Genomic DNA, 60948 nt, shown 5'->3' with positions numbered 1-60948 from the left:
TTTCATTGATTTTCTCTCCCCCTTTGAAACAAAGACTTATTTTCATTCTAGTAAATATGGATGTTTAGGATTGCAACGGGACTAACATTTACAGGCATTTATTTTTTCTGTAAGAAAAGAGAATTTGGGCCTTTCTGGTTTCACCAGCCAGAGAATTCAGTAAAGTAATCATAAATACCAGAAGGCCCTTTTTTAATTCTGAAAAACTGATAATATTGTCTCTTAAGGAGAGATTATAAAATAAAACCTGAAAGGCCAAAAGAAGCAACAGTGGCTGGTTTTGTATACACAACAAGCTGGACATTTTTAGTTCCTCCTCCAAATTCTTGCCCTCTTGTGTTAGTGAGCCCTAAAGGATATTGCAAAAAGAGCCACATTTGCCATCTAGTCTTCATATTTGGTTGTTGTTCATTCATCATCTTTAACCTGTTAAAAATTGTCAAGACTGAGAAACACTGGCAAAGACAAACTATCAAAGAGGGAAGAAGGAAACTGAAGGACAGTTTTAAATTCTGTGCTTTGATCTTGAAAGCAGCCAATATGATTTTATTGTTGCAATGCAGGCTTCATATGTAATTCTACATATATTTACCAAGTTCAGTATGACTTCCTTTGGAGGAAGTAGCTTTAAATGACCACTTCAGTTGCCTTATATTATTCTGAGTATTCTAGGTTTGTAAATAAATATGGGGTATTTTTATAGTGGTGGCTGTGTAGATTTTCTATTTTTGATAGCGAAACCTCCATCTCTGATTAGCTAATTTCATGTGATGGAACAAAAGTTGTTCAAATATATTCCAGTCCATCAAGGAGCAAGCTTGTTATGATGTCTACAATCCATCTTCTGAAAAGAGAAGAAAATTGGCAGTTTAGTTGGAATTCCAGTCTCAGACAATCTTAGAGATAATAACAGACTTGAAGGTCAAGTAGATAAACCAGGACCTAGAGAAGCTACCTAGATACAAAGTGATTGAATGAAGAAGTCCAATGATTTAAGGCAGGAAGGGAGAACCTATGCCTCTCAATCTATGACTATATATAATTTCTAGAATGCTTCATAATTGGCCCAATCATATTTATAGTTTCTGGGAGTTCTACTCCAGATGTAGCTAATCTGGAAAGATACATTTGTCATAATACACCTATGGAGATTCTCCTCCAGGAGTCATTTCATTTCTGAAGGTCAAAGCAGAAACTCCCAATGTAATCAAGCCAAAGAAACATGTAATTGAATTTGCAATGTTTTCTTGTGCTTTCTCTTTCTATATTGTCTTCCTTTGTTTGTTTGTTTGTTTGTTTTTTTTTTACAAATTAAGAATATAAAACTTTCTAGGAGCAGGAATTTTTGGGGGGTTTGTAATTGATAAAACTCTTTAATAAAACAATAAACAATAAACATACAATAATAATAATATTTACCATGCACGTTTCTTTGCTTCCGAAAAAACAAACAAGAATTATAGATCTTAAAGGAGAACTAACTGATTATCGTATAACCTGTAATGCATGATGCAACCATGTCAATGTCAATGCAACCATGATAACGAACAAACATACTTTCACTGTGAATTCTCCCTCTTGCTTATCCACCTATGTGGCCTAGTCCTTCAGCTTTTCACAACTATACACCAATGCACCAACAAATGTCACTATTTGCTTCTGTGGTTTTGAACAGCTCCTTGATGTTTGAAATCAATTCTTCAGAGTTCCCCTGTCTTCAACCAGTACAAGAAAGCTGTCATTGTCTTATGCACACATGGAAACAGATGATAAATTGATGCCGTCGACATGGTTCTCTATGATAGCTGAAATTGTCAAAATACAATTTTTCATCCTTTTGTTAAAGTAATAGGATTGTTTTGGGAATATGAAATTTTTATTAAGCAAATAATAACATTTGAGAATTTAACTTTTGATGGAAATAAGCTAATTCACGCTGAATTTTCTGTTTCATTGCAGAGCAGTTTATGATACTGCTGATAATTTTCAAAGACTAAATTAAGAAACTAAATAAACCAAACTGGAAAAAAAACCTGCCGTGTGACCTGAATCTGTTTATTAGTAGCTTGAAACCAAAAGGTCTTTTAGAGGGGATTGTGTAACATTCTCTGATTGGTAAAGCTCAGCTTTGAATTCAAAAGTATATTACAGACAATAGCAACAATACTTATACATCATCCTTTTCCAATAAGGAGTTGTCCATAGATGTTTCTCTTCAATTAATGCCCACCCTGCAAGATTAATTAATTGTTCCACTTCAATTAATGTCCACTCTGCAAGATCAACAGCTTTTGTAAGTTCCACCTGGTAAGGTTAATATGCTTGTACGACAGTAGCAATAACTAACAGCTTCATACAGTAAGCTGGCCAAAGGCTGGACTTGGGAGATGTCCATCACTGACACCTTGTATAATGCTTTGATGTAGCATCACTGCAAAGTACTATGGGTAATTCAGATGCTGATGGTTGGCAGCTACCTGGTGCAAATCACAGCCATGCTGCTGTCATTCTAATTAAATCAATTGGGAGGTACAGGATTCAGACATGGTGTATACCTGAAAAAGTTTCTTTCTCTGCTCTTTCTGAATTGGGTAAAGAACACCAAAATTCCATTCTACTTTCTACTATTATTTGATACAGTCACCCATGATTTCTGTTGAAATTCATGATATTTCAGATAGTCAGATTTTGGAGGCTGCTATTTCTCCATCTGTTCACAATATATAATTCTAATTTGCTTGCATGCTTCTTTTTCGAGGGTCCTGGAACAGTAATATTATTGTCCCCTAAACAATGCCGTTTATTTATTGCCTTTTAAAATCTACTTAACAGAATGTCATCTGCCGCTTAAGAGGTTCTTTAAAAATCCTAATGTTTCTCTGGATGAGATCAGTTCATACACCGTAAGTCATTCTTACTCATTCATTTCTAGTGCTAATACACATTCTTCAAAACTGTATAGTATCTCCGCACACACACACTAAAATATACATTCTTGTTACATCTCCACACACATACACTAAAATTTTTGCTGTGTTCCTCTTAAACATTCCACCATAATACAGATAGTCCTCAACTTATGACCACAAGCCCAACATTTCCATTGCTAAGCAAGATGGTTAAATGAGTTTTGCCCCATTTTACAACCTTTCTTGCCACAGTTGTAAAGTGAATCATTGCAGCCGTTGTTAAGTGAATCTGCCTTCCCTGTTACTTTGCTTGACACAAGGCTGCAAAAAAATGATCACATGACCTTGGGACACGGCAATTGTCATAAATACATGCCAGTTGCCAAGCATCTGAATTTTGATCATGTGGCCATGGGGAGGCTGCAACAGTTGTAAGTGCGAAAAACAGTCATAAGTCACTTTTTCAGTGCCGTTGTAACTTCAGTGGTCACTAAATGAATGGTTGTAAGTTGAGGACTACCTGTATGCTATTTAATATGCCCCCTCCTAACTCTCCCTTGCAGTTCACTCCAAACTACCTCAGTAGAAAAACTAAAAAATATGCATTTAAAACTTATGTTGCTCTTGTAGGTTCCTCCCTAGATGAAAGCCATCATTTTAAGAATACGGTCATTACCATTATCGTGAAAAATCTTCTCAAGGAAGCAATTCCACCTTCTGTTTCTGACACCTCATTTCTCTCTTGTCTCCAGAGCCTCTTTTATATCTCCTAGGAGCATCGGTTCCCATCTTAATCTCTTTGTGTGTAATCTCATTACAGATAATCCCATTTGCTGGAGATGTCAGGAGTACCACTTCTCGATGTGAAGAAGGATTTGCCCTCATCTCATTTTGTAACTGATCCCAGATACATTTATTGTATAAACAGACCAGCTCGAGTGGGAATCTCCCTCAGGTTGCAGTTGCCTGTCTCTACTGGCACCGAAATATGTCTGAGTGATGCAAGGAAGGGGAGAAATATTGGTGCTTTGTTTCCAGCCCCTCTCAGCAAAATGACTCACTATTTACACGAGATGAAGAGGGAACGTGTGATATTTTTCCAGCTAAAAGAACAAGATTTATAAAGTAATTAAAAACGAAAGAAAAAAAATAAGAAGCTCTGAATGACTTTTAGAGACTGATTTATCTTGGGCCCAGTCAGTCTTTTGGAAGAAGACACAGTGTGAGCTGTCTTTACTTTTGATTCGGTGTTTTGTTTTGTTTAAAGTCAATGGCTGTTTTTCGTCTTGTCAGTCTGGGGAGCTTATATATGACTCTCAGGCTGTAAAATGGGCCACAGGAGGTAACTAACCAGGCTTCCCCCCCCCCAAATAGAAAGACATGGGGCTTGGTGGTTCAAATAAGTTCATAGAATGAATCACAAGCCTATTCTGAGGAGTTGTCAATATATTTGGGGAACCTAGTACTGCTTGGTATTAAAACATATTTTAAATCCAAGATGGTTATTAACAAGATTGGGAGGATTTTTTTTTTTTAAGTCACTTTCATTCGATGGTTTTTTTGGGGGGGGGCGAATGTTTGTACCACTCACTGACTGGCTAATGAATAATCAGATTTCACAGCTTGAGTGCTGGGGTGGTAATTTGGTTGCACGCCATGCTCCAAATCCATAGAATTGTACTTCATTAATGTGAGGACCTGTATAATCAAACAATTAGCAGTCTCTTTGCTGCTAAAGCAGTTTTTCATCAGCACATATACTTGGTTATAAGACGAGGCTCAAAATATCAGAGCTATTAGCTGAACTAGTTTGCTAAATTGTGGAAGCCAGCGAGCCATGTGGACTTAAGAAGATCCATGTTTTCATTCCCAAAAGACACGTTATTACTCTAGTGTAGGTATATCATACAGTATATATTGTATAGTACAGGGGTGGGTTCTACTTATCTTTACTACCGGTTCGCAACAGGGCCACGTGCATGTGCAGGAGCTTCCTGATGACATCCAGGTCAGTGGGCGGAGCCTCCCGCCAGTTTTACTACCGGGTCTTGTGAACCGATCCGAACTGGGGGCAACCCATCCCTGGTATAGTATGATGAAGTATAAGGTGTCAACAGCTAATAGACATGCTCTCCAGTATTAATAAAGAGTCCAACATAGGAAAATATATTCTATTGCATCAATACTTTTATTCTTCCATGTGCTGCCTTTTAATTTCCTTTCTTGAACAAGCTGGCTTTGAGTCAGCATTATTAGTTTCCTAGACTTACTTATTAGTTCCTTACTAGAGGAACGAATAGGATGCCAAGGGGGTATTTATTTCAGAAAATGTATAATACAGGCCTTCTGCTTTAAGTTTGCCACTTTATTTTTTTTCCAAAACTACATTAAAAATGACAATTATTCTTTGACATGTTGTGCATTTCACATCTCTTTAAAAACTGAATGCATATGAAGCTTGGTGTTTCTACTTCTTCCTCCCTCCACCCCCAGGTTGTGGGCAGGTTAACTTTTCGTTGGAATAATATGTGCATTTACATTTGGAGTTGACAAAGACAATTTGGACTACAAAAAGCTTGAACAAGGCATTCCATCCTTCATTCAAAACGACATACTGGCTGTAATGACTTTACATATTCTGAACACAGACAGCATCAGGAGCTCCACAAAAGGACCTAGATCAAACAACTGGAGATTGCATATAGGCTGCACATCATTATATTTTTAAAAGAGTCACATTTTAAAAAGCTTTGGCTCCTTTCCCCCATCTCTGTGCATATTCTAACTTTCAAGCTCTAAAGGAAGAAATTCAGCAAAAGAGATATTAGTTAGAGGAGCTGGAGTATGTTGTGGCTCTACTAGGAACATACCATTAAAATGTGGCTGACTAGTTTGTGATCATTATAGACTGATAGAGGTGGGAGGATCTTAGAGGACATTCAGTCTAATCTTCTATTCTGGACAGGACCCACTACAGCAGGGGTGTCAAACTGGCGGCCCACAGGCCGGATGTGTCACGTGCAGGCCACACCCACCCTGGCTCCACAAAGGAAAAAAAAAGTTGCAATATGTCACGTGATGCAATCGAGTTTAACGCCCGTGCACTACAGCATCATCCAATGACAAACCTGCCTCTAAAGTCTTTGCACAATTCATGTGACAGCACGTTCTATTAGCTGATAGCTTGTACAGTCAAAAGTATCCTACTGATGCCTAACCTGTAGTTGCTTCCTACTTCCATATGGTTTTAATCCATTGATTTTGATTATGCCTGTCCTGTGTGTGTGTGTGTGTGTGGGTGGGTGGGTGGGGGGAATAGATAAAATGTCTGTATTCTTTTCTAATAGGGGTGTGGTGGCCTAGTGGTTAAGACCCTGGGCTTGTCGACCAGAAGGTTGGCAGTTTTACATTTATTTCTATCAAGCCAGATTCCTCCTTCTGCCCTTATGCATTTCATTTTCTATCCAGATCCAGAACTTTAGATTTCCCTCTGTTAAATTCCATCTTATTGATTTCAGTTCAATGCTCTGGCCTGCTTAAATCTTTCTGAATCTTCTCTCTCCCCCTCTAAAGTAGCCACATCTCCAAGCTTGGTCTCCTCTGCTTGGTGGGCTCAGAGATCTCCCCTGAGTTGTTTGGTATCTACATGAAACCACTGGAAGAAATAATCGTTGGTTTGGATATGAGATGTTACCAGCATGCTGATGATACTCAATTATCCACTGCCATTCTGGTTCAAGCCAGTGATGCCATACAAACCTTGACTTGAATGGGTCATAAGAAGTTCCAATTAAATCCTACCAGGATGGAATTAATTAATTAATTCAATTTCTATAACAGCCCAACTCAACCAAGTGACTCTGGACAGCTTACAATTATAAAATTATAAACAATTAAAATAATCAAAACATCCAGAAAATCAATATAAACAGCAGCCAAGATAATTAATTAACTAACAGTAAAGCCAAGACACAGAAGCCTTAACCATTCCAAGCCCCAGGCCAGGTATTAGTTTTTAAAGCCTTGAGAAAGGCCAACAGGATTGGGGCTACCCAGGAATTGCTTCTCCTGCTCAAACTGTATGAGGAAAAGATCGCCTGGCAATCTAGGCTCTGTATTTGTTGGTACACTAATTACGATCCTACTTGAACCAAAATGTCATGACTTTAGTAACTTATTTCCTGATCAGCCCCAGTTGGACAACAGTAACAAGTTATACTTGGGGCTACCTTCAGAGATAACTTGAGAACTTCAGCTGATGCAAACTGAAGCAGACAACAATTGGCAAGACAGACCACCCAATGCAGAAGTACAGCTCTATTAAGGCCACGGTATTGTTGCTTCTAGGTCCAATGCAAAGAGTGAGATATTACCTTTACTCCTTTGTGCATCACTGGGATAGATCAGGTGACCTCCCTACCACAATTGAATCTGCCATGTTTTCTGGTCTTCAAGAGATCTCTCCTCATAGTTCCCTTTCTTCCTGAGGAACAGGGAGGGGCATGGATGAAACACCAGGTTTTCTTTGTAGTAGTTTTTATCTTGTGGAATCATCTTCCCCAAGTTTTGCTCACTACAGTTCTGCAAGCAGGTTAAAACTGACTTATTTCAAGGTGCCTTTGATCCTAGGTGACTGACGGTGGCTGTCTATTGGGGGTTTTGTCTTGTGGTTTATTTTGGGTTGTTGATGCTATTTTTGATCTAATTATTTATTATTATGTTATGTGGTGTTTTGTTGTTATTGTCTTTGTTTGATATACTCTACTCCACCAAGAATCCTTTGGGATTGGGGCCCATTTGTGAGTAAGACCATGAAAGTCATCTTCAACTGTGACAGCACAGAAATATGTTTAATAAATAAATAAACAATACTTTAAAAAGGAAGGAATTAATAATCTGATCTTTGAAAATTTTGTGCTAGGTGGCAGACAAAGTAGAAACAATTTAAAGCATTTGAAATCCCTAACATGGGACTTGTCACAGCTTTTCTTTAAAACAAAACAAACTAAATTAAACTAATAAATTGCTGAAAGGCCCTTGATATGGATAGCTTGACAGCTGTGGTGCAAAGGAAGGAATATTTAATAGTTCTCCTTGTGCTGTTTCTCATCAAAAATGGTATCCTTGAAGTTATTTGCAGTTATATAAAAAAAGAGAGCTTACTTTGATCCATGTAAGGCAAAATTGAAATGGATAAAGCTTGAAAAAATTGGGCTACATATATAGAACCCATATTGATTTTCTCAAACAAATGATTCCATTGAAAAGCTTACTGTATGTTTGGATAGCTGTATTATATGCAAATGCTCGTGACCATATGGTATCCTAAACTTTTAATACATAGGTGATGACAAATTAGCAAAGCTAAAAAATGTAGGGTAAGCTGATATTAAAATAAGCATATGACATATTTAGTTGAAATTTTTAGTTGGGCTATTGTGGTTCATCAGCTGTTTTAACTCATGGGTGCTTTTAAAAAAATGTTTCAGCTCTTCCTTTATAGTTTTATTTTCTGTTGGATGGAGCAGATTGTGCTCTGCTTTGATATTCTATACCACAGGTGTCAAACTCGCATCATGTGACGTTGCCATCACATGACCTTTTGCGATGTTTTTTCCCTTTGGGGTGGGTGTGGCCTACACATGACGCATCCAGCCTGCGGGCTGCCAGTTTGACACCCCTGTATCAGTGGTGGGTTGCCCCTGGTTCACACTGGTTCTATAGAACCGGTAGTAACACTGGCAGGAGGCTCTGCCCACCGACCCTGACATCATCAAATGAAGTCGGGGTCGGTGGGCAGAGCTTCAAAGAAGCTTCTGCGCATGCACAGAAGGGTGCGCACACGAGCAAAGCAATCATGCACGCGTGGCCCCATTGCAAACCGGTAGTAAAGGTAAATAGAACCTACCCCTGCCCTGTATCTACAGAGAAAGAAAAAGAAACAAATGATCCTGCACAAAATTTGAGAAAACGGTAACAAAAATCAAATGCAAAAGTTTAATGGGTATATATCAATTCCTTTTCTCTGTTAATACATGCACAAACATATTTACATATACCGTATAACCCAAATCACCAGATGCAATCTTTTAGAAGATTTTAATAAAATTCACATTCACACTGTTCAGGACGCCCCAGATAATGTTTTCCATACTCAAATAAAAATGCATTAATGCATTACTCACTTATTTGGATATTCTTCCTTCCCCCTCCAATTGATTTTAAATCACTATAGTTCCTGCAATGTCGTGTCATCAAGCAGTAAGATTAGGTAGCAAATACTAACCATTTGTTGATAATTTCCAAATGCACTTCCTTCTGTTTGTCATGCCAAATCCAGAGAGAATTCTGGAGGGCAGCATTTTAGCTGCCCCTGAACATCCCACCAGAAGTAGCAAAAGTAACAAGCCAACAAAACTGCATTGGAGGCTTTTTCCCAAAAGGAGAAAACATGGTAGCGCTGACTGTGCATAAAATGCTAACTCAGAACTGGGAGATGTAAGGCAGGGTGGGCATCTCTTCATTGGTATGAAAATGCCAAAAGCAGGGGTGAAATCCAGCAGGTTCTGACAGGTTCTGGAGAACTGGTAGTGGAAATTTTGAGTAGTTTGGAGAACCGGCAAATACCACCTCTGGCTTGCCCCAGGGTGGGGTGGGAATGGAGATTTTGCAGTATCCTTCCGCTGCCACGCCCACCAAGCCACACCACGCCCACCAAGCCATGCCCACAGAACCGATAGTAAAAAATTTGGATTTCACTGGTCAAAAGACACCTGTTAAAATGCCAAATTCATCAATATCTAAATGGAACAGATTAGCTCAAGCTCAGTAGACATATTTAAGCAGGAGAGAACTTCACAGAGATCATAACAGCCTAGAAATATATCACATCCCTTCCCCTATGTATTCCATGGAAATTTATTTTGACTGTTGGGTGAGCCTTGTCTGGATTAAACCAGATTTTTAAACCAGATTTTTAATTATTGGGTAAAAAAAAAAATCAAAGAATCAAATGAATAATTGAACATTGTTCAACAGGGTAGGAGTGAGGGTGGGGAGAAGTTTCTCTAAGGCCGTGATGGCGAACCTATGGCACACGTGCCACAGTGGCATGCAGAATCCTCTCTGCAGCCACGCCAGCCATCACCCCAGCTCAGCTCCATTGTGCATACGCGTGTACCTCCCGCTGGCCAGCTGGTCTTCAGGTCTCTCCCACACATGCGGGTGGGGGGCATGTGGGGGGTGCAGGTTAGTGCAGGAGTCTTTCCAGGCCCAAAACGGGGTGCGTGAGGCCCCTCCGTACCCTGTTTTGGGCCTGGAAAGACTCCTGCAGCAACCTGGAAGCCAAAACGGGGCGCAGTGGGCCACAGTGCATGCATGGGGGCCAGGGAGCATGCATGGGGATGCACATGCATGCACGAGGCGGGGCACATGTGCAGGGGATGCTCGCATTGCATTTTGGGGGTTCTGGCACTCGCCTGTGCATTTGCGCACGAGAGAGAGCGCTTTGGGCACTTGGCACCAAAAAGGTTAACCATCACTGCTATAAGGGATTTTTGATCATGTGAAAGTGGTTTATTATTGAATTTTTTCCCCATTTCCCAGTCTAGTTTACAGATCTTGGATTTTGTGATAGATTTCCATCTCAGTCTTGTTTAGACCCTTCTGAGGGTTTTTTTGAGATTCATCAAGGCTGGCTATTTGCTGCCAACATATAAATGTTCACTGAATCCAAATATATATTCTTAGCCTAAGCTCAGCACACCAGCAGAACAAAATGACAAGGATTTGGTGTATTCACACCAGTGAAGCAGTGAAATCCAAAATGCATAGTATCATATGCTAGGCACAAACAGTCCCATTCATTCAGAGAAGGCAGTTCTAGGTTATTTCTTCACTAGCAATTAAGAAATCTTCATAGCTTCACCTGGCTGACATTGAAGTGGCATAAAGTCTATCTGCATTACTGTTATTTTGACATAATAATGGTACAATGACTCAAAAAGAGACACAAATGACCCTGAAATCTCAGGGGAATAAATGGAACCCAATAAATCTCTCGTTGTTTACAGTGGGGACTTAAACAGGATATTTTTTTTTCCATGGAATTTTCTGTGAATCAGAGCTATTAGGCTTACTAATATCGTGCATAATAGCAACCTTTTAAAAATAATAATATTGATAGGCCTACTTTGCATAGCTGCATGTTACAGATCTGCTCTAAATTCGCCAACTAAAATGCATCCACTCAACTGCGTCCATATTTGAACATAAATTAAATGGCTGTTTGTGAAAAATGCTTGGTATAATGACTTAATTTTAAAAGAACGAGAGAGATATTGGGATCATTCTAGTAGGAAACCATGTTAATATTTTGCTTCTGTAAAACTCTATTCAGAATACAAATAATAATATATTTTTTTAAAAAATCTGTTTTGCAGTGTGCTAACTTTTAAAAACGGCTGGTGTAAACTAACCTATATCTATAGGCAAAAAGAGGTCTCGAAATTATCCTTTCCTGTTTGCATATATTTGATGTAAATGACATCAAATTGTATTTGAAATAGGAAACTGGCGTTAATGCAATCCCTTTCCCTCCCCCCTCCTCTTGCTTCGGGCCCTTTTAAAACAGATGAGCATAAAAATGCAGTCTGCATCATTAAGTTTATATGAAACTAGTGAGAATAAAAATCACCATGTAAGTTTTTAATAAGATGTGTTTTTCATTCCAGTTTAATAACCCGAGTCTATATTCATCTTCCAGTATAATAAATGCAGTGAAAAGAATGCATTCTTTTCTGGGCTTTAACGTCTTGAAGGTTTCAGAAGATGGAGCTTTCCAGGAAGCTGGGAGAAGAAAATTCTTTAATATGGCAGCATGGAGTATTATTATCATAAATAATTAATGTGCACAGCGGAAGAAAGCCGAGCTTCATTAATAATTCTGATTTTTAGTTGGCATGAGCTAGAGATGCTATATCTTTTTTTCCCCTCTTCATCCAATCTCTGTCAATTTCCTTGATTTTAATTTAATACATGTTAAAATTTAAACGCTTTGTGCTCCGTTTGACAGTGGGCTTGTGCGTCGCGTGCCGGTTTGCATTTGTTTCTACCTCTGCATTCATAGCTCGGTACTAATTTTCACTCACAAAGGTATTTTTAGTAACAATGCGCGCCAGGAAAAATAAAAAGTCGCGATATACAGGCATGGTATGGTGGATATCAGTGTCAATTCCTTTCATCTTGTGGTTTCCCGTGGGACTAGTTAAGATTTTTCTTTGATTAGGACCCCAATGGAAATATTAAGAAGCCTTGCTATGCATTTGAGGGCATTACAATCCTTCCTTCCTTCCTTCCTTCCTTCCTTCCTTCCTTCCTTCCTTCCTTCCTTCCTTCCTTCCTTCCTTCCTTCCCTTTTGGTTTGCAACGGCAGGTTCTCTTACCACAGCGTCTGCTACTGCAATGATGAACTGAGAACTAATTCTTCTCCCTGATTTACAGAGGGAGACTCACTGTCTGTTTTTTTCCCCCATGGCAAAAGCGGTACTCATTGGATTACTTGTTTGTGTGAAAACCGTTAGCACAGATACATCATTAGGAATGCTTTGGTTTGCTTTGCATCTCAGCTTATTTCTCCCTGTTACAAAGCAAACAGCTTCCCACCAAAACATTTCTGATGGTCTTGAATCTTCAAGGAAATAACTTTGTTATGGTTGCTTTGGGCTAAGCAGAAAAGGGTGCAGACAATGATTCCTGAGTGCTGGTCTAGACGAGGCCTTATTTTTCCCAGCATATAATCAATATTCAGATTACAAGCAATCATTTGGGTTAATTGTTTTCAAGGAAGTGACCAAAAATAAAAAATAAAAAATTGCCAGCTGAAAATGGAAGGTGTCATCTGAGGTGGGAATTGGGGAACGAAGGATGTTTCCTCCTCTCCCTATAATTTGATTACAAAAAAATAAATAAATCTCAAGTCAGAACGGAGTCAGTCACTTTCTCTGCTGCAGTTAACATCACTGGCCAACGATTAGTAGGGCTAACAAGCTCATCATGTAAAGATCTCAATTTAAATAGTGAGTACTGATTATATATCTAAAGTACGGTCATTTCCCAGGGATATGTTAATTATTGGACAAAATTAAGGCCATAGATTTGTTGTTGTTTTTTTTAAAAAAATCAAGATTTCCTTCCTTCCTTCCTTCCTTCCTTCCTTCCTTCCTTCCTTCCTCCCTCCCTCCCTCCCTCCCTCCCTCCCTCAGAGGAAAAGACTTGGGCCAGTGGTTCAGAGGTGGTATTCAGCAGGTTCTGACCAGTTCTGGGGAACTGGTAGTGGAAGTTTTGAGTAGTTCAGAGAACCGGTAAATATCACCTCTGAATGGCCCCGCTCCCATCTATTCTCTGCCTCCCAAGTCCCAGCTGATCGGGAGGAAATGGGGATTTTGCAGTAACCTTCCCCTGGAATGGGGAGGGAATGGAGATTTTACAGTATCCTTCCCCTGCCACGCCCACCAGCCACGCCCACCAAGCCACACCCACAGAACCAGTAGTAAACAATTTTGAAACCCACCACTGCAGTGGTTGCCTTGAGTGCAAAACCAAGGGTTATACATTGAACACAATCCTAAAAAGGGATGGAGGGATGTTTGTTTTATTCTTGTCTTGTCTTTAATAGAGCACTCAGCTGATCATCAGAAACCTCACATATTTACTCTGCCGCTCTAATTTGCTGTGAATATGGCAAGATTGCTTATGAAAAATAAACAAACCTTGCACTTTTGCGCGGCATTTGCCATACAAGTAGAGAAGTACAGATGTAACATTTGCATGTCTCACTGCTTTCACAATGTGTTCAGAAAGCAATTATTGCTTCTTCTTTTTTGGGCGGTTTAATTCATTGTTGGTGTTTTTATCTGTATTCATAGCTGGTATCTTTGTCAGCTCTCTGAGATGCAGCCCCTTCCTACATTGTCTCTCCCTCCTCGTGCTTCTTGAAACATCTTGAAGGAAAGGAGGGGAAGAAAAACATTCAGTGAATTACGGAGGCACCTTATGGCCCTTATTCCTTAGCCACAACTATCTTTCTGCTCCAAAGGGGAAGGGAAAGACAGTCTGGGCTGTTTCTGAAAACTGTGGGGGATGCTTGTGTTGTTGCCAAAATCTCTGCTGAAGGCATTAAAAGCACTTAGAGTGGGGCATGATAGCAATATTCCAGTATTTGAGAGGCTGCCACAAAGAGGAGGGCGTCAATTTATTTTCCAAAACACCAGAGGGTAGGACAAGAAACAACAGACGGGAACTAATCAAGGAGAGAAGCAACCTGGAATTAAGGAGAAACTTCCTAACAGTCAGGACAATTAACCAGTGGAACAGCTTGCCTTCAGACATTGTGGGTGCTTCATCACTGGAGGTTTTGAAGAAGAAATTGGATAGTCACTTGTCTGAAATGGTATAGGGTCTCCTGCTTGAGCAGGGGGTTGGACTAGAAGACCTTCAAAGTCCCTTCCAGCTCTATTCTGGTTAGATTGAATTGAATTATTTAGTTCAGGGCTACGTAATATTGTTTCTATTGAGGATCATAATCCTATCTTTGGGAATAATCTACTAAGGATCACATTCCTAGCCTTGGGAGTAATCTGTTGAGGATCATGGTTTTTCCTTGGGAGTAAAGGCCACAAAGTTGGTAGGGCTGATGCAACTATTGAGTAGAGCCAGATTCCAAAGGTAAGGAATCCCATTCTTTCTCTGACACCACCTTTTTCTGATATGTCTTCTCTTTCTCTTTTTCTCTCTGAAACAGTAGATTGCAGGGAGGGGACAGAGAGCTTTTGCCTAAGGCCTGAACTAGTATTTGGAATAGGGAGGGGGATTACAGCTAAAATTAGACAAAATGAGGCAACCCTAGAATTTAATAAGAATTTAACTTAAGTCACATCTCCAGCCAAGTGAAGTGCTAAAAAGACCAGCTACCGCAATAAATAAATGCAAAACCTTGCAACTATGTTGATCCAACAAGATTGGATGTGGCTAGGCGAGGAGAAGGAGCAGCCAATAAGGGTATTTTTTACAGACAATATAATCCTTAAAAAAGGACGTGAATGCATAAAGCAGCAACAACAACAACAACAACAACAACAACAACAACAACAAAACCAGAGCCAAAATGATGGATACCTGAACCAATATGCATGTAGTAAGAGCCTAGTTTCTAACTACCAGAGAAGTGTGAAGCTGTAGGTAACAAGTCTGTGAATAACAAGGGCCATCTGTATTGCTAATTGCTCAGCTCCTACCTGTGGAGAAAATTTGAGCACTAACTAAAACAAAACAACTACCGAGTGTTGTGCAAGTTTACTTATTTATTTAAATATTTTTCTATACTACCGGTATTTTCCATCAAATAATCACAAAGCAGAATACAATTAAAATTATGTTTACAATGGAAAAAATATATTGAAACATTTTTTTTGTTTGATTTAATTCATAAGGCTACCCATCTTGCAGATTTAACAATAGAACTATTAACAGAACATAAAAAAAACACAACCCACAATGTTAATTGAGAATCCTGTAACTCTAAAACAGCTAGCAGAACAAGATCTTCCAGGCTTTCTACTTCCTGACCCCCATGTCCTGGAGCATATCCAAATCTTCAATGTTTTGCAAAACACTGGCAGAGTCAGGATCAATTTAATTTCAGAGATATGGTATTGTGGGATGCCCCCCTCCCACTAGAAGGATGAAATATTTTGGGGAGTATTAAAAGAGGCAGAATATTATATTTCCCCAAAGGAGAAGTGAAGAAAAATCTTAACAAAGACAGAAAGCAGCCCCAACAGCCTCCAGCAGATGCCTGAAGTCTTTAGAGATGGAGATTTTGTGCCCATTAAGAAATCTGGGCCAATCTATTCACAAACAAAACACTTTCAGATCCAGTTGATGGGATTAAGAAGGACACGACATGACCTTTGGGACATAATAGGATTAACCCATCACCAATCAAATAATAAAAGCACACAAAGCAAACCTCAAAATTACAAAATACTGTAAACTGTATAAAAATCCTCCCATTCATCAAGCTAATTTGTTAACTGTTCCAGAACTGCATGCTGTGGTTGGTTCTGCTCATCAATAAAGAAGAGCCCTTCTTTCCAATCAGCCTCCATTTTATGTCCAGCACCTTTCTCCTCTTTGGAACCCAGACCGGATTTTTCTTCCATCAGTACCGTGTTTCCCCCCCAAATAAGACCCTGTCTTATATTTTTTTGAACCCTGAAATAAGTGCTTGGCCTTACTGCCATGCGCTCAAAAGCCCAATTGGGCTTATTTTCAGGAGATGTCTTGTTTTGGGGAAAACAGGGTCTAGAGGAGCCGAGGTGGCGCAGTGGTTAGAGTGCAGTACTGCAGCTACTTCAGCTGACTGCTAGTTCAGCAGATCAGTGGATCAAATCTCACTGGCTCAAGGTTGACTCAGCCTTCCATCCTTCCGAGGTGGATAAAATGAGGACCCAGATTGTTGGGGGCAATATGCTATTTAGTATACTGTCTTTGGTGTCCTCGGAGAGTGGGCGGCATAGAAATATGAAAAATAAATAAATAAATAAACAAATAAAGGGCAGGCAATGTAACAGAAAAAGGCCATTTCCAAGACCTCGTTATAGAATGTTATTTACTTGAATGTGCACGGAGTCATTAAGGCACTGGGCTATGAGTTCTAGTTTGGTCTTAAACTGGGTGACCTTGGACCAATCATTCTCCCTCTCTCAGCCCTAGGAACCACCTCTGAAATTCTTGCCCAGAAAACTGCAGTGAGGTATCCAGGTAGTTAACAATGACTCAAAGACCCCAATAAATATTTTATGCAGAGAGGGGGCAGGGAGTGAGGGAAGGAGGGAAAGAAAGAGAAATAGAATGCATGGGTTTTTAATCCTCCTATAACAAATCTCATTGGAAATGTGATTTTGATTTCAGAACTGATTGGCAATTGCCAGGGATTAATAAGCATGGATCTGTGTTGATAGAAAGGCGAACCAGACTTCATGCTAGCTATTAAAACTTTTGAAATCTGGTTTTCCTCTTGTAAACCTGGACATGCAAGCTCTGTGCATCTCCTTGCCAGAAAAGGACCATTTACAAGAGAGTGGGGGGGGGGACATCTTGTTATAAAAATGCTGCTGTGAATTACTAATTGCATGATCACTCCTTGCTCTAGCGGGGAAGCGTAATGCCGTTAAGTACAGGAGAGGAAACACGAAGGCAGCAAAGGAGAAAAATGTTTATCATATAATTTTCCGTTTTGTTTTAAAAATGGTGTCGGAGGCCATAACTGTAGGCCTGATTATGTGTGCAAATGGCAAAAATACAATAAGATGTATGTAGGAGAATTTACCTTCACTTGCACATGTGATGAACGTTTGCATATAGGTTATGTGAGGGGTCACACTGGTGTCTGGAATAGATTCAGAGAAAAATGGGGGGGGGGAAATTCTCCCACTGATTATAAGGGCAGTGTTGTGCCCATTTTGGTCACTGCAATAATATTCATCAGTTTAACTGATGTTGTAGCCAATGTAATTGATTCACTCTCCTGATAATATTTAAACCTGGAAAAATCAGGAGTATGAGTGATAGGCAGTCAGTCAGTATTGACTAAAATGCCATGTAGCTCATCCTGCTGTCAGACCCTTGAGCTATGCTTCTGGGAATCTCCTGCAGGCTGAGAAATTCTGGGAGTTGAAGTCTGCACATCTTAAAGTTGCCAAGGTTGAAAAACACGTCCCTTGAATACATGTAATCAATATTTATCTACAGAGCCAAACTAGATGGCAGCAGCTACCGCATTTCCCCCAAAATAAGACCCGATCTTATATTGGGGGGGCCCCCTCCAAAATAAACATTAGGGCTTATTTTTGGGAAAACACGATATCAGGGTAATCAGCTCGGCTGGACGATCCACACCGCCCCAGTGCGCGCAGAAGAAGCAGTAAGTGCATGGGGACCAATGGTATCTGGCAGCAGCTGCAGCTTTGGTTGCCGCACTCTGGGGCTGCCCACACAGTGCAGGTGAGTTGATTCCCTGTCCAAGCAGCAGATGGAGGCAGGGGCGCGGGGGGGGGGAGGCAGACAATCCAGACGTGCCATGCGGGAAAGCTGAGAGTTGGTGGGCTGCAGCGGGTGGCCGCACGGCTGTGGGAGGCTTGTCTATGTGGTAGCACCAGGAACAGATAGAGGTAGAGGGGCGGGGTGGAAGGCAGGCAATACCGACATGCTGCACGGGCTGCGGCAAGCTGAGAGACTCAAAAATGAGTCTCCCATGGCCACTGCTGCTTCGGCCCACTGACTTTCAGCTTTCCTGCAGCCTGTGTGGCGTGTCCAGATCACATGCCTCCCCCTGCCTGCTGCTTGGACAGCTAATCAACTCACCTGTACTGCATGGGCTGCAGCTTCTGCTGGACATTGTCGGCCTGTGCTCACCCGCCACTTCCTGTGCTGGCCATACCCAATCCCTTCACTAGGGCTTACTTTTTGGGATAGGGATACACTAAAATTAGGAACACTATTCGGAACACACTAAAATCAAGCTAGGGCTTATTTTTGGGATTAAGTCTTATTTTCAGGGAAACACAGTACTCCCAATTTGCCTGATTTCAGAAATGCTAAAAGGGGTTGGATTCGTATAATATTGGTTGGGAGACCACTAAGAAATTCCAGGTAAACTTGGAAATAAATTTAAAATAATCTGAAGTAAGGCAGTGGCAAACCATTTATATATTATTGCCAAAATGTGCCTATGAAGTTACAGGAGTTGGATTCAACTAGGTAGAGCCTTTTTTAAAACCTAATGATAAATTATTTTTTCACTTTTTTCATATGTGCTGAAAATATGCTAGAAATTGGTGTAATCATTTAGCATAAGAATTACTTTGTAGTACAATTATGTTTATATAAATCTCATTACTGTAACTATGTGCCAGATGAAAAAAAAATCAATTCATTTTCTTAAACCTCTTTCCATTCCTTTTGTGAAGAAATTTGGGATTCGTGCTTAGCTTTTCATTAAAAACAACAAAGCAGCAGCAAAAACAAACTGGAGAAAATTCTCAATTACCATATATACTTATCCACAAGTGGAGAATTTTAGGTGCCAAAATGCATCTAAATCAGGTTCAGCTTATCCACAGATAGATTTATCTACAAGTATATATGTAATATTTGTTTAAAAGTACTCATATTTCCCATTTATGTTCTTGTATAAACCCATCCACAAATAAGCAGACCCTCAATTTTTTTAACCAAATACCATGAAAAATGTGAGTTGGCTTAACTGCAAATGGCAGATTTTTCATGATATTTTAGATAAAAATTCAAGTCTTGACTTATACATGGATGGGCTTATATGGGCTCTGTATTCAGTAAATACAGCTATTCCCAATATCAAAAGGAACATGTACCTACCTGATGTACAGTTGAGGAAGGGAGGGAGGGAGGGAGGGAGAAAGGAAGTCTTGTTCAGCAAAAAACCAGCCTCACTCTAGATTTGGGGCAATTTAAAGAAAACAAAACCTTTAGTTTTGGAGCAATTTATCAGTAACATTTCCTCCTCACAAAATTCTTCTTGGATCATAGAACAGCCTAATGATTTTGGAAATAATATGACTGCATAATTGGCATATAGTAGTTGATGTTAGATTGGTATCCAAGATAAACATGAAAACAAATCACATTAAGTTTTATTACAAAAGTTTTATTCAAAACGGACTTCTTTATATAACAGCAAGCGCTCCTATCATTTGATTAAATTACACCCATGTTCTTTAGTACAATTAGTTCTATGCAGTGAATCTTATTCTATCACATTTCCCATTTAAACTTTATTTTCTGCCTCTTATATATTCTGCCTTTATCTTACATTCTTATTCCTATCTTGGTACTTCTAGCAACATGTTCCTATCTTGTACAATAGCATCTGTAGCCTTACTGTGACTTGGGATATTCTTCAGTGTAGCTTAAGTGCTTATCTCCCATGTTTTTCAGGCTTCTTCATCACCCAGTTTCAGAAATTCCAGTCTGGATAGCAGGGAGTTGGCAAAGAAACTGAGTTGGTGCTCAGTCTTGTCTAATGCATTGCAAGCCTGGATTGGTCATTCTCATGCTCCATTCTCTCCTCATCTAGTGTAGGGAAACTCAGATTCACTGGGTGACTCTTTTGTGGACCATTCTACCAGTTCTGGCCTTTTCTTTTAGAAATGGTTCTGACCCCACTTGTCCCTGTAACTTTCCTTTGCTGTCCCAGATATTTATGCCCATAGATGCCTTCATCAACCCTTCCAACATCACCTCGTTGGTACTGACCTTTCTTTCCTGCTCCTCCATACAGTATTATAGAAACTCCAATGCTACAATATTAAAAGCAATGGGGATCAGGTTGTTCTTGCCCTCCTAGGTCCATGGAGAGATATACCCTGTTTCCCCAAAAATAAGACCCAACTGGAAAATAAGCCCTAGCATGATTTTTCAGGAAGCTTGTAATATAAGCCCTACCCCCAAAATAAGCCCCAGTTAAGATTGTCAGCCAGATGGATGCATTTAGTACCATATTTCCCCAAAATTAATTAAGAAAATAAGCCCTAATGCATCCTTTGGAGCAAAAATTAATATAAGACCCGGTCTTATTTTCGGGGAAACATGGTATTAAGGAAGAATTTCATCGAAAAAAGAATTAGTGACATTGCTACAGGCGGTCCTCGACTTAGAACCGCAATTGAGGCCAGAATTTATGTTGCTAAGTGAGAAATTTGTGAAGTGAGTTTTGTCCCATTCTGCGATTTTTCTTGCCACGCTTATTAAGTGAATCACTGCAGCTGTTAAATTAGTAAGACCTTTTTGAAGTGAATCTGGCTTCCTCGTTGACTTTGCTTGTCAGAAGGTCACAAAAGATGGTCACATGACCCCAGGACACTGCAATCGTCATAAATGTGAACCAGTTGTCAAGAATCCAAATGTAAATCATGTAACCATGGAGATGCTGCAATGGTCATAATTGTGAAAAACGGTCATAATAAGTCACTTTTTTCAGCACCATTGTAACTTTTGAACAGTCACTAAATGAATTATTGTAAGTGGAGGATTACCTGTATATTGTAACTTACAAATTAAGAAAAAGGAAAGGGAATTTTACAGTACAGGGGAGTGGGAAAGTAAGAAGGGTATGTTTCATTCGGTCTGGGAAACCCCCCCAAAAAAGATGCTCAGTGGGAGTTGTAAGGATTAAATGGAGCATGAGGCTCTAAGAGTGAGAGGATACTTTATTGACTTAAGGGACCATCATTGAATCAACTATAAGACTATTTAAAAAGTGAAAAAATAGAAACCCGACAGCCTAGGGCAAAATGGCTGTCAAGAGCAATGGCCAGCCATTGGAGGAGAAAGAATATGTCAGGCCCTTCAGGTACTTGGAGTTGTGGTTGTTGCTAGCATGGAATGAAATGCTGGAAACCATCAATTCTGAAGAGGTGTTTGGCTGGGGTGTTGGCTTTAACACTGATTTTATTGCAGGTCAGTGGCTGAAGTATTTTACGTTCATTCACTTTTGATGATCATCATATGGCTCTGGTCTAAACTCAAAAGGACTTCACTCCATACTGGCTAAGGCATTCTGGGAATTGAAGTCCAAAGTCTTAAAATTGCCAAGTTTGGAAGCCCCTGATGTAAATAAACCATACTGATCTGGAGCAATGCTACAGCAGAAGTATAAATAGTTAATCACTCTACAAATACTTCTTTAAAGCTAATGCACAAAGTGTGACCTTCCATGCTTTCTCTGGACCCCCTTCCCGTTCCTAAATGACTTTTTGACACGAGAGGAGTAACAATATTATTAAGTACCTGGAGATTAATCCTACTAACATTAAATTAAGTCCAACTGAGTTTTTCCCCCTGTACCATTCATTCTTTTGCCCTAGTCCAAACTACTTTTGGGAGAGTGACCCTTGGTATTCTTGGCCAAACAAACAGGTTTTCCTACAGACAGGCCCAAAATGTATCAATCACATCTTGGCCAAACCATGTTCTAATATTAAGCCCTGAGTGCTTAACAGGTCTCTGTTCTGGGTTCCCTTATTACTTTGATTTTTTGCTTCCAACAGTTTTAGATGCTCTTGCCTTGGCGTTAAATTCATGGTTTCTGTAATTAATACCTGGGCTTGTTGAAGGTTAACGCTACAACTTTTCACAGCTCTGCCTTTGCTGTGGTGATAGATAGAGCTGCTGGTATAATGATGAATTGCCATGCCTTTCTTCAATCTCCTTTGAGTGTTGCATTAGGGAAACCACAGGAAAAGGCTATGTAAATCACAGCCTGGAGAAAGAGCAAGTCAATATGTGCTAGGGGTGAACATGATAGCAGTGTTCCAATATTTGAGGGGCTGCCACAAAGAAGAGGTGAGGGTCAACCTATTCTCCAAAGCACCTGAAGATAGGACAAGAACCAGTGAATGGAATTAATCAAGGAGAGAACCAACTTAGAACTAAGGAGAACTTTCCTGACAGAACAATTGATCAGTAGAACGGCTTGCCTTCAGAAATTGTGAGTGCGCCGACACTGGAGGTTTTTAAGAAGAGATTGGATAGCTATTTGTCTGAAATGATATAGAATTTCCTGCTTAAGCAGGGGTGGGAGTAGAAGACATCAAGGTCCCTTTCATTTTTATTTTATTTTATTTTATTATTCATATCTATGCCTCCCACTCTCTGAGGACTCTGGGCAGCTTACACCAAAAACAGTATACTAAATAGCATATTGCCCCCAGCAATCTGGGTCCTCATTTTACCCACCTCGGAAGGATGGAAGGCTGAGTCAAACTTGAGCCAGTGAGATTTGATCCGCTGATCTGCTGAACTAGCAGTCAGCTAAAGTAGCTGCAGTACTGCACCCTAACCACTGCGCCATCTCAGCTCTTTTAACTTTTATTCTGTTATTCTAATATTGTAAGGAGAAAGTGCAAAATTAGGCTTCTCAGGCTATTGACTGCCCTGGAATATTGTGACAAACCAAGCACACTTGGTGGTACGATCAGTATTTCTATGGTTGCTTCATCCACTCTTATTTTTCCTCCACTTTGTGGCTTTTTTTAAAAAATAGATTTGCTTTGACAATCATTAAATAAATAATCCTACAGGGTTTTTTGGGGGGAGGGAGGAAATAACCCATAGCAGCATCTTACAAATAATCTTATTTGACTCCTCCCATCTATCATACATAGCTACACAGACTCACCTCTGTGTCATGCACACACCCCTTGTTACAGTTCAAGAAAAATCCCAGAGATTGTCAAATGCACCTTGAAGTAAACTTTCTCTATCAACATAAGAGACTTCCTGGTGCTGCCTTCCATTGACTCTGTCTACCCTTCTTATCCAGCTCCAGTGTTTACACCACCTGTTTAAAGATACTCACTGCCAGCTCTCCTCCCAGCTCAGATGCTAATCTAGTGTAGAAAAAAAAAATAAAGGATTGGTAAGGTGACTGCAGGTGGGAGGCTTATTCAATAATGGTTTGAACAAATTTAGGGCAAGAGTTCAAATATATTTGTGTTCCAAGAACATGAGGTGTCCAGCCATCTAATCTGGGCAAAGGGCACCATTTTGCACTTCAGGGAGGACTTGGGTAGTGGTGTTATTTTCAGTGAAAATATGACTAGAGTGTATGCCATGGCTTCCATTCAGATGGGATGTTTGATATAAAAGGGAGCAAATTTCTGTAGAAGCTAGCAATCAGATCAACTGCAGTTCATTGCTGCTTTTTGGACAATTGATAGCAGGTCATTACTTGGAGTTCTTTTAGGGGAACTGGGGAGCCTAACAATAGATTCTTAACTATAGAAAATGAGAAACAGCAGAGCCTGATAACTGATTCTGTTTGATGGTCAGATTCTGCCCTTCTTCTACAGCTGTATTTTGAGATTTGAAGTTTGAACCTGCCAGTCATTTTGCTGGACATATTTATCCAGATCTTCCTCTATTCATAATGCATTCCATTTTATTTTTCACTCATGTTACACTTCAATCATGCTTTGAGATTTCAACTTGTCAGGCATAGCATCATCTTAAAGAACTGTTTATGCCAGACATTTTAATGTTATTTATCCATTAGTGCAGTAAAGGAAGAATATTTTTTACATGGCCATCTTCAATCTTAGTGACAAATACTTTTCAGGTTACATGAGACTCTGGAAGAGTAGAACTGAAGGATGAAAAGCATCCAGATAAAGAATCAAGTTTATTTTTTGCTTGATTTAGTAGTGGCATATTTGGTCTTCACCTGCCTCTGAAATAGCAATCTGAAAGGACTTCAAATTTTTGGTTAATTTGAACATATGTCCCTTGTGTGTGTGTTCTTGTGTGGCATTTTGAAGTATTGCATGTTAATTAAGTGTTTGCTGGCTATTCATGAGTATAAGCAGGTTTTCCATACATTGAGGACAAGGGTGCTAGCTATGATCATGGTCTTTTCTTATGCCTCTTAGTGTGTATATATCTTATTGCTAAATCTTTGCTCAGAAATATTGTTAGGAAGCGCAGGATGATTGTCATAGAACAATATCCATACAGATTTCCAATATGACTAATATTACTTTGGGTGGAGTCTTAAAGCCATAGGATTGTGTAAAATGTTATGAAATTGTTTTTGCTTCTAATTTCTTTATATTGTTTTGTTGTCATGGTGGGGCTTTAGAATATTGAGACGGTGGTGCAATGACCACACAATGGGAGAAGGTTCTCTGTAATTTCCAATATTCTGAGGTGCGGAAAATATAGCAAAGCCCTGAAGAATTTAGGAGGTGTTAATATAAGATTTACCTTCAAGACTCAGGAAGTAATTGGGCCATTTTGATCACACTGAGGAGACTTTGTTCGAAGCAGCAGGTGTACATCTGAGTATTTTAATTCAAGGAAGATGCTGATAAATTAAAAACCGATTCCAAAGAGACTTCGAACCTGATAGGAAAGGAGGGGGCAACTATCCCCTCTCATTTTCTGCTTCAGGTCTAATATGTAAGTGATTTCCATCTTGATAGAATTCAGGATCTGTCTTTTAAAAATACTAGGGAGTGGAGCAAAAAAGAAATAACCGTGGTTCCAATTCTACATATTGTAATGAGATATGTCACAGGGTCAGCCAATCAATTTTTGCTGCCTTACTCAAAATTTGGATGTTGCCCTCCAGATCCACATATATAAATTGACAATCACATCTTATTTCGGGACTAATACGCAGAGGCAGAAGAGTGGGCTAGTTTAAGAGATAACAGGCTCGCATTGTAACCGCTTTCAGCCTTTGGCATCAGCCATCAGAAGCATCGTTTCTCTCTGCTTTGAGATTCCAAGTTGCAAAATATAACTTGATTCCTCCTTACTTAGCTAGACATTAATCTATGTTTATATATAGTATATCCAAACTCAAGTAATTTTAAAAGGGAATTAGCAGTTGACAAGTTCTCTGAAGAGAGTTAAAAAAAACCAAGAATTTGGGATGTAGTATAAATGTAAAAGGATTTTCCAGAACATTTTAAATAATTACAAAATCTCTTTATAAGTATGCTTTTAAGAACAAATCTTGAACTGGCATCTGTTAGTGGCACTATGTGTGTGTATGTATATTCTTAGGCTAACAGATGGGTCCGGATGGCATATGGAATTTCTTTTTATGAATTCAATCATATGGCTTCGTATTTCCTAGGCATGCTGTGTATATATGATAAAAAGTATGTGTGTTCATACAATTCGTTTTAATTAAAGGTTATTTCTTTTCTTTTCTTCCTATGTGAACAAAGAAAATATGGAAGGTAAAGAGCCTAAAAGGTTATCTGCACTGCCAGCTGCTATGTCATCACAAGGGACTAGCAACCATTTTTGAGAGCTTGAACAGATGAGGACACTCTGTACTTACCCCATTCCCATCACAAATGTGACTTTGTGTCATGTTGCTCTTCCGTTTTGGCTAGTGCATTTTTTGTGAGTCTTTACTAGTCAACCAGGTCATTGAAGGCAGGAATATGTGCCCCCAATGGGTTAGTCTTTATTGTTTTCTAGAGATAACTTTACTATAATTGCTTAGCGTTTATAACAGCTGCTTTGTAAACAGAAGATTGTTCATTCAAAGCACGGTAGCAATATATTTTTATTAATTATCATTTTTTTAAACCTGAAATATTTATTTTTCTCTGGACTCTTTTTTTTTTGAGTAAGTCCAGTAATGTACTGTTTCATAATTTTCACAATAAACCCTTCTATCTCAAGTGACTGGAGGTCTTAAAATGGGGCAAAATTCGCTTAACTGCCTCATTTAGCAACAGAAATGGGCTCAGTTGTGGTCATAAATTGAGCACATGTATGTAGTCTTCTCCTTGGATTGAAAATGTTGCAAACTATTACCAAAGGGTCTCAGTCTAAACAGAATTGTTTAAAGCCATGTTAGAATCAAGCCAGCATGAGCAATTTAAGGATGCCGTGGGATATGCCCTAAGGCAGGGAACTCCAACCTTGGCAACTTCTGGACTTCAATTTCCAGAATTCCTAGGCTGGCTAAGGGATTCTGGGAGTTGAAGTCCACAAGTCATAAAGTTGCTAAGGTTGGAGACCCTACCCTAAGCCATTATAAAAGCAGCTCCAACAACTATTTCTCTTCAAAGTGAGGATTCCTTTTATTTACCTGGCCTATTTTTTTCCTAGGCTGGTGTGAAATGTTATATATTGCTGTTTATTTGATTCATATTTCCAAAACAGCTGAAAATTGAGAAAGATAGGAAGCTTGGCCTATCTCTTTTCATGTGCTGATACAGAAGGCAGCTTTTTAAAAATTGTAAAAAAGCAGAAGAAGAAAAAGCAGAATGGAAGTGGAAACAAAAGAAATTGGGCAAATGTACTACTGTTTATTTTAAGAAATCTGCAAGAAATTCTATCGTTTCAAAATATATATTCAACATATTACAGTTGGGTTCACAGTATACAATATTTGTCTGCCAGAGTATTTTAAAAAAGGCTGAAGGGAATTGGTGAGCTAAGTGAGACATTTCTTAGAACAGGGGTCTCCAACCTTAGCAACTTTAAGACTTGTGGACTTCAACTCCCAGAATTCTTCAGCCAGCTTGCTCAAGAATTCTAAGAGTTGAAGTCCACAAGTCTTAAAGTTGCCAGCGTTGGAGACCATAAAAGATGTTAGAACATAAAGTCTCTCACTCAAGCTGATTTGAATTGTAAAAGGGTATTTATAGGTAGAATAGAAAGCCTGGTAAGAAAGAATTGAATGAGGCAATTCTAAAAAAAAATGTATGGGGCTTAATCATTCTGCTCATCTATTATCTTAGGCCTTGATGATTGTAACTTGACAAACTAAGTTAGGTGAGACCATTCTTTGAATCATAACTAAGGGCGAGGAAGGATATGGCAGCAGGAAGCAGAATTATCAAGAAGAAGAAATAGCAATTGGTACATTATAATCATTTTTAGCATTTCCCCCAGCAATAGTGAACTGCTTTAGTCATCAGTGAAGGATAGAAGAAAGAACCAATATCTTACAGGGCAAGAAGAAACCCCAAAACCATTGAAACAGGACTTTGTTGAATGAGTGAAGCTTTCGATTTAATTGAATGTCTCAGGATCTATAAAAAGAGCAGAAGTTTGAATCACTATGAATGATGTGTATAACTGAATCTTTGCTTTCAGAAATGGGAAAGGTAAATCTATCTTAGATAGACACATTAGTGTTGCTTATGTTTTGCAGGATGTTTCATTTATCCTCTAATAGTGGGTTCAGGGGATTTCCTGAGATTGCCTGGAAAGTTTTCAATATTAGGTAGCGCTTCGACAGTATCATTGGTCTTCATTTGCAATGGGAAGATGATTCAAGTCATCAATATGCTTCTTCCAAGAACCCCTTGTCCAGAATTGTAGAAGAAGGCTTTTAATAGAAACTAAAAACTGTAAAAGATCTGGATAGAGACAGATTCTCTATGCGGGTAAGAAACAGAATTAAGGCTTGTTCTGTACTAGTGTTGGCATTGAAGAAATCTTACCCGGATGTTACCATAGGTTCTATATAATGCAAGCCAAGGGATTCTATTGAGTGGCAATATGCCTACTTTGTGAAGATTTGCTTGTTCAAATAAACCTAAGGAACAATTATCCCAGAGGGGCTTTTTCAAGAGGCAACTGGACTTTCTGGTTTTTCTTTGAAGACATTTTGCTTCCCATCCAAGAAGCTTCTTCAGAGCTGAAGAATGGATGAGAAGGTAAACATCTTCAAAGAAAAACCAGAAAGTCCAGTTGCCTCTTGAAAAAGCACCTCTGGGACAACCATGAACTGGATGACTGAGAATCTCCATAGACACTAAGGAACAACTGCTGTGGCCAACCTGCATTACATTTTGCAAGCAAGACTGCATCCAGAATTATTAGTCTGGACAGACTTAAGTAAGCCATTGGTGCAAATCAATCGCTTTGCACCAATATCGCTTCTGGATTGTTTCAGTAGCATGCTAGGAATATTTTCTCCTGCCCTAATGAATAAAAGGTGAGATATAGTACAACTGGGCAGAAAGTGGGACTTGCGATATACTTTGACTATACAAGCAGATCTTAAAGAACAAAACCACAATTACCCTTTGGCTGACAAAAATCTATGTCCCCGAAACAAAGAAGATGCAAGCAGCATTAGCTCACCATGCCTGAAGACGACCCCTTTGCTGCTCAGGATAATTGAATCATAAAATAGTTTTAACATTATCTATCCATTTGTCAGTGATAAGTTTTGAAGTGTACATTATTCCAAGAAAAATTAGGCTGGCTTTTCACGGAAGGAAATGCCATTTATTTTATTTTATTCTTTTTTTAAAAAAAAAAGGGAGGAGGGAGAGGATGGTAGTGGGGGGAGAGAGGGAGAGAGAGAGCTTTGTAAAGAACTTTGTCAACCGTGGCAGGAAAATGTCACCACATCCTCTGAACCAGCAACATACTGTGCGGCCAAACTTCCACGCCAAAAGATCAACAGAGATAAGAGAACAGTGGGTAATGGGAATCCTTGTTCCTGTTTGCTCTGCACAGCTGTGCTGTGGATGGGCCATCATTACCAACAAATGAAAAGAAGTGGAAACCCTAACTCTATGGAACCTTTGAAGGCGCCGATGGCACTGAAATTCGGAGAGCCCTAACAATGGGATGCATTTAAGAAAAGTTCAGCATTTGGGTGGATGTACGCATTCACTCCAGAGTTGCTCCAGGGCTAAGATGTGCTTGGATTGTAGATAGAGGGACTTCTTTGGAGTGCAGTTAATCACGGGTTTCCTTCTGCATGTAGCCAACTATAGTGACCGTATTAGACTATAATTAGCAACACTCTTTGTGGAATTTCATGGCTCCTGCAAGAAGGCGGTTAAAATTGCTACTTTTCTAAGGACATCAGCCAAATAGGCCATGTGCTTCTGTCTTCCCACCAGGAGGCCAGCCTTGATTCTTGGTAACTTTGGCCCAGCATGATATGGAAACTGTGGGAAGTCCAGTAGCTTTGCTGTATTGGAAAGGAACAGAAGCTTCGTGTTCATATAGATACCAGTGAGTGTTGCTATAGTGCTGGTGCAGAAGCAAAATAATAATAATTTAAAAAGCCAACATAAAGGAATCCAAATAAGCTTAGGCCACTGCTTGATTTTCTGTTCAGACCAATATTGAACACTGAAGCAATGGCCATCTGCCAGTGTTTGTAATCTGAGGTCAGTATGCACTGACATTCAGGAAATTGGTATGATATGCTTCGTATTTGTATTTGGTGGCTTCTTCTTCTTTTTTTTTTGGCAATCTCAGCCTGGGATTTTTAATCATGATTAAAAATTTACATGGACAAATTTGTGTTCAAGAGGAGCAGATGGTAGTGTGAGATCTGTCTGTTATGACAGGCTTAAGTAACCTTTTTAGGTTGGTGAATAATGCGGGAATTTTGAGAGCACGTTGTGATTGCTGGCCCAAAATGGCTGCCAGAGAAGGATGTCTTGGCAGAAAATTCAACATGGATCCGCATAAAAACCTTCATTTTCTAGAAGGTAAGCTGATGTGGTTGCTCCTTGCTATTTCTTTTGGCTTCCAAGTTAGTTCCGATCATTCCAGTTCACTTTTGTCATTTCTAGCCAGATGGGAATGTTCCTAAGTATTGATCATAGACTTTGAGGTTCTGAAAATAAATATGGTTACCTTTACTAAGTGTTCTCCACTCACCTAGATATCTAGTGGGTATAACATCCTAGATGTCTTTCTTTCTGATCATCCCAAGTAGCTAATGTTAGCCCATCATGTATCCTCATCATACTAGCTAGGTGAATATTGTGAAAATGAATCAGTATGCATAAACATGAACTTAATGTGATGTGAATGAAGAACGGAGTGGCAGCTGTTGATCTTCTGTTCAACAATAAACTCCACTTTGGAAGAAATTGTCAATAGTATTTGAGCTGTCAGCACTCCTTATGAGAATAGATTTGAAAGAATTACTCTGATGTGGGGAGGATCATCAATCAACGCTAAAGCATGTGCTTTGTATGAAGAAGATCCTAGGCTAGTTTCTGACAACCTCAGTTAAGAGAGTGAAGCAGAATTTTGTAGAACTGTGAAAAATGACTGCCTGGAATTTTGGATGTTACTAGCATCAGAATGGATAATGCTGGACAGATAATCTGAATCAATACAAGGCTCCTTCCGGTGTCTGAAGGACTGTGCGTAACTCTGGATTAAGTGCAGATGGCAGTGATCCTACAGAACACAGAATTTCCGCAATCCTGTGCGTTATCTCATTGTTTCATGGTAAACTTTCTCAAGTAAAAAAGTTCCCAGCTACACAGCTATTATAGGAATAGTAAGTTAAGAGAAGTGGCTGGGAAAAAAAGCAAATAAATTGTCCAGTTGCTTCAACTGTTTTACTGAAGCAGAATCAGTATGGAGCAGATAAAACCTCTTAGGATAGTAAATGAACAGACTTATAAATGAAAGTAGTATAGACTAGCTTCTTAGCAAAAGAAACTCCAGGAGCTACCTAAATTAAGCCTATGTATAATATTGATTGTTCCTTGTGCTCTTGGACATTTGAGTGATGTACCTGGCCAGAACCAGCTCTGGGGAGTTTCTATGGCTAAATAGATTTTTGGTTGATCAGGTCTGTAGCTAAAAGCACTTTTTTTCAAGGCCTGCCTCAAGGCAAGATGAAATATTGCACCAACCTTTAGTAAATGGTTGGCAGTGGAGGCAAGAATTCAATAAATGGATTTTTCTCAGACCCAAGAGGCAAAGAGAACGCTCCCACACTTCAAACCAAAATGGTACCCTTGTTGCCACAAATCTGAAGACATGATGGTGAACACAGTTACATTCTGCTTGTCAGTAGAAACTGTAATCAAGGGGAAAATGTATTTTTTTTTCAATGAAGGGACATCAAAGCAATAAATTGGGTGAAAAAGCAATGCGTGTTTTTCCTCTGTTCTTGCAAGAATAGCAAAGAAGTCTAATGCTTTTGCTGCAGTGATAACAAAGGAATTGAAGGGAGAGTGAGATGCTCTTCCTAGAAAAATCTCTTTGGCTATAAATGATGGCTCTGCAGAGCTGCATCACCCATTTGCACAAATGCTCAGGTGACAGCTTGAAAAGCAGTAACAGGTAAACAGCTTCTTTAATTAATAACTCTCTGGTCCCCCTTTAAAAAAAAAGCACCTCTTGGTTATCAGTGCTTTTTGCACCAAAGCACAAACAACTAGCAACTGATTATAATAAGGTAATTATTTCCAATGCAATTTAACTCTAAACTTCAAGCCTTTTGTGTCTCCCTAAGCTGTTGTGGCCCAGTGGCTAGAATGCAGTATTGCAGGTTAACTCTGCCCACAGCCAGGAGTTCGATCCTCACTGGCTCCAGGTTGACTCAGTCTTCCATCTTTCCAAGGTCAGTAAAATGAGGACCCAGATTGTTGGGGGCAATATGCTGACTCTGCAAACTGCTTAGAGAGGGCTGTAAAGCACTGTGAAGCGGTATATAAGTCTAAATGCTATTGCTATTGCTAATATTACCATTTTAACATGTAGTTTTATAAAAAAAAATTGCCCCTTTCAAATGTTCTGAATTTTTGCAGTTCTTTGTCATTAAATATTTTCAGAACTTCGTTTGGGTATTACTGATTTATGTAAAAGGGTGTTGGAGTAAACAATGAAATAATATTTATTATTTCAGGAACAAAATTACACAACATGTGATGTGCTAATAAGAAAAGCAATCAACAACTTAGATTCAGCAACCGGTTGGACCACTTCTGCTTACAATAACGGCAACAAAAGCTTCCTTCTTTAGCATCATCTATCTCTCATATTTGTTTGAGTTTTCTTGAGTGATAAAGTTCAATGGTGTTGCTGTTGAAGTTTTCAAGATTTGTTGTTGGGTGGGGTTTTTTTGTTGTTGTTTTTTGAGTGGGGTATGTTGTATTTCTAGAATTTGTGTTTTGAGGACTGTGTGGATTGAGGACTGAGGAGTCAGGATTTATGACATTTATTTAGGCTAACATTTGCCCTGCTTTTGTGAGAAAATATTTAGATGATTGGCCCCAGTGATCCTTTAATCAGCAGTGTCCATAAAGAGGAAGGTCAAAAAAAATGGCGGACCTGGAGTTGTGGTGCAAAGTTCGTCTTTTGTGTGTGTGTGTGTGTGTGTGTGTGTGTGTGTGTGTACAAAATACCACTTCCTTCAATTGAATTGATTGAATGATGGCAGTGACTGCTTTTTCACACTGGCTTGTTAATGGTATGGTTTTATTTATGAAAACTAATAATACCAAACTTAGATGCAATGTGTTCACTCAGACTCCTTTGGTATCATCAGTAATACATGTTTTCCTACATGAGCTCTGATAACTTTCAAGAGCTAAAATATGATAAAATTCCAACAATCCAAAAGACCAAATGCTTTTTCACAGAATTAGGATTTCTGCCTCATGATTGCTACCTTATTTTAGGTAGGTCTCTTTGCAGGCAACGACAGAAGACCTTAGACCTGGAGAGAAATATTTACTAGAAAATTTGATCAAAATTTTAAGTCCAAGATACTAAATTTCCAGTCAGATCACCTCTTCCTCACTCACTCTCTCAACCTATACTTCTGGAACTATAATTAAACAATTAAAGCCAACTTTTATCTCTGTCTTGTTTTATGTACAGGTAGGACTCAACTTACGACCACACCAACATTTCTGTTGCTAAACAAGACAATTATTTTACCCCATTTTATGACCTTTCTTGCCACAGCTGTTAACTGAATCACTGCAGTTGTTAGGTTAGCAACACAATTTTTTAGTGAATCTGGCTCCCCCACTGACTTTGCTTGTCAGAAAGTTGCAAAAATTGATCTGATGACCCCAGGATACTGCAACCGTCATAAATATTGATCAGTTGCTAAGCATCTGAGTTTAGATCACATGACCATGGGAACGCTGCAACAGTGGTAAGGGTGAAAAACTTACTTAAATTGTAACTTCAAATGGTCACTAAATGAACTGTTGTAAGTTGAGGACTACCTATGGTTACTGAATCTTCTAACTTCTGTACCTTCTTTTCTCTTGTATTCACTGATATGCTATCTAGGCTTAGAAATAACATATTTGCCTTTTTTCTTTTTTCTTTTAGAAAGACATGTGCCACTGACTTTTAAAAGGAAAAAAAAAAAGACTGTCCCCTCTTGAGACAAATAAGGAGATTGAGGCAGATTGGGAGCTGGGGAAATAGCTAACCCAAAAGCTGTCACGTTGTCCAGAATGCTCTGCTACTTTAGGCAAAGGACCATAAGCTTCCTTCTGTTGGTTTCAGACTGGTCTTTTTTGACCCTAGCAATGGAACTGTCCAGCTGAGGCCATAGAGATGTAGGAGAGCTGTGGGGGGCCCGGTCAACTGTCCTTCAGTTCTTAGTGCTCTTCCCTTGTCTCTCAGCATCTGCTGCCTGAAGCGATCATCACACCCTGCTTCATAGCAGGGTTGACCTTAGCAAATGCTGTTCTCTATCACGCAGCTTCATTTAATGGCGCTATTTCTCAGAAGAGTCATTAAATTAGCTTCCAATATTGTTAATTTGGATGAAGTAATGAGTTTGATTTAAAGTCTTATTCGCCATTCGTTGTTTGTGTTGTCTGCTTTGAACGCTGAGATATTTAAACTAAATTGGGTATAACCGAGGGGATCATTCTACATTTCATGTTCAAATATTGGGAATATCACTGGAATGGGATATGGAAACTGACACTTAAAGGAAATTGTAATTTCCCAGGTTCTGTTTAAAAGTAGTTTAAACTTTTCAAAACTAGTTTGAAACTTTGATTTCTCCCCTCTTTTGTTAAAAATGTTAAGACGTAAGAATGCACTTACCTAATTAAAAAGAAAACTAATAAGGATGCAGCTATTTACAGGAAATAAAGGAAAACACACAGATATATTATTTTGGTGTAAACAGATTACTTGATTTCCTGGGTTTACTGTATAATCATGATGTGAATAAAGTTCAGAGCTTCAGCCTTTTCATACAGTATTCCATAATTGTTCCATTCAACTGCTTTGCAATGTGAATTCACTGTGGAATTCATGTAATAATTATTATTATGAAACCTATTTTATAGAGCAGGGTCTCCAACCTTGGCAACTTTAAGACTTGTGGACCTCAACTCTCAGCATTCCTCAGCCAACAAAGCTTAAAGTTGGCAAGGTTGGAGACCCTGTTATACTAGAGCAGTGGTTCTCAACCTTCCTAATGCCGCGACCCTTTAATACAGTTCCTCATGTTGTGGTGACCGCCAACCAGGGGTGGGTTCTAAGTTTTTTTAGTACCGGTTCTGTGGGCGTGGCTTATTTTGTGGGTGTGGCTTGGAGGTCATGTGACTGGGTGGGCGTGGCTAGCTGGTCATGTGACTGGATGGCCATGGCTATGTGTATAGGGACTAGTCAGAGGGCTGAAAAAAGTCATTTCTGACAGGTCCTCGGACTTTTGACTGGTCCTCACACTTATGACCATCCTCACATTTATGCCTGTGCAGCATTCTTAACAACCATGTCACTCATTTCACAACTGCTTCTCTTCACCATGGTGATAAGATAGGGCAAAAAAACATAAAATGTGAGGACAGTCATAAATTCGAGGATTGGTCAAAAGTGCGAGGACCAGTCAAAAATAACTTTTTCAGCCCTCTGAGTAGTCCATATGCATAAAAGGATACAGCAATAGAGAGGGATGAAGAAAGGGAAGGGAAATTAGAGTAGGAGTGAGGGTAAGAGAGGGAGGAAGAGAGGAGGAGAAGGAGAAAGGAAGAGGAAGTAGGGAGAAGAAGAAGAGGGGGGTGAAGAGAAAGTAAGAAGGAAAGAAAAGACAGCGGTGGTAGGTTTGAGGAGAAAGATTGCTGTACAATAAAAAAGATGAAAGGGAAGAAAGCCAACCCCAAACAAATATAAAGATATTAAGATAAAGAATGAATTGTTAAACTTTAAAGAATAAAAGAGAACAAATAGCAATAAATAGCAATAATTAGAAACACACATACAAACATACAACATATTTTCTTTGAACAGAGTATTTGGCCGGTTCACAAATTTAAACAGTTGTAGGAGGTTAGCACCCACCCCTTTCCTAGAAGAATGAAATATTAAAAAGGCAGAATGTTATATTTCCCTGGATGAGAAATGGAGAAGCATATTTTACAGACAAAGCAGCTCCCACCTTCCTGCCCCCCACCCTTTGTTAATGGGCCAGAGGCAGAAAGTCAATCCTTTGTCAAAGGACATTTGCAAGACAATAGCAACAGAAACTAACACAATGGGCCTCATCTAGCAACTGAAACTCACCACACGTGACCTGGGAAGCATATGACCTGGGAAGCACATGTGACCATCAGCCAGCAAGGCTAGCTAAGACCCCCATCCCCTGGGAGTCTGACAACCAATCAGGATACTCTTTCGAGGCCCCAAGAAATGCAAAGCCAGAGAGAGCATAAAAACCCGAGGATTTACTGTATCTGCCCCTTTTCTGTTCAGGAACTCAAATCATGTGATCCTGTCCACCATTAAACCATCTTTCCAAGCAGTCTCCATGTTTCCAGTGTCTTTTTCCCCACTTGGAGCAGAACCCAGAAGGATATTTCTTCCAACACAGTGTTTAGTCATTTCAATTAAATTTACAATTTCTATATTTCCTTTTTACCATATTTATTCCTCATCTATTTTTTAAAAAAACCAATATTACCCTTCATCCTCATCTCTAATCTTAATCAAATTCAATTTTTCCCTTCTATTCTATATTATACCCCTTCACATTGTCATCTATTTTTATATCCATCCTCACATTGGTTAATTATGTAATTATGTAATACAGTTGTTTAATACAAATTCAACATTTTAATATAAATCAATTAGTTATATAACTATCTTTTTTGTATATTAATCAATATGAACATGAATATTCCAATTATTTCCATGCAATCCAATTTCTTACAAATCAATTAATTATATTTACCAATAATAATAAACCAAATAATTTCCCCCACATACTCCTCCAAACCACAACTTAACCATTTCTGCTTTCAACACAATATACAATTAATAGTATCTCAATTATTACAATTCCCTAGTTAAATAGAGCTTTTTTGTGTGTGTGTTTTAAAATCTTGAACCTCCTCTTTTGTCCTAAATTTCCCATTGTTTGCACTTTTGCACCTACCTTTTTTGGTGAGGAAAAAGAAAAAGAAATCTCTCTGCCTCATTTTGTCACGTTGCAGCAAAGACCCTGCTTACTTTCAATTTCGCTTTTTCAGCATAGCTAGGGGAAAAAAAATCTGTTCCAGGAATTTACCTCTTTGCAGCTAGCTAGCAACAGAGCCCTCCGCAAAACAGCTGAGAATAGGGCGGCTCTTTGAAGCCCCGCGGCAAGAATTTAAAGTTTTTTTTCCCTCTCTAGCCATCAGCTGGGACTCCGGAGGCAGCAATAGATTGGGAGTAGGTGGGGTAAGCGAACGGCAACCGGCGATCCAACAGAGGCAGAGGGTGAGGGTGAGTGAAGGCGTGGGGGGGGGGGCAAGAGAGGGCTTTGGCGACCCCTGTGAAATGGCCGTTCGACCCCCAAAGGGGTCACGACCCCCAGGTTGAGAACCACTGTACTAGAGGATTATTCAGATTCCTATTCTGAAGCAGAGATGCTTGAGAGATCCTTAAGACTGTGCAGTGTGGGCACAGGATTTTTAGTCTCTAACTGAGGAAGGGACATGCGACATCTCTAAAAAAACTCTTATGTGATCTGGCAATAGAAGACCTGGATTCAGATTGTGTAATGCTGTCGTGCAGTTCTCTGGTTTACCTAACATTATTCAGGTTTTCACTATTGCATTAAACCACAGAATGAAAATATATGACAATTAATGGGCAGAGAATTTTCACACTAGCAATTTATAGCATTGTCAAGTCATTGCTGTGAAGATACATTACTAATGAAGTGCTTTAAATTGCCACAGGGACGGCTGTGTGATACTGTATATCACTATTGTTCAAATTCTTTTAGACTCAGTGCACAGAAGGGGAATAGACCAGTGACGACTTGTTCTTCCCTCTACATCTTCATGGAAGAAGCTACAAACAGGAATATTTGCATTCTATAATCATCTACAACAGGGGTGAAATGCTCTGACGTCTAATACTGGTTCGCTTCACTACCAGTTCGCTGCATGTGTGCATGTGCAGTGCTCACCAAACGCATGCTTTGCATACTTGCACACTGCAGGCGCTACTGTGCAGCACTGAAAAAGGAGGATTAAGAAGCCTTTTTTATGGTAAGTAGAATAGCAAGGGGGGGGAACAGCTGTGCCGCGTGATTTAGATTTCTTGCTTTCTAGTGAATATAAATCATGTGGCACAGCTGATCATTGGAAATACTGGTTTGTCTGAACTGATAGCATTTTTTTTTTTACTACCAGTTTGCCTGAATGGGTAGTTTTTATTACTACCGGTTCGGGCGAACTGGTCCGAACCAGTAGCATTTCACCCCTGATCTACAGAAAAGGTTTCTGTACAGTTTTTTTCTGAGATTGAATGAAGATTGTTCTAGAACAGGGAGAAGAAACCTGATAGCCTAAACCAGTGTTTCTCAACCTCAGCAACTTGAAGAAGTGTGGACTTCAAGTCCCAGAATTCTCCAGCTAGAGGGATATGAACATTTTTATAGTTGTTGAGGTTCAAAAATACCACTCTGTACCCTTTACAATTAACTACAAGATTAATATTATGAAAGACAACTGCTGGGTAGACTCATCCTCATATTTATGTCTGCAAGACTAAGAGCAAAGGGGATAAGGGCCAGCCCTAAAACCTCTATTCTTGAAGATGAAAATTTATCTCAAGAGCTTCTGACAACATAGATCTATTTTTAAATGCATTGTGAGCCACCCTGAGTCTTCGGAGAGGGGTGGCATACAAATTGAATAAATAAATAAATAAATAAATAAATAAATAAATAAATAAATAAATCTAGGATATCTCAGGATATCCTGTCACAGGGTTGTGCAGCACTCCAGTTTTGAAAGGCAAGGGTATCAACATAGTCCTCGTAGTATCTCCTTAAACCAAATGCTTTCTCCACACAGCAACAGCAGATCCTGGAAATAGGTGTGGTTGCTTCAAGGAGTTGCAGAGAGTTTTGTGAAGCCCTTTTTTGCCTTCATATCCAAAGCACTGCACTGCTCTAATCTGCACAATCTTTTAGACACAGTTTCAGCTGTTACTTGACATAACACAAATGCCCAATTTCTTATCATTATCCTCTTAGGAATCAATTCTTTTCTGTTTAAGGTTTGGAGCTAGGGAGACCTTCGCATCCTAAGCAAAACAATTTTCTCCTCTCATGTTGTAGACTATTATTCCAAGCCCACTTGGAATAATATTCTTGGGTTGATAGAAATATTTTGCTCTTTTGTGGATCTTCTTTAGTAGTTTGCATATAGAACCTCACTTCCTGCTGGTTCAAAGCAAATATAGAATGACTAGGATGTTAGCAAAATACAGGTTAGTGACAACTTGTTCAGGAACTGTTTGAAGTCATGACAGCATTGAACAAATGATACTTACGAGATGGCCTTGAAGTTCTGGTCATCACAGTGCTGCTCTGGTCATGTGAATGCAATTCAGGCATGAGAGCCCTCCCAAGTAAACCAGACAGGGAACATGACTAGGTGAGCTAATTCTACTTTATTGTACAGCTGTATTAATAGAATATTGCAAGTTTGAAGGTACAAAGTTCCTGTCACTATGTACTTTTAACCACCTGATGAATTAAGGGAGGTCCTTCCTAAGTTTCATCCTCTGACCATTAAGCCACTGGTCCCCCCACCTTCTTGTCTAATTGTTTCCTAGGTAACATCCCCTTGTCTCCCAAGGTCATCTTCATACATCATTATAGAGTACTTGACAACCAGTTTCACTTGTGACAGTTGCAGTATCTCACAGTCACATGATTGTGATCTGTAACTTTCTCTGCTGGCTTCCAATAAGAAAAGTCAATGGGAAAGCTGACAGGTAAGGCCACAGGTCACTCCTACATCCACTATGAAGTGTGAGGTCCCAGGAATTTCATCTTTCATAGAGTGTGCCCACCCAGAGTACACACAAACCCCCATGCTCCTGCCAGGTCACAGCACCCAAGCTCTGCCCACCCCTCATTCTGTAGCACTTACCCCTTTGGCATGATTGCAAGCTGTCTAAGAACCCCTTTGGCATGATTGCAAGCTGTCTAAGAAAAGGCTTGTCATCAGGGTTTGCAACTTCCTGCCAGCTTCCCCATTGACTTTGCATATTGGAAGCTAGCAGGAAGTTGTTGTTATCTGAGGTCCTTACTTAATGACCCATAATCCTTGTTTAACTATTGCAATCAGAGACTGCCAGGATTACCATAGCTAACTGATGCACATATGATGTCCTACTATATGATCGCATGACTTAACGATAGAAATGTCCCAATTACTGTTGTTGTGAAGACTACCTGTATAGAGTGATCTGAAGGTCTCTCCCTCATATATGCTTTAAGACAAACTTTTTAATGCTGAGGGTTTTTTTAAGACAATTCAGGGCTTGTTAACTTAGTATGTGTGGCCTGCTTAGAAACAAAGTAATAAGGACCCAAGAAATTACTTTTAGACAGTATTTGGCTTAGCAGGTCACAACTAGCGAAGAACTTTTTGATCAAGACGGTGAATGACCTAGTTTGCATTTGATTACTATATTCTTCTTTCTTTCCTTACCTGGTTGATCTTCCTGAATAGACTAATAATGCAATATCCAGATAAGTAGTTGTTATCACTTGTTGTTTGTATCTTATGATTAATGATTGTAACTATGAGTTATGATCTATGACATATCACTTTGTGGTTTGTATGTACACTGAGAGTTTATGCACTGGAGGCAAATTCCTTGTGTCCAATCACACTTGGCCAATAAAGATTTGTTCTGTGCTGTGCTGTGCTGTGCTGTGCTATGCTATGCTATGCTATGCTATGCTATGCTATGCTATGCTATGCTATGCTATGCTATGCTATGCTATGCTATGCTATGCTATTCCTGTCCTGTCCTGCCCTACCCTACCCTATGCTACGCTGCTCCTATACTACGCTACACTACGCTACGCTACTCCTGTCCTGTCCTGTCCTGACCTGTCCTACCCTACGCTACATCTATTCTATTCTATTCTATTCTATTCTATTCTATTCTATTCTATTCTATTCTATTCTATTCTATTCTACTCTACTCTACTCTACTCTACTCTACTCTACTCTACTCTACTCTACTCTACTCTACTCCACTCCACTCCACTCCACTCCACTCCACTCCATTCTATTCTATTCTGCACTGTGCTACTCCTGTCCTGTCCTATCCTACGTTAATTCTATTCTATTCTATTCTATTCTATTCTATTCTATTCTATTCTATTCTATTCTATTCTATTCTATTCTATTCTATTCTAAATGTGTTGGTCTGTCGTATAGCCATCACCTATTTGCTTTCAACTTTGAATTTCAGCCGTTTCAGTGGCAGTTTCCCTACAGAGTGGGCTGTAACATGGTATGACTTGAGGTTCCTTGGACCGCCATGAGAAATAGGAGTGTCACCTGTTATTTGCTTGTTTGTCACACATTATGGCCCATGCATAGGCACTGGCAAGCTGAATGGAGGAAAGCATAACAACCTCTGTATGGCTCATTGCTTATCAGAAGCAACCACCGGCAGCCATATTGTAGGTCAGCTGAAGCAAAACAAAGCAACAACAAAACGAGTCCTTTTGTGACAGATGAAAAGAGCTTGGAAATGTCTGGGCCATAAAGTCACTACAGCTGCCAATGACTTCTTGACTGTTTTTTTTTTTTTTAATAAATCTTTTTATTGCCTGAGGCCTGGATTTTTTTTTGCTGGGCCTTTCCAAAATTCTGTATATTAATGGCTCTTGGAAGAAAAAAAAAACCCACCCTCATATAAAGTTGAGGCATAGGCTGGGCAAAAAGTGATCCTTTCTCAAGAGAAATGAATCAAGTTTATAATACTAGAGCCTTGCAGCTTGTAAACTGAGATAAGGTTTTCGCTGCGCTTTCATTACCCAAGCACAAATTTCTTTTACAATCTATGCTGTAGCTTCACTCTTTGTGGCACAGCTTTTCCCAGGCCCCTTTGTGCTCACCGCACTTATTTTGTCCACCACTGTCCCAATTATGGAAGATAATGGAACAAACAAGAACTGGTTTATACACTAAAAAAAAAAAAACCCTTTTCTGCAAGGCGTGAAGCAGTCCTTTGTATTTTCAAAGCAAATTTACATAGAAGTAAGTAGCCCAGAAATGCATTAGAACGGTGGCTGAGTAAATATGGTTAAGGCGGCAGAGTTAAGAAACCACATCCTTATGTCGCCTTGTAATTTTAACTCACAATTCCAACTCAGATATTAAGAACTTGCTTAAGCCTTTATGTGATGCCTGAGTCTGGCAGGAAGGAACAGGGCCTGCCATTCATATCTCAGATGGAAGTTTTGAAAATTAGTAAAAGCTAAAAACCCAATGATCCCCCCCCCACTTTTCTCTTCTTAAAGAGAAAAGACTTTAATGGAATATTTGAGAAAAACCGCTCCATTTAACAACAACCGCTGAATTAATGCCAGTTTGACCTGGGTTTAATCCCATGCTATAATCCTGAGAAATGATATCTGTATTACTGGGGTGTTTGCTGCTACTGAACTATTTTCAATTATTTTAATATTTATTTCATAGGTTTGCAGTCTACTTGAGTAACTCATCCAGAAAAAAAAAACAGTGCTCCTTGGAAAATGTGGTATCAACTATTTTTTTTCCCAAAGAAGATGATACCTCTCATTTTTTACATTTTTCTTCCTACCAACCCATTATCTCTCTCTCTCTTTCTCTTTGACACACACAGCATGTAGTGTTTTTCAAACTTGGCAACTTTAAGATGAATGGACTTCAGCTCCCAGAATTCCTCAGCCAACATGCTGGCTGGAGAATTTTGGGAGTTGAAGTCTCCACATTTGAAAAACACGAATGTAGATTATTCCTGTTTCAAAACTCTACAGAACCCACTACTTGTATGAGAGGCTGCCTTTTAAATATCTAAGGTACATAGTGACCATTGGTTACATTATAAAACATTTTTTTCCTTTGGATTGGCAACAAAGAGACTCTTTTTAATGTGATTTAATGGTCAGCAGGATTTCTATATATCTTATATTTTCCTCTTTGGAGATATATGCAAACTTTTTGAGCATGGTTGAAAGTCTAAGTGTGCAATTTTATGTTTGCCCATATCTGCAGTTAGAATTGTTTTGAGGATTCGTTGCCTTATTAACTATTGTAAAGCAAAAAAGCAATATATGTCTATTGCTACAGATATTACACAATTTAACGCAATGGTTCAGCCAAGAAAACATTTCAATATAGCTCCTAATTACTTTATATTGCAGCAATGTGATTGTTATAGAAAAAACGGATATGTTCAAATTCCTCTGTAACCAAATATAGCATTGGCCTGCAATATTTTTCTGCCTTTCCCCATCCCACCACAATTATGTTCATGAAATGTTGTTATCTGAAAAAACCCTCTCTTTTCCATGAAGGCTTCCTAAAACTAGTTCCTTTATTCAGCTGAAGTGTGATGTGATGTTTTCATCAAAACAATGCAATGAGTGTTGCATTCTCCTAATCCAAGGTGAACCCCTTTTGTATATGCTTGCAGGACGTATATCAAAGGGGCAGAATTTACACCCTGACAACTCAGCACTTGCTCCATCCCTTGCTTATCTTCTTGTGAACACCTCCAGATCCAGCTACCTTGTGGGACTGACCCTTTCTGATCATTCCTATAATTCTCTCATGCCTATGCTGAATTAAAGTGGTCTCTGCCCATCCTTGAACCAGCAGAAAACTATACCGCTATCTCCATTGCTGATCCCTATTTCCTACTTCTATTTCCTCTCTTTCAAGTTGCTGCCAATCACTTGATTTCCTTCCAGCTCAGGGCTAAGCTAAACAGCTTCTTTTGTGTCTATATGCCTGCCTTTGAGCCAGTGCTGACTTCTGGTAACTGCCTTAATTAATCCCTACAGTTTTCTTGGCTAGGTTTTTCGGAATTGGTTTGCCATGGCCTGTTTCGTAGGGCTGAGAGTCGGCCCAGGGCCACCCAGTTGGCTTTTTGTCTAAGGCAGGACTAGAACTGAAGATCTCCCAGTTTCTAGTCTGGTGCCTTAACCACTACACCAAATTGGCTGTCTAACAGATTCTACACACCTTAACATTGCCCTTGAATAGTATTGGAAAGAATATTTTAACTCCGGTATATTTAAAGATGACTTCAATTTGTCTTACTTGTGGGCTGGGAATGAAATAAAGTGAAGAAAATTACGTAGAGACACTGAGAAAAAGAATGTTGTCAGGGCACGTTTGCACCATAAGTAGGTGCAAATGGATTTTTTAAAAAACTGTTCCCATTCTGTGATCGCACATCGGTCAAGTGAACACATCAGGCCTAGCTAGGAATTTTTGACCCTACCACAGAACCTTGGCTTGGATGGGTTCACCGGTGTCACTAAGCTTCAAACCAACCACGTTACTGCTTTTGCATTATCTGTGAGTCGTGCCGGTACTTCCGATAGTTTGAATTGATTGAAATTATTACTGAGTTCTTATTCGGGTCTTGCTTTATAACAAGAATGTGAGCAGAGTCCTTTTCTGTCATCTGCTTGGAAATGCTCCTTCTCTCCCCCTCTCTCTTCTCTCCTCTCCCCCCCCCCAATTTCAGGAGCCTATTAAATTAATGAGACAGAAGTCAGTGTGTTGCAGTAGTCAACATGTTATTGGTGGTAGAGCTCTGGTGCTGTTACAATGTGCCTGTTTTTTCTCCTGGGACATTTAATTTCCGCTTCTCAAATGAGCTGCAAAGCTGTGAAGCCTGGCACTGTTCTTTTAAGACATTCTGTGATGCAGATAATGAGGCTACTGATAGGTGCCTAGGAGACTGTGATGGCTCTAAGCACAGCTATGGTCTGATAATGCTTTATGCCAGTAGTGTCACAGCGGAACTACTGTCATCCCTCAAGGAATGGCTCATCTTTATGTGTAATGCAGCAGCTGTCACCTAAATGGCTAATGGGGAAGCCAAAGAGAACCTTACTGCCAGTAATCTTTGTCACTTAATAATTTTTAAGAGATCAAACTTCAGGAGCTCCTGCAACTTCTAATAAAAGGCCCCCTTGCCTCCCCATTTCCTCCCTTCCTCTCCTGCCCTCTACCCCCAGTGTCCCACGCTTCTAGTAGTATTGTTTGGTTTGCAGTGGATTAAATGTAAATTGAGAAATCTGCGATACGACTCTGTGCCGATCTAATTTAGTATAATTTGAATGGCCAAGTAATTAAAATGTATTATAGGTTGAAGATGCTGAGATGGTGGCGTGCCTGCATTTAAGAGGAAGATTTATTGGGCTCGCAGCAACTACGGTGAACCTTCTACAACCACATTAGCTAACATCTGTTGAGAGGCAGGGGTGTGAGACGTATGTACACAGCGACTGTGTGCCTGTACAGGTTTTAAGCAGCTCAGAAAGAAAAGAAAACAAACAACAAAGGAGAGGGAGTCGTTAGGCTGCACTGTAATCTGCCACATGCCCCTGTGAACGCAGGCAACAAATAAGAGCTTTCCAATGTGTTTGCACATATAAAAACAAATCTGCAAATAGATGCATATACCACTTATATATACTCATCCATATTAATTAATGTTCGGCTCCTGCCGGGATTTGCAACTGCTGTTTCATTTAGGTTCAGCAGTTAGATAATAACAATAAGGATCATAATGGAACATATGACACAAACAATGTCACTGTTGACACTCTACCACTCTCATTTCATGGCAGGTATTTTTGTTTACCATTTGATTACTTTCCCCCTCCCTTCCTCCCTGCCTCCTCCTCCTCCTCCTGCCTTTTTGCTCCTAAGGTAATAGAAGGAGTTGGTTTGTGACATTGGGTGGGAGCCAATGTTGCTCTCCTCACACCTCCAAACATATTTGGGCAGTTGTACATTTTAGAGTACGTAGAGAACAATCCTGTACGTCCAAAAAAAAAAAAAAAGTATTGAGAAAGTAATACTGATAAGCAGCTATGTGTATCTACAAATGCAACCAACATTGTCCAATGAACATCAAAAGTGATGTCATATTTTTACACATTATATTCAGGTTGTGTTGAGTCATATTTCTTCTCAAGAGGGAATATTTCTGGAGGCTGAATATGAAATGATATTTCTGTTCCACCTTTTATTCAGCAAGTTCAAGGCAGTTCCCATTATATAAGGCGGTGCAATAAAAATATGAAACATGGGGATGAATTGAGATAGCAATGTACAATAGTTATTAGCCTACTCAAAGGCATAGCTGAAGTAGGAAGCCAAGGCCAGTGATACCTTCTCACTGGTCCTCTCTGGTCTCGTGGATGCAGTAAAGCAACTTCAGCAAAGGAACTAATATTGCTGAGGGAGACAAAATGAAAGCGATTTCATGGAATAGTACAATTCTGAATGAATTACAGAAGACTATCTAAGCTATGAGAATTTGGAATTCAATATTTAGAGTTGTTTAAAACTTACTTTAGCACTGGTTGAGATGAAGGAGACTAGCCAACCTACAGTGAGGGACAGATGACCCCCAGATGTGGGAAGTTCCTGGCTATCAATCAGGAAAAATGTGGCTATGGATTTCACACAAGTACAACATCTCTTTTCTATCCATTAAAACAGCTGTTTAAAACGTCCTCAAAATCCTGGGGGGAAAAAGATGCCACTGCCTTGAGAGTCACTTAATGAATTGATTTCTTAAATCAATGGCATCTAGTTTCAAATTCACACAGAAATAGCTGTTTGGTGCCATGCTCATATAAAGTCTGAAGCACATTTTCTAAATAGTTTTTGACACTTCGAAAGCCTTATCCAGGTTCAAGTCTGAGATTACAGAAGCTGCCTCCAACACACAATTGCCCATGTCCTGCTCAAAACCTCTAGAAAGTATTCCATCAGCCCAGATACCAAGGCCAGTACAAAGAACTGTGAGAACTGGAATCCAAAACAAATGAAGTTATGAATGTGCACATCCTGGATTGTTAAGAGCTAAATCATTACTAAAATACACAGCACAGTTGTCAATTAGCATAATCTTCATTATCATGAGACCCTGGATTCTCACTGAATAATAGTCTTTCATCTTTTTTGCTGACAGTCGAAAATAATTTTCCAGTAGGGACAAGCTTATAGGTAACATTTGCCCAGAAAACATTTATCACGTGTCTGAAACATCAGACTTTCCAAATCCAAATGTAAAGATTTTCTGCTTCTGTATTTTCACTTCTTTAAGATGATATAACTAGAAAAACCAACTTTTGGGGCACACAAAGCTTAACTTAATGTGAGGTGGGTCAGTGCTCACCATTCCCCCAAGTCTCCATATGCTACATTGTCCTTCCAACAAGGGCTATTCCTAATATACTGTACTTCCTTTGTTACTTATATTAACTTGTTCTTTATACAGGTAGTCCTTTACTTACAACCATTCGTTTAGTGACCATTCGAAGTTACAACAGCGCTGAAAAAAAGTGACTTATGACCGTGTTTTACACTTATGACTGTTGCAGCATCCCCATGGTCATGTGATCAAAATTCAGTCACTTGGCAACTGGCATCTATTTAGGATGGTTGCAGTGTCCCGGAGTCATGCAATCGTCTTTTGCAACATTCTGACAAGCAAAGTGAATTAGGAAGGCAGATTCACTTAACAACCATGTTGAATAATCATGTTACTAACTTAACAACTGCAGTGAGTCACTTAACAACTGTGGCAAGAAAGATTATAAAATGGGGAAAAAATTCACTTACTATCTTGCTTAGCGATGGGAATTTTGAGCTCTATTGTGGTCATAAGTCAAGGACTACCTCTTGACAATAAAAAAAATGTTCCTCTCTCCCTTACTTCTAGTTATTTATGATGCAGTTTGCAGCCACCTCATAAATGTGGACATCATTGGATCGGTGTAGCCTTCTGAGCTTTCGGACTCATGCTGAAACCCATACTCAGAGAGCTTCTCTCTAGCAGAATATGTTACTTACTTGTATCTGCTTTCTTTCTAGATGCTTTATCACCTCTCTACATGGGGCTCCCTTGGGGTGCACCCGGAGGCTACAGTTAGTCCAGAATGCAGCCACGCGGGGGATTATGGGAGCGACGGGGCACTCACATATGACACCTCTCCTGCGCGAGCTGCACTGGTTTCCTGTGGTCTTCCAGGTGCGTTTCAAGGTGTTGGTGACCACCTTTAAAGTGCTCCATGGCTTAGGGCCGGGGTATCTGTGAGACCGCCTTCTGCCGCCAATAGCCTCCCACTGACCAGTTCGCTCGCACAGAGAGGGCCTCCTCAGGGTGCCGTTGGCCAGACAGTGTCGGCTGGCGACCCCCAGGGGGAGAGCCTTCTCTGTGGCAGCACCCGCCCTCTGGAATGACCTACCCCCTGAGATACACATGATATCAGACCTCTGGACTTTTCGTCGGGCCCTGAAAACACACCTATTCCATCTAGCAGGGCTGGCTTGATCCCATCCTCTCAGTTTTAATTGAATTCGGTTTTAATTGGGTTGTTTTTAATATCTTGGGCCGAAATTATTTAATTGTTTTTAATTGTTCTCCAGAGAGTTATGTAAAGATCCTTCACATAACGTATAAAAAATATGATAATTTGGACATAGTCATTTCTGCTAGAAACAGGAACTCAGAACTGATTAGCTCTATGATCTGATTATTTATTTTTTTTTGTCTATCTACGATATTCTCAAGATTTTTCTCTTGTTCTTCTCAATGTTCAAAAGCATCGATACTCTTTTTATCTTGCTTCTTCAAAGTCCGATTTTTCACACAAAATATCCAAGGAAAACCACTGCCTATGCAATACAAATCTTTATATGTATCAATGTGTCATAGCAGCTGAATTTTTTTTCCTAAGGTTTTCATTGCTACTCTAGAAAGTTCTAGTTTGGGGCATGTTTTCTGATTGCTAGTTCCTTTGCTATTCTAAAAACCAGAAACTATTCACCACTTCTAGAACTAACCAGGTTCAATTCTGCTAAAGTTAGAATGTATAAAGAAAAGATTGAGAGGCATTTAATATCCAAGGAGCCTTGGTGGCGCAGCAGACTAAAGTGCTGTTAACTAGCACTTAGCTGCCATCTGCCTGCAATTACTGCGAGTTCAAATCTCATCAGGCTCAAGGTTGACTCAGCCTTCCATCCTTTCGAGGTAGGTAAAATGAGGACCCTGATTGTGGGGGCAATAAGCTGACTTTATATAAAAAAGAACACCGCTTAGGGGGGCCCGAAAGCCCTACTAAGCAGGTATATACAAAAGTATGAAGGCTATTGCTTAACACATTGTAAGCCGCCCTGAGTCTCCGGAGAAGGGCGGCATATAAATTGAACTAATAAATAAATAGCATACTTTATTCAGAATACTGTATTTATAAAAGTCTCATAGTTGTATCTCAGTAAACCCCCTACTCTTTTACCTTATGCACAGGCATGAATAAATATGATATGTATAATATGTGTGGATCAAACATCGTTATATAAAGCTATGCTATCAAAAATGTTAATCATCTCCATTTTTATTTGTAATTAATCAACATGATTCAAAATTATTGCTTCTAGAGTCATGTAGTTTCCCTACATCTATTTTATTTGCTGAACTCATTTACTTCATCTTAATGAAAATGAAAATAAAATAATCAGACTCTGTTATACTGAGCATCTTTCCAGTACATGACATGCCAGTCAAGCTGTTTAATATATGGCCTTAAGTTAAATGACAGCAGACTTACATTCCATGTTAGAAGAAATCTCTTGCTGATAAGAGCAGCTTGACAATAAAGCTAAATACCAGAAGAGCAGTAGAAATCTTCAAACAGATGTTGTATCAAGATGTTGGACTGTAGGAATCAAAATCCCCCTTACAGTTCTTCCATTCTATGAAACTTGAGTTTATCATTTTAAGATGGTGGCAAACAATAGCTTAAACTATATTCGTTTATTTAATCCTGAACTAAACATATAAGAATTTATTTCAGCTAATTAGTTTGCTACATACAGCCTCAGATTGCAATATGTGTTTATTGGATAGGTTTAAAGTTTGCTATCATCCAGAAGGGGTTGATATATAGGTAATCCCTTGCCTGTTATTTACATTTTTTTAAAAATGATGAAAAAAAATCACACAGGTTTAGATTGTGTGGATAACAATGTGACACAGAGAATAACTAGCTCCCCTTCTTTCAAAGCCAAATAACTAAAATACAAAAGAACCAAACAAATGAGCCATGGTTTTTAAGTACATTATTTTTTTTTGCCTTGTATTCTGAAAAAATGAGTTCTCTACAATTCTTTGTACCTTCTCCTGTTATGTGTTTTCAGATGATAGCATATCATATAAATTAGTACACGAGACAATTACATCTTATTCCTTAGATGATTCTATTATCACTGTCTCTTTCTCTATCTATCTATCTATCTATCTATCTATCTATCTATCTATCTATCTAGCCATTCTCCCCCTCTCTCCCCATCCATCCACCCATCCATCCATCTATTATCAACTATATGTACCTCCATAATCAACAATCATTTTGTTAGTAATGCCATAGATATAATTTGCCATGATTTCATTAAAGTTTTTAACAAGGTTCCAGAAGTCACCCTCATCGATAAACTGTTACAATGGGATTTGGGTGGCACTATACTAAGATGGGCCCACAACTGATGAGCACAAAGAATCCTCCAACCTGATAGAGCAGTAGCCACTGAGGTTCCAGAAAAATCTGTCCTGGATTTAGTATTAGTGAACATTTTTTATTAATGACCTGGATAATCAGGTTGATAGGGCTGCTTATCAAATTTGTGAGTGACACAAAAGTTGGCCAATATGCAGGATGGCGCATAGAGAAAGCACTAAAGCCCAGTTTTAATTATTGTTCATATAGAACAATGTGCTCTGTTTAAGACTGTTATTATTCTTGACTATTCTAAATAGCCTAATAACCCTAAACTTATATTCAGAAATATTTCTAAGAGACTGACTACAGTATAACAATGTGAGGCTAATTTGACATTCAAAAATCTGCCTGAGTGGAGAGGTGAAGGGCTTGGTGGGAGAGCAACTTTTTAAAAATGCATGCACAAACACTGGAGTAGAGAAACTCAGTAAATAAGATGCTAACTTTGTGTCAAAGGTGTGGGAAAGAAGATTTAATACAGTCTATATAAAGGGCTCTGATTTCAGATGGAAATAAAATATCCGAAGGATATTGCAACTAAAGGAGACAAATGCTGGTGACAACTGCATTCAATCTTAAAAGTGTGTAGCTCTGAGTATGCATTGGAATTTGTTCTGAATTCAAGAGTTGCAAATTTTGCCAGGCAGAATCTTTTCCAGCTTCTCATCCCGTTTGCTGCTAGCTCCTTCATCAGCAGGGTACTTCCAAGTGGTACTTCCATCTTTTCCAAGGGCATCCAGTAAGTGTAAAGTAACTAGTTGTGAACTCTTTTGCAACATTTTCTTACATTATTAGAAACCGCATATGAACAGAATATCCATAGCACACAAGGAACAGAAGGATTGAAGGAACAGCCCAGTAACCAAACAGCTGCCCCACCCTTCCAAAATGCATTTAGATAATTCTCTTTGTCAATGTCACCTGAAACTGGCTATTTGCCAATCTCAGCTTTCCATAGGTGACATATCCAGAATTCTGCATCCCAGCGAGTCAGCTGCCACTGGTTGCTTTGGCATTCCTTGCCTAAGGTCTTGTGCTGTTTCTCCAGCATCTGTTGCTCCCAAATAGTCTTTTGGCCAGTAGAGGGGAACTCTGCTAGCTTCAAATGCTCTTCCTCTTCTCTCTCTCACACACATACACACACAGCACTTTTAGCACTCAAAGTTGAAGTCTTGTATAGGTTTCAGGCATGTCTCTCCCTCCTTTCTCTCCCTCTCCCTTTCTCTGTCCCTCTCCCTCTCTCTCCTCACTTCCACTAGCTTTTTCCCTTCAATTTATTCTCCCTTCCTATCAGTGGTGGGTTTCAATTTTTTTTTACTACCGGTTCTGTGGGCGTGGCTTGGTGGGCATGGCATGCTTGGTGGACATGGCTTGGTGGGCATGGCAGGGGAAGGATACTGTAAAATCTCCATTCCCTCCCCAATCCAGGGGAAGGATGCTGCAAAATCCCCATTTCCTCCCAATCAGCTGGGGCTTGGGAGGCAGAGAATAGATGGGGACGGGGCCAGGCAAATTTTTTACTACTGGTTCTCTGAACTACTCAAAATTTCTGCTACCGGTTCTCCAGAACTGGTCAGAACCTGCTGAATACCACCTCTGCTTCCTATGCAGGACATTTAAGGATGGGGCTCGTTAAACTATAACCTGGAGTCAGTAGACCTTTTACAAACTGTTTCCAATTTCTTTCCAAAATCTGTCTCTCCATTTACCTTTCTGCATCTTGTATTTATTTAACAACTTTTAGCCATTCTGCTTTGTATCTACCATACCTCCAACTCCAAGGTTACAAGTGAAAAAATTCAGGAGACTGAAATTGGACTGATTTTAATTGGCATATGGCTGTCTTCCTCTAAACCATAATATATGACACTGACTCCTTTCCCTCCTATTTGATGGTTTCTATATAGAGATGGATAGCTTCCTGAAATAGAGAATTTTAGATGCATCTTGATTTCCAAGTACTATTATAACTTTTCAGGAATAAATCCTGGGCAATTATTTATTAGAGCCTATGGTGTGATGCAGCAAGCCAGTTTTTGTGTTCTTATTTTAAAAATGTGCTATAATATCTCAAAACTATCATGGGTGGACACAAAAAAGGAATTGCTGGTATGTGCACAATACACTGATTACATAGTTAGGAAGCCAAAATCCATTTAATAACTGTATTCATTATAAGCAATGTATTTATGATTACATTGTTTTCTATTTACATACCATTTTAAAATATTAAAAGTTGTTAATTATATTAATTTATTACAATCCTGTCAGATCACCAGAATTATTCTGTATGATAAAAGAATTATTTAGGGCCTCAAGCAGTGGTGGGTTGCCCCCGGTTCAGACCGGTTTGCAAGAACCGGTAGTAAAATTGGTGGGAAGCCCCACCCACTGCCCCGGATGTCATCATCAGCAATCTGCACATGTGCAGAAGCAAGGCACGTGCACGAGCAAAGCGAGCGTATGCGCGATCCCGTTGTGAACTGGTAGTAAAGGTAAGTAGAACCCACCCTTGGTCTGAAGTGGTTAAGGCACCAGTTGGAAACTATGAGACTGTGAGCTCTAGTCTCACTTCAGGCATAAAAGCTGCCTGGGTGACTTTGGGCTAGTCATTCTCAGCTCAACCCACCTTGAAGTAGGGAAACTAGGAGGAGGAAGGAGTATTTGTATGTTCACCACCTTGAGTTGTTTATAAAAATAATAAAGGCAGAATTTTTAAAAAGCTATAAAAAAGACTACCTGAGTTTGAATTTACAATTTGTATCAGGGATTTCCTGATGTGTAATTCAATTCTTTAGTATTGTACTGTACTTGGCTGCTTGCTAGGTATCTGCACAGGCATTGTGGCCTGATATCTCCTTAACGTTTGACTCACGTGACTCTTATTATCACATATTAGTGGCAACAAAGACATGCCCATTATCGCAGTCGACTGAAAACACTTGGATTGAAATGCAGCATCCATAAAGCAGATTAGTTTCATTGCACCAAATATTGGATGATTTGTTTATTATTAGAACAAATGGCATACATTAATGACAAGCATTTGTAGCAGTGGAGAATTTACAGAAGTCTGCATGGTTCATTAAGAGCCTGTTGTGTGTTAAAGATGACCAGACTTTATTGTAAAGGAGTAATGATAAAGCCAGAAGTAAACTAAGAAATGTACATGTATTTTTCTATTAATACATAAACAGAAATGTATAGGGAGAAATTTTCTGACAGTAAGAACAATCGATCAATGGAACAGCTTACCTTCAGAAATTGTGGGTGCTTCATCACTGGAAGCATCAAAGAAGAGACTGGACAGTACTTGTCAGAAATGGTATAGGATCGGGGTGAAATCCAGCAGGTTCTAACAATTTCTGGAGAACCGGTAGTGGAAATTTTGAGTAGTTCAGAGAACCGGCAAATACCACCTCTGACTGGCCCCAGAGTGGGGTGGGAATAGAGATTTTGCAATATCCTTCCCCCAGGAGGGGTGGGGATGGAGATTTTGCAGTATCCTTCCCCTGCCACACCCACCAAGCCACTTCCACAGAACCGGTAGGGAAAAATTTTGGATTTCACCCCTGTATAGGATCTCCTGCTTGAACAGGGATTGGACTACAAGGCCCCTTATAACTCTGTTATTCTGTACTCTGTACTCTTTATGAAAAATATATAATTGTATTGTTATTTATTTCAAATAATTATTTCCTTAAAACCATTTAAGTTTTAAGTTAAGTCTTTCTTAGGTATTCAGTGTGTACGTCATGGCCACCAGATGTTTTGAGATCACAACCCGTAGAATTTCCACCCAATATGGACAAAAGACCCCAAGTTACAATGGTACTCAGTATTCATTGTTAATGGGTTCCAGTAGGCGCGCTGAGTACCAAAAACAATGTGTACCAAACAAATTATTCCCACAAGGAATAATGTGGTGAGTCACAAGGCAGTCAACACTGAAAAGTTTTAGCTTGTGTGCTGAGTACCAAAAAATCAGTGAGTACCAGAACAAAATTTTTGTGTCAAAATGTGTTGAGTACCAAATTTGTTGAGTTTCAAAGCAGTTGAGTACTAAGATACCATTGTATGGTAAAACTGGCAAAACTGCTACCCTTTTTGTGACATTTGGCCTCCAAAAAAACCATAATTGCTAAGGCACTGTGTGCAACTGTTTGGCAATTTATATCAATTACTGTACAGATTGCACACCTAACAGAGAGTTCCTAAAGGCATAGGCTGAAAGATACATAATTGAATGTTATACTTAGCCAGCACATGCTTTCCACTGCACTGTGTAGTTTGGAAAGAGAAAGGAAGAAGTCCATCTAGACGTATGCCAACTATTATCCAGGAGTTATTGTTCCATTCTTCTAGGTTTTTTTCAGCTTAGCAGTTGCTTTGTTTGGATAATGCTAGGATATTTATCTCATAATTCCATCAGAGCTATAGAAAAATGCTTACTCAACACTAAATTCTACTTGCTTCAGCACCAAAGCAATTGTTTGCATTTATTGCTTTGTACCAAACTGTTCCTGTTTTATTTTGCTGTTCCACCACAAACACAGTTTACATCATGTGGGTGACTTCTCCATGCTGTGCTGCTGATTTTCTCAAGCCAAAACATGTTACACATAGGATTTTTTGGGTGATCTATACAATCTTATTATAAAAACGATGGAAGGCAAATACAGTATGTTTGGAATACAATACTCTAGGTTTCCAAAGGAGTTAATGTTGATCTTGATATATTTCAGAATTCCATTAGTATCTTTGGTATTGTTTGGGTCTTGGGTCACTCATACCAGGAATTACTTTGGTCAGATGGATAGTTTCCTCAAGTGATTCATTTTCAACCCAGATTATTAGAAGCCACTTAGTTCTGGAACATTGGGGAAAGTGGAATTACTGGTTGGCTCACTTGCAAAACAAGCAAATAAATCAAATCACAATAATCTATAATCTATAATCTGGGTGTAGAAATAGAGTGTAGTTAAAAGTATTCATGGGGAAAAACATTTCTGGGTTCGACTGTTTTTATTTATTTCTAGATCTTTTATGATGATTAAGCAACTTACAAAATCCAGTACATTATAATAAATGAATAACAATAGAAGTGCAATAGAATTAAAAATCCATATATTGATAATCCAAATTACATAATGTGCATCACAAAATACATCTTCTCACTTTATACTTCGGTCTTTGAAGGCTCCTTGAAAAAGCAGCATTTGAACAACAGGTTCTGAAACACCATCAGGGACCGAGCCATCTTTACCTCAGAGGAAAAACTATTCTAAAAGAACATGCTGATGAAAATTCTCAGTCATCTAAATAGAGTTGTCTGGAAGTTGAGTTATGACAACTTTTTTCTTTTCTTTTTCGGTTTGAAATGTTTCCCTGCTTATCCAGAAGAAGCTATTTAGATCAGCAGGGAAATGTTTCAAACCAAAAAAGAATGAAAGAAAAAAAGTCCAATTATCACAATTCAACTTCCAATGTTCTAAAACAGGGGTCTTCAAATTTGGCAACTTTAAGACTAGAGGACTTCAACTCCAAGAATTCCCCAACCAGCCAGGCTGGCTGGGGAATTCTGGGAGTTGAAGTCCACCAGTCTTAAAGTTGCCAAGTTTGGGGACCGTGTTCTAAAGGAGGGGAGCCATCTCAGAGAACCAACCCACATCTTTCAGAGAGATGGGACTTGAAGTATTCCCTGTCAGCTTGAATATATTGGACTCTAAAAAATCTACATATTGACCTTCGATATAATGATAATAATTTTCCAAAAATCACAGGAACATTTCAGCCAAGTTGGAGACACAAATCAATAAAAGTGAAATGTAACAAAGTTGAGTTTTGATTAATTCATCACAGCCCCATGAGTTCTACTGCAAACTAAAGTAAATTGAAGTACCAAAGAAATGCTGGCAGAGGAAATGTCATATTATCTACATAATGTAATTCAGTACTGCAAACTGTAGAGCATTTTACATTTGTGTTTTAAAAAAAACTCACATTCAAACTATTATGTGAGGGGATTGCACATGAATCTAGAAATTGAGGAGTGTTCTAGAGATCACACTTTTAATTTTTTGAGACTTATGCTTTTAAATTGGAGTTGATTCTAAATATGCAAAGTTATCTGATAGCCGTTGCCCCAACATCATTGTAAATTCCCTCTGACATTATGATTCAATCCCAACAGGCTTGCTAATAAAGGAAAGCACAGGAAGAAGGAATTCTGGAGTCTAGGGAAGAGCTACAAGCTGCCAATCATTTAAATTTCTTATCCGGTCTGAGGTAATATCCCTCTGCAGTGCATTGTGAGAAAGCTGCTAAGCTTCTACTCTATTCTCGTGTGAGTTTACTTGAATTTCTAAGGTTGTTTAATGTGCTCCAAAGTCCCCAATGACTGTGATTGCTGGAAAATATCAATACAATTTTCTATCATTTTAAGGTAGGAAAGACAGAACTGTACAATGAACCCTAAAGTAGATCTAAAGTAATTTGGGGAATAAACACAAGAAAATACATGCATCTCTCTGCCCAAATCAGAAAAAAAGCTAAACTATTACCCTCTCACTTTGATAAAGTCCATTAACACTCTTCCAAATGTAAGCATGGTCCCTGACCATATTTATCTTTAACTGTAGGCAAGGGAGTGGGCAAGAAAATTCACCAGAAACATTACTCTGGACCTCTCCGATCCTTGGAGTTTTGGCAGCTGTTTAATGGAGTAAATTCTGCTGCCTGCTCTCTGTGAAGCCTGAAGTGCAGTCAGCAAAAAGTACAATTTGCTCTGCTGATCAGGAACAATAGAACGCCAGGCTTCTCAGGTCTGTGCAAGGTCTGACCAATTTGGAGTCTTCATGTTGCCTATGTATTGCGAGAATTGGTCTGGGGTGATACACCTATACTATTAGCATTGTGCAATGTTTTGGATTTAATTCCAACGAAGTGTTTTGAAGCACACTAAAGGTAGAGGTTTTAGCTATTTTAAAGAGTTGCAAACAGATGCTACGTTTGCAGCCAGGCATACTCCAAAGCAATTTTTTTTTTTTTTTTTGCAAACCAATGGAAAGCAGTGCACAAACCCTGTGTGAATAGGTGACATCTCAGTTTTAGCTCTGGATGTTTGTGTTCATTGTTAGAAGTATAAAAATAAAATATGAGCGTGTGCTAGGAGCTTTACTAATTTTTGTAGAAGGTGAGGGTTTCATTCTCATTTTGTGAATGATTGTTTTGTATAGATTATCATCCTGTCTAGATTCCGTCACATTAGGGGTAGGAAATGTGCAATCTATACTGTAGTAGGGCTACTATTTCTGGGCTGCAGACATCTATTCAATTAGTAAAGAGCAGGAAAGGGATGTAGAAAATTCTAGCAGCTTGCTGCCATCTAGCAGCCTTCCAGATTTTTGCAAAATGCTAATCTTATCCATCACCAGCTTGTCCAGAGATGGTTCCTGTGGGCATTTGCAAGCCTTCTTGCCCTCTGCCTTGGCAGATTGTTTTTTTTTTATATTTAAACAAAAATAGGAAGATGTCATTCTGTAAATCAAAGTGCTTGCATCTATCATCATAGTTATTATTATTATTTTTTAAATGTCCCTAGATCACCTACAGTAGTTTTAGAAAATAAGGGGGATACACAGCTGCAGTCCATTCCTTTGTTTGGAACTGTTCCGCTTGCCCAGATACAAAACCAAAGACAACTTGCAGGGGAGGAAAACCTTGAGGTTGGTGTGGCAGAAGTTGGCACATTCCAACGATTCTCCACCTAACTGACTTTCTCTAACTGATGAAGACATTTGTATGAGTAGCAAAACATCTCAAATTAACAAAAATTTGTCCAGTTGCTATATTCAACCTTCAGACCCCTTTGCCTGCCATGATTCAACCTTCAGACACCTTACAGTTGTAAGCAAGTATCCTATAGAGGATGAGGGGCTGTTTTTTGGCTACTTAAACTCACTATGGCAGCCATTTTGTGAAAGTGCAAGTCCTTTCCAGTCTGGCATTTCTGTGTGTTTCTGTGCCTGCATTGTGCAAAACATGGCTACTGTTGATTTTATTCTTTATATGATTGTTTTATTTAATCATGAAATCCTTGGATTATAGGACAATTCAGACATCAGTGCTTTCAACATACTAAATGTATCCGCTAATCCCAAGGTTTCTCTTTTTATTTACATTGGATCTTATGGACAATTTGTTCATTTAAAATTACATTAGAACAACTTTCCAAACCTGGAAGCTTCTATCTATAATATATTACAATAGCTAGTCCATGCTGACTGAGGATGATGGTTAAGGTTAGGGATAATGGTAATTATAGTATTCTTTCTTATACCAAGTTGAGGATATCAAGTTAAAGAAGGCTGTTTTAGTACAAAAATAAGATGCACTTTATCAAAGCAGAGTATTTTTTAAAAATGTAATTAATTTCTTTCCCCCAAAGTTGTCTCACTGATCCCAATTTTAAATATTTTCACATTCTCTGTCTTGGAACTATGCAAATAGCATTTGTTTCAACACCAATGCTATTTTTTCCTCAGTAACCACAGATTGTAATCATTGTGTTTGTCTAACAAAGCTGGCATTTATACGAACAGTCTGATATCTCCAGATTTGTTACCACAACATTGGGAATAGATTTTATTTGTTTTATTCAAAATTTATTAGTCCTTCCATATAGCTGCAGTTTGCCAATCAACATTGCTTCATTACGTTTTTGAAAGTTGCCCCATAAATATGCAACTTAATTCACAATTAGACTCCATCACATACTTGGTTATGGTTCATGTTCTTTGCTTCAAATTGCTGATTCAAATTTGACCGTGGAATGCTCCTTCTAATGGACAGGGATCAGAGCCAATGTACTCAACTCAACTCAGTTCAATTCAACTCATGGGAAGTCTTTAGGATTATCATTGTTACTTTCAACAAAAGTAACAGAAAGGTTGATGCACGTACTAAAATATATATATATCAGTTGATCATGAAGCAAAATTAAAAGGGATAAGGAGGAATAGTGAAATGGAAGGACAGATATTGAAGCTGAAGCTCAAATACTTTGGTTGCCTAATGAGAAGAGAGGAATCATTGGAAAAGACCCTGTTATTGAGAAAGATTGAAGGCAAAGGGAGAAGGAGATAACAGAGGATGAGGTGGTTAAATAGTGTCATCAATGCAATGAATGTGAATTTGGGCAAACTCCAGGAGACAGTAGAGGACAGGGGAGCCTGGCATATTGTGGTCCATGGGGTCACAAAGAGTTGGGCATGACTTAGCGACTGAACAACAACATGGCCAAGGGATGAATTGGGGAAAGCCAATAAGCTAGATCCTAAGCCAGATGAGATGGAAGAAGTACTATTCCTGGACATTCAGTATAGTTCAGCAGATTGGATTCAATCTGGGCAATTCTTGTGCAACTATCCTGGAATTCAAGTAGCATCAGTGGATTAGATCTTAGCTTGGTGTAGCAACTCAAGGCTTTTGCCCACCTGAATGATGGCAATGGGCAATTCATAATTTAGTAAACTTGAGCTTACCTCCATGCATAAATATCCAAAATTTTCTGGCTTGAAGGCCAGTCTCGATCTTTGAGAGATATGCCAAAAGCATCAAGATAAAAAGTAAAAGGGACTAGGCCCAAATGTAATTTATTTTAATAAAACCTAAATTTATTACAATGGCTTCCCTTCTGTCACATTAAAAATTAGTCTGGTGAAAAATAGCAGCATATATACTAATAGACAATAGAATTTATTATAATTAAAAATAAACTAAGGTTAAAAGATGGAAGTTTATAAGATTAACAGTGTGTTAAAATATATTGTGAATACTTTTAAGGATTAGAAATTGTGGGGATTTTAGGATATAATCCCAGGATTGATTACATTTTGTTAATATTTGGTTTTATTAGTAGTCCTAGACATTTGGGTATCGAAATTATGGTGGAATAGTGATAAATTTTTAAATATTAAATATTAGTGACAGTAGGGGATAACAAATAAATGGTGCAAAGAAATGTTATTTACGTTTAAATGTGTTAATGGGAAAAAACGATAAAGAATTATAAAGAGAGGATGGTATTGGTGAAGTTGGAAGATTAGGACTATGTATACTTATTTATATTATTATTGTTAACATTGTTTAAAAAGGACATTGACCCAATCAATACACTGTCCACAAAATATATATGGTATGGATAAAATAAAATAAAACAAAATTAGTCTGGTGGAAACTTTTAGGAGCCAACTCTCAAAGAGGTGGGGGAGATGGGTTTGGCGGTATCTCTGATGTAATGTTTTCTATGAAGGCAACCCAATGCTTTAAGATAGTCTATAGTAGCAAGGCTATTCAGACATCCGTACAGCATGCCATGTAATGACAAGGCAATCCTGTTGACAGATTGGAGGATAAAGTTGGCAGCTGTATAGAAGAGTCAGTGCTACCCTGTCTGGCTTAGGGCTGCAGTATTTGAAAACCTGCATCTTCTCATGTCCCATGCTCATCTGAGCCTCTGTTGCAAGTACATAATGAGGTCTGGCAGATGGCTACTCGTGAATGTGCTGAAATCATCCATTTTTCAACATCAAGCAGAGGCTT

The 60948-nt window shown here is 39.1% G+C and overlaps 1 long non-coding RNA gene across 1 annotated transcript; it reads right to left on the bottom strand.

The window, feature by feature from the left end:
* Positions 1–503: 503 nt before the first annotated feature.
* Positions 504–39335, bottom strand: LOC117672351 (uncharacterized). The gene is made up of 3 exons (XR_004593187.2): positions 39265–39335; positions 39069–39139; positions 504–844 (listed from the first exon to the last, which is right to left on the bottom strand). It is a non-coding gene; the product is annotated as an uncharacterized LOC117672351 (long non-coding RNA).
* Between the last annotated feature and the right edge of the window lie 21613 nt (positions 39336–60948).

This window comes from Pantherophis guttatus, chromosome 3 (assembly GCF_059756535.1).
Source record: "Pantherophis guttatus breed Tessera chromosome 3, ASM5975653v1, whole genome shotgun sequence".
Taxonomy (NCBI): Eukaryota; Metazoa; Chordata; class Lepidosauria; order Squamata; family Colubridae; genus Pantherophis; species Pantherophis guttatus.
The sequence above is the reverse complement of the archived record's forward strand: the minus strand, read 5'-3'. Positions and strand labels throughout refer to the sequence as shown.